This window comes from Medicago truncatula, chromosome 7 (assembly GCF_003473485.1).
Source record: "Medicago truncatula cultivar Jemalong A17 chromosome 7, MtrunA17r5.0-ANR, whole genome shotgun sequence".
Classification (NCBI taxonomy): domain Eukaryota; kingdom Viridiplantae; phylum Streptophyta; class Magnoliopsida; order Fabales; family Fabaceae; genus Medicago; species Medicago truncatula.
In genome coordinates, this window is record NC_053048.1 from 11,391,143 (window position 1) to 11,463,231 (window position 72,089).

Below are 72,089 nucleotides of genomic sequence, written 5' to 3' on the forward strand. Positions count from 1 at the left end.
GCGGCATTCCAGTAAGTCAGCTTTCCAAACCTTTCCTTAAAGGTGATAGATTGGAAATCATGATCCCTAAGGATGATGATCAGGCGAGATTAAAGCATGCAAACACAATTTTGAAGATAGGATCATATGGCCAAAGGGTTCCAAACAACTAACAATTGTTGCCTTATGAGAGAAGTTAAAACCACTTTGGAAAACCCTAGGATGATGAGGGGTCATGTCACTAGGAAAGAGGGGTTCTATGAATTTACTTTCTCATATATCTTTCTTACTTTATAAGCTTGTTTCAAGCTATAATGTTGCCCTAATTTAACCCTATTAGGGTTTGCTTTTTCCCTCCTAAGCTAAGAAGTAAGGTTTGTGGTGCAAGCTTAGACCACCTCAATTAATGCTTATTCAAATTCAAATTCAACTTTCCCTCTCAAATCCTCAATTAATTATTTTCGGGACCTACAACTCAACTCATAATTGTGATTTGTTATTTCCAAAGACTCACTTGTTATTCCAATTTAAAGTGCAGCCTACCCACTTGCCCAACATTTAATTCCATCCATTTTTCCCTAGAAAAGGTCACAAGGCTCAATGCACACTTGTAGTGACTTTGGACTTCTACTCCTTGGAAGGTCAATATGCGGTTGTATGTGTTTCCAAAATCCTTCTTCTCAATTTTTCAAATTCTTATGCTTTCAACAATGAACTTCTCCTCCTTCTTCTTCGTGAGAATGATACAATGATCTCTCACAGTTTCTCGCCTAGCCACATATATGTGTTTGGGCGTTCCTTTTGAAAAGTGGAGACGACAATTTTGATCTAAAAATACGCCGGAAGCCACCACATGAGTTAAGTCTTACCCGCTGTTGATTAGGTTATGCTAGCCAGATTGTAAATCCTGAGGACTCATTTTGATGTGTGTTGTGCAACTATAACTTTCTCGAGAAAATCTGTGAAATTTCAATCAAAATTGGGTGAAATCGTAACTAACGGAGTGTGAGGATTGTAGTACGATGGTTGGGATGGAATGTCTTGCATCAGTTTTAGGTACACTATCTTCCTCTAATTTATATCAATTTGTTAGGGTTTAGAAATCTCTACCACCATTTTATCTTTGCAAAGCATTTTCTCTTTCTATTGGGTCAGATTTATCTTACTCGATGGTTCAATCAGATGGATTCTACATCTGAGTGTTCCTTTGGCGAAAATGCAACTATTTGACAAAAAATCAAAATAGAACAATTGGGGTTACAAGTATTGGAGTTTTTTTAATTTCAGTTGTTATTTATTTAACCTACTCATATGCAAGAGAATGGTTAATTTTATGTTTGTAGAAGAAAACTATGAACTTTTCAACTCATATGCAAGAGAATGGTCTTCATCTGATGGATACCTTTTTGCTTCCTCTTCTTCGATTTTCCATTGGGCATAAACATCTACCATTTTCTTAAAGAGTTTCCACTCGGGTGTTTGACTTGCATCATCTTCTAAGTAAGTCACAGCGAACACCTCGTATAGCTTTGAAGTGTAGATGGTAGTTTTCCCTTGTTCACCATTTAATATTAAACCTCCTTGGGTGAAAATTTTATGCCTAGAATTAACGAAAAATCGTATCTCCCTCTAGTGTTTGCAATTACGATGTCTAGATAATAGTCGAAGCCACCAATGTTAATTGGAAAATCCTTGAGTATGTCAATAGCTTTTTCTGCTTTGCCATTAGTGTACCCTATTGTGTAAGAATATGCTTCTACATATCTAATTCCCAACTCCCTTGCCTTGGTCAAGCTCATTAGGTTAGCATTTGCTCTTGAATCGCATAATCCTTCACTGATATATTCTCCATTAACTTTGATGGGGAGAGTAAAGCATCCTTCACCATCGAACCTGTCTTCAGCCGGTACCTCGTTAGTGTCGTAATATTCGATAGTCATTGATAGGATTTCTTCCTCAGATGAAGTGGCATCAGTTTTCAATAACTCTTGAAGAAATTTGATGCAACATGGACTTTGCTCGACCATTTCTTTGATTGACATCACTATTCCATATTTATATAAATTCCATATTTCTATAAAATGTGATGCAAAGCATTAAAGTCTGATTATGCGCCCTTGCTCATTTGCTTATCTTTAGTACGAGTTTTCTTCCTTTCAATGTCTACCGAATACACATGTTCGTCTTTTCCAGCTTATGTTGATTGCAGCAACTCTTGTTGCTTCAGCTCCACTTCTTGCTCGAATTCAAGGTATCTGGGCTTTTTCTCTAGCTTTTCTACAAAAGAACTAGTGACTTTCACTCTCTTTAATAACTTTACCAATTGCTCCAAAAAAATTTCTTCGATCTCCTCCCTTGTTGCCATTGGTTGTGTGCATTCAGTTGAATCCATGGTTACCTATTTCACACAATAATTGCAAGTTCGAGAAAAAACTTCTAACCAAGAATAATTTGCGCTTGGTTTTAAATTAGGTTTTGGGTTAATTCTTTATGCGGTTACTTGACTCTATAAAATGCTTACTCGATCTAAATTGACTATTGCTAGTTAACACGACTAATTAATCATAAGACTCTATTACTACCCTAAATGCTAAACCTAAATCTAAATGCAAAAATTAAACAGACTGTCTCTAAAATAAAACCTAATTTAAACTAGACTCGATCTAATGTAGATAGTATAACAACTTGTTATTTTTACCTCGACTCCTACATAAATGCGACAAAAACAAATTATATGAACCTAAACTATGACTCTAAAAAATAAAAATAAAAATGAATGAGGTTAGTTCCTAAATGGGGAAAACAAAAAATAAAGAATAAAAATGTTAGTACTAAATGGAAAACGAAAAATAAAACTATGTTAGTGTGATGGAAATAAATAAATTAAATGCAAACTAGACTCTAAAAAAAATAAAATGACTCAACTAGGACAAAATATTTTTGGTATTTTGAATTTTTTGATTTTTTTTGTATTTTTGAAAAATAAAATGCGGAAAAATAAATGACTGAAAAATTAAATGACTAGTAAGTAGAGTATCGTATCCACATGGATTGTCCTTTCGTCCGAACAGTTCTTGTTACTTGTTTTTGTAAGTTGGCGGTATAAAAGTTAGTTGCAATTTTTATTTGTTTGCAACAGAGCGAATTTACTTGTTTTTGGCTGCAGAAAAGTAAGCAGTGGTTAGGAATCCCTTCTGTATATTTATTGTTGGGTAATACGTAATCTGAATGTCACATTTATTTATCTCTTGGTGACTATAGAAGTGATAAGGCCATTGGGAGTTTCCTAAATAGGTAGGGCACCACCTGACCCATTGAATTTTAGCCACTAGGTACCTAATTAGGCCTTTTCCTCCGATGGCTAATTGAACCTGCTGATTGCACGGTGATCCTTACGTGTGGGTCTTGCTAATTCAAAGGTAATTGAAACATAAACTTAAATTGGCTTTCTAGTGTTTCCCAATGCAATGAAGGCCAATGTTCACTTAGGTCTTCCCATCTATGAATCTTAGGACACTTAAAGCATACTCTCAAAAAACTTACTTAGTGGTTCTACAAATGGACATCCCTAATCTACATCTACCTTTCTAAGGGTTTCAAGAGAATGGTTTTACTAGATTACAACTTTATGTCGGACAACTAGGTGTTTGTTTCCCTAATTACTAACCAGTTAATTCCTAGCTTCGGTAATGCACCGCATGATCCAATGGGTTATAGCCACTAGGTACCTACGACTATGGTCAACAATTCCTATGGTATCTTTGGCTAGTTAATAATTACTTACTTCCTAGACAAATAATTAACGACAAAAGGATATAAATATCAAGATATAATCATCAAGTTAGTGAAAACCATATTAGGTCATGTCACAACATAAGTGTCTAATCTAGGGTTGCACCTCTCACATAAATAAATATACTATAAGCTAATAAAACTCTATAGTGGACAAAAGCATAAATAAAATAAATAAACGACAAATTAAATCAAATAAATATCCAACAAAATTATACATAGGTTCATCTTAGAACACTAACCTAAAAAGATTTAGTTACACATGGTAACTAAAAACAAATTACTAAAGATAAAAACATACCCTAGAAAATCATAGAGAAGATAGAAATTCTCCCGATGCTCCAAAGTTGCCTTCCTCTTGAACTTCTCTAGTTCTGAACGAGGATTTCTGGATGAGGAAGGCTGATATTTATAGTGAGAGTTTCTACCTGAGTTTGGGTTAAAAGTGCGGGCTTTACCCGAAAACCCTAATAGGAAAAGACAAATGGGCCTCGAGTTTTTAGGCACTCGAGGCACATTAGCAGTGTGCCTAGCGCATGAGTGTATGGAAAAAGCCATGCCCTAGGTGTAACGCCCCGGATTTTGGTCCAAGACATTACGCCTAAATCATTTTCCTTTTCTGAAAAACACTACTATTTATTTATTTCATCAATAATATATTCTAGCAAAACCTATACAAAATTCTTAACATAATGTAATTAAAATTCTTAAACTAATATCCTTCAAAATTACTTCTAAAATTACAATTCAATATAAACCCAATTTCGTCCCCGTACGCGCTTTCATCACACATCAAACTTCATATATCAACTTTGGTACCTACAACATTATATTAATGTAAGGGTCAATTTCCTTATCCAAATTGATTCATACTCAAAGCACAAGAACAATGTCACAAAATAGATAGTATCAAAACTTCTCAATCAAAAAAGAAATAAGAAAAATATATTTAAGTCTTTAAGGTAAAGTTTATACACATTTCTTTTGTATATATGACAGGTTAATCACTTACCAACACACAGATGTATAATAGACCCAATGCAATGCAATGACGTGTAAAATGCATGCTCTTAAATACTACATGATCCAGATATATCCCGCCACAAAGGCACCACACAGAAATAACCCGCCACACAGGCACCACACATATGCATATGCTAATGCATGATCATGAAAATGAAGACTAAATCCCGCTACTTAGGTACAACAATGCAATATGATGTTATCCCGCCACTAAGGCACCACAAAGAAATATATTATTAACCCACCACTAAGGCAAATGCATAGTCAAATAAAATACCCTCCACTTAGGCAAACACAGTCAGAGATTAACACATCATTGTCCACATGAACCAAAAGTCAATCCTTTCATAAAACTCATATATCTTTATTTTTCATTTCTTTTGTTTCCCAATACCACAAAAAAACATATATGCATAGAAAAATAAAATAAATGTCATTCTACATAACATTATCATACACACATCATATAAAATATAATTAAACTAATAACTTTTATAAAAGGTTAAATTTTACCATATAAATTTATATTTTAGTTGTTTTTCCTCTCAACAGACAAGAATCTCTACCTCTAATTCATAACATCATCCTAGTACTTAGTATGGACGTATGGGGAAAAATCCCTTACCTCAAGAGCGTTCTAACTTTCTTAACATGGATTCAAGTCCCAAATTTGCAGCGTCAATGCGACGACGAATTCTATCACTCTAGACCTTAATTGGGCGATCAAACAATTGAAGATGAAAAGTGTGCATCACGAACCTACTGCCAAAAATCAACAGGATCCGACAAAGGACAAGGTGCAGTTGCAATTACGAAAATAACAAGAAGAGGATGAAAAGAATTGATTGATCTTTGAACCAAGAATTGATGAAACAATGTATTTAAAGGTTTAGAGAAGTAAACAGAATAATAGTGTGGGAGGGAAAGATCAGCGAGAGTATTGAGAGGATGGAGATTATCAGGGAGTGATTCTTTCTTCAAGGAACAAGGAAGTTAAGATTTTTTTTTTAATGGGATTATATGGCATCACATGTAATTGAAGTAATGGAAATAGAACGTGTGAGCATTTCCTGAAATTATAATAAGAGCACTCAATGGTTTTGCTGACTTTTAATTTCCCTAAAATCAGCAAAAAAAAATAAAGGGATAATATCTGCACAGATACACGTGAAAACTAGGTTTAACTAGGTCTATTTTAATGTGCCGGCATAACTATAGTGAGTATTTGATATGTGGGAGGTGGATCCCTTATATTTAGGAAGGCATGCTAATAGGCTAACACTTAGGAACATGACTAATGAGGGAGACGTGTCTTTGACTTAGCAAACAAAAGGGAAGCATATAGTCAAATTAGTTGAATGAATTGAGTAAAGATAGGAAACAATTTAGCACAGCAATAACCGACGTGATAATAGAATGAAATCAAGTCCAAACATATAGAGCATTGCTACTAGTGCATATAGATAATTTGGTAACCACAATCTCTAATAGCTCCTGAAGTCACAACAAGTAGACAATTTAAATAGATACACTATTAATAATTGTTTAAAATAAAGACTAAGGTTTCTACTTAATTAATCAAAGGCTCGTAGGTTGTATTGTACAAGTAAAATAAATAGGCTTTAGGTTATAAGACTTTTACTTAAGTTCTTTACACATATAATAAGTTGTAGACTAAATTATAAATCAAGAAGAATATTACGACTGACATATATATAATTTATAAAAATATCGGGATGTTACATTAGGTGCATGGATCATGCCCTAGGCGCATGGTTGCCTACACCATGTGCTAGGTTCCTATCTCATGTGCTAGGCACATTATAGATGTGATAGGCGCATGGTTTGTCTTTCTTGGGCTCAAAATCTCCAATTTTATGTCGTTTTAAGTCTTCGTCTTCAAATAACTTGCCTCGGGACTTGGGAGCAGAATTCCTCCCATTTGTAAGTCTTCTGAGGCCTCTTGAATCTTCATTCTTTGCTTCTTGAATCTTCACAATTCTTCGTATGTTTTTGATTTTCCGATTTGCATGATTTCTTCATGAATTACTTCAAAAAACACCCCTTAAATTTCTATGTTTCAGAAAAAAATAGAATTACAAACTCGAATATAGAAAACATTACAAAAGTCCCGAAATCATAGGCAATCGTTCCAATACACCTCCATTTTGCTGCTATTTCCTACTAAAATATATTGAAAAACATGCTAAGAATAACATAATATGGTCTGTCATCACCCACTTTCATTCAATAAGGTAGACAATATAGGGTTGCCCGTTTGTAGAACTACTAAGGTAAGAAAGCGTATGTGATGTACTTTTAAGATTCATAGACGGAGTTGGAACATTTATATGATAATTTAGGAATACCAATTCTTTTATGTTTTAATTACCTTTGAGAGAGTAAAGTCAACTATAATAAGCTTACGTAGGAATACGACCTCTGTATAACCCTATTGTGATCAATAATTGGACCTTGACAGTTGGAGGAACGTAACATAACTGTCCCACGAACTCTTCACTTAAATAGAACCCTTATCTCATAATCAATAATTACTTGTCTTTAATCAAACAAGGAAATAAAGGGGATTCGAAGAATCCTAACCACCATTAAGTTCTGTAGTAAAAAACCATTACTAAAATGACTATCCTTGTGGGCACGACTTGCATTATTTAATTTATTTGCTTTTTATTTTTTGTTTAAACAAGTACAACTAGTTACTTAGTTAAAATGACTATCTTTGTAGACATGATTTTACTTTCCACTTTATTACTTAAAAAAGTTTGGTGCACTTTCCATATTTAGTAACCTCACACATAAAATATCATGTTTCCTTAAAAAAAAGCTAATAATAATATATTATGCTAGGTCCTCGTGAGCTTAGCTCAGTTGTTATGGACAATGCATAATATATGCAAGGTCTGTGGTTCGAACCCCGACCACCAGAAAATATATATATATATATAGGGGGCATATCACATGAGAATGATATTTATATGTGAGAATGATGAGAATATTTATTGACCCTTAGATTAGAAATAGATGGTTTTGATTAAAAGTCCTCATTCAAACAACACATGTGCTCTCTATGGTATATCCTGCGTTCTCTTCTTCTCCAAACTGTTGTTCACTTGCTTCTCATGCTTTTCCATTGATACCAAGTTGCGCTACATCATCTTTTTTATTATCTTCCCCCACTCATCCATTCCGGCAACCCCAACACTCTCCGCGAATCACGCCGTCGCCATCAACCACCGCCGGTTTGTGATCGGAATCCCGCAATCGCCACCTATTTGTACCTACTTCTTCATCGCCACCTATTTGTCTCATGAATTGAAATTACGGCTCTACTTAATTTTCCCATTAATTAAAATTGCGGGAAGTTAATTTTCAGAATCTCACAGAAAAAAACAAAAAACGGTTGTGAATTTTTTTTTTGAAAAAAAAAATAGCTGTGAAATTGATTTCATATATTGATGAATTTAAATGTGTGGTGTACGGTTAACAAATTAAAACTTAGGAATCAACCAAAGTGAATTTGGAATGAAAATAAAAAAGTGACGCTAGGGGAAGAAGAACAGAAAGAGGGTGGAATGTGAGCAATTAAATATGACTTTTTAATCTCTACCATCAATTATAATCCAAAGGCCCATAATCATTCCTATCATTCTCACATAAATTTGTCATTCTCATATGATATATATATATATATATATATATATATATATTATGCTATCAACACAGTTTTCTCAACAAACTCTCTAATTAGTCTAGGTTCAAATGACCATACTAATTTTATATGGGACCTACATAATGATAACATATGACAAAAATTACAACAATGAGTTTGTAACGAATAAAATAACCAACAGTATATCAGAAAAAAGAACAAGAGACTAAAAACTTATATTCTCGAAAATCACACTTTATGTATAATAAATAATGCTTTGAAAAGAATTAAAACGTCCCATTTAAAATATAAAAAAATATCAAATATATGTGAGCGTATTTAATATTTTTGATATTAAATGAAATATGAATGGACTAAACTTATATTCTCGGGAACCGCATGTCTAATAATTAATGCTTTGAATAAAAATTAATCATCCCATTTTAAATACTCCCTCCGTTTTAAAATACATGTCCAATTTTTGCAATGTGCATTATTCACTTGATTTACTTTGACCATATTTTTTACTAATGTTTAAATACAAATATTAGCATGTAAGAGTTTGTTTGATTCGTCTCAATAAATATTTCAAAAAATTAAAATTTTATAATTTTTTATTTATATAATTAAAGATATTAACGGTCAAAATTGTGCATTGGCTTGTGTGAAATGGTTGACTTAGACATGTATTTTGAAACGAAGGGTGTATAAAAAAACTCAGAAATATATGTGCATTTAGTCTTTTTGATATTCAATGAAATTTGACTCATTGATTGTGATTTTCTTACTTTCTAATTTAAATTTAATTCATCTATTTACGTAAAATCTAAATAAATCTTTCTCTTTGTTCATCGGAAAAAAGAAAATTTGAATAAACACTTGCGAAATCTTTAACTTGATAGTTCAGCCAGAAAATATGCATGCAGTGCATTGTTGCTTACCTCATCTCACACCCATTTTAATGCTTAGAAGATAGGTACATTTTATCTAAGTTTAATTGCACGTTTTGTCCGTCCTATTTTTTCAACTGTGTGATTTTAGCCCCCAAGTTTCAAATGTGTGATTTTGGCCCTCATAGTTTACCCCTTTTCTAATTTCACGCCACCCAATTTTTGAAATATTGGCCAAGTGATTTGGGATGAATTTTTTTCTTTCCAATTTAACCCCTTCATTTAAATTATTTTATCATTTTAAAAATATTTATTTAAATTTTCAATTATAAAATTAGTTAAATCTCATTAAAATATGAACAATACACAACAATATGAGTAACGATCTCATTAAAAGTCATATTATACCTATTATATATCTTATAATGTTTAGGTTTAAAAAAAAAATTGGTCCCTAAAATTTTTGTTAGAGTTTTAGAGTCCCAAAAGTTTTTTATCACTACTTATAGTCTTTATCTTTTAGTCAACTTATGTCTAACCTTTATGTTTTTTAATGATTTTTTCAAAAATGTGTAAAATATTATGACAATCTCTCCAAAAAAAAATTTAAATTTTTAACAAAACATTAATTAAATATAAATTTTTCTGTTTTTGGTACTTTTAAATTCATATTTGATGCATATTTTGTTAAAAAATACTAAATTTTTTTGAGAGATTGTCATAACATTCTACACATTTCTGAAAAAGTTCATTGAAAAATATGAAGGTTAAACATGAGTTGACTAGAAAATAGCTACTAAAAGTAGTGATGGAAAACTTTTGAGGGGCTAAAAGTCTAACAAAGATTTTAAGGAGACTAAAACAAAAAGTTGTTTTATCTATAGAGATCAAAAACAAATTTAATTGTAAAGTATAAAGTATGTGTGTGTGTCTATATATAAGGTTTTGCTAGAAGACCCTTTATGAAGGTGTCTTTTAGCAAGTTATCTTATAGGCATTGGCTAAAAGACACCAACTAATTTTTATGAAGGTGTCTTTTAGCAAGTGTCTTCTAGCGAAACTATATATATATATATATAAATTTTTTAGGCTCCACCTTTATTTTCATATTTTCTTTTACTTTTTCTGTTTTCTAGTCAATCAAAGATGTCTTGTATATTTTGTTGTATTAAATGCCGCATAATTTGCCTCATTGATTTTTTTTTTTGGCTAAATATGATTTTGATTCTAATAAATATAACAACTTTTTGTTTTAAGCCCCCTGAAATAATTTTTTTAAACTTTTAGTCCCTCTAAACTTTCCCTCATCACATTTTGTCCTTACTTTTTAGTCAATTCATTTGTAGCCTTAATTTTATTTTATTTTAAATTTTTTTTAAATTCGTGTAGAATATTATGAAAATCTCTTCTAACATAAATTAGATTTATTAAAAAAACATGAATATTAATATGAATTTTTTAGGCTCCAAAACTGTAGAAAATCATATTCAATTCATGTTTTGTTAAAAAAAATATATTTTGTTGTTGGAGAGATTGTCATAGTATTCTACCAATTTCTGGAAAATTTCATTAAAAAATATAAAGATAAGACATGAGTTGACTAAAATGTTGGGACCAAAGTGGTGATGAAAAACTTGTAGGGGCTAAATGTCAAATAAAAATTGTAGAGCTACTAAAATGAAAAAATTGGTGTATTTATAGGGAACAAAAACATATTTAATGCTTATTATTTTTAATAACGATGGAAGTAAAGTTTTTACAACTATCTCTCAAGAATATGAACTTTTTCTCTTACACTCTGTTTGGTTGGAGAGAAATAAGAAGGAGAGAGTTAAAGAAGAAAGAAATAGAAGAGAGACTCTCTAATATCTCTTGTTTGGTTAGTAGAGAAGAAGAGAAGAGAGAAGACTGCAGCGTGGGTCCCACTCAAAATCTCTTTCTTCTCTCAACAGCGAAGAAAATGGAAAGAAACACACTGACCTTTTTTTTATCCCCTTTTTGCCCTTTTCTTTTCAGTTTTCGCGGCAACTCTCCCGCGTTTCCTCTCTTCCCAACTTTTTATTCCTTTAGGTCATTATCTTCCTCACTCATCCTTCAAGTTTGGTGATGGACCTGCAACTTCTCTTGATCTATCCTTCTTAGATCTCTAGAGTACCACATCAAGACTAGATCTGAAAACTACAAATCATAGGTATGGATGTATTAAAAAAATTTAATGTGTTTTTCTTTGTTCAATATAGATGAATCTACCAATAAGTGTTGTTGATCTTATATAATCTGGGGTGTTGGTGAAATAAAATATATTGGGTTTAGGCTTTTTATTATTATTGTTTTAGAAGAAATTAGGAAAAATAATATGCCCTGTTTAGATTATTTGTTTGATGTTGTTTAGAGTTAAGATTAATTTTTGGATAGTGAATAAATTGAATTTAACAGCTTAGAAAATGAAAGTAGTGAGAGAGAGGTATAATGGAATTAATTGGGTTGACTGAGAAAGATATAATCTAGAAGCATGAATCTGGAATATCATCCACTTCAATTTTATTTTCTTTCCTAATTCCCTTTTTTTTTTGTTAATTGAAGTGGCAGAATTAGGAATTATATAAGTAAATATTAGTACTAAATTGTGGCTAATGGATGGCTTTCTAATGATGGTGAAAAAATATTCTCAAAAAAAGATATAATGCTTGGTTAACTTCTGGTGTTAGAATCAACTTTGCAAATTGCCACAGGAAAGTTGTTTTTCTTAACTAACTTTTGATGATAAGAAATTTTGGTGGGAATCAACCAAGTACCTATGGTGGCGATGACCCTTCATAACTAGTATCATATGTTGAATGTTCAAATTTATGAATCAATTGGTGTTCTTGGTGAAATTGCATATAATATCTACATGTGGGAAGCCTTTGTGGGAAATTGCATATAATATATACATAAATTTAAGAGTAAATCTATGTCATTTCCTTTTTATTTATTATGTATTGGAACATTTATTCAATTGCTCATTTGTGCTACATGTGGGAAGCCTTTGAGAGTGTTATATTGTTGTAGAGGTAATGTCAAATCTAGATAGTGTTGAAGAAGTAAGCAACGATGAACATATTGAAATAATAGATGAAGTGGACTTGGATGAAGATGAAATGATTGATATGTTGGAATGCCTACTCAAATGCTAGTTTTAAATCATGCTAAAAAAGATATGGAAAGGAGGCAACATATTGGTACTGTTGTCTTATTGTGTCATGTTGTCCATGCATTGTATTTGAATCAAATCTTATCAACATGTATTCATAGTAGAGTCACCTATTCTCCACAAAGTGAGCGTAGACGTTGTGAGTTAATGAGTTATCTAGTGCATACAGATAAGTGTCGGGACATCATACGAATGGGGCCTGAAGCATTCATGCAGCTGTGTCTAAAACTAAGAGGTACGGGTATAGTAAAGGATACTATAAAGTATACTGTAGAAGAGAAAGTGGCAAAGTTCTTGCATATTGTAGGACATAATGTTAAAAATCGTACCATTTCTTTCTTCTTTTATCGTTCGGGAGAGACTGTTAGTCGTCACTTTCACACTGTGTTGCATGTCATACTTGCATTGGGGGAAGAATTTATAGCCCAACCATCAGTTGCCGATGTCCCACCACAAATACTAAACAATAGCAGATTTTATCCATTTTTTAAGGTACTATTATATTTTTTTAAGGCATCTTCATTTTTTATTCATAATTATTTTCAACCATTAAGTATATCCCTTATACAACTAACTAAATCATCTATGAAATAAGGATTGCATTGGAGCTATAGATGGCACACACATTCGAGTGAAGGTTCCAAGGGCAGAAGCCCCTCGTTTTCGTGGAAGAAAAGAGCATCCCACTCAAAATGTATTAGCTGCATGTAATTTCGACATGAAATTCACTTACGTGTTAGCCGGATGGGAAGGAACAGCATTTGACTCTAGAATATTAAAAGATGCTTTAAGTAAAGAAGATCCTTTAATAATTCCCGAAGGTTAGTGGAAAGGTTAATATAATATACTTTTATTAAAAAAAATGCACATTGAACTTATTTCGACTAAACATTGAGTTATAATATATATTTTCTAAAATTTTATAGGAAAGTTTTATCTCGGGGATGCGGGATTTATGCTTAAACAAGGGTTACTAACTCCATATAGAGGAGTTCGTTATCACTTGAAAGAGTATTCCTCTCGTGGGCCACAAAATCCTCGAGAGTTATTCAACCTTCGACACTCTTCACTTCGGAACGTCATTGAAAGAACTTTTGGTGTGTTAAAAAAGAGATTTCCAATTATAGCTAGTGGCACCGAACCGCATTATTCATTTGAAGTAATGATAGACATAGTACTTGCTTGTTGTATACTTCATAACTTTTTAATGGGAGTGGACATTGATGAAGCACTAATTGCTGAAGTTGATCATGAACTGGTTCAAAATGACATAGATAGATCCCAAACACAACAGCGTGATGAAGACTACCGACTGGGATCGCTTCTTAGGGAAGCTATTACAACCGAAATGGGGAACCTGTATGGAGCTTAATGTAGTTTTGTCATGAGATAATGTAGTTTATTGGTTAATGTTAAAGTAGATTATAATTATGTTTTTCTGTTAATTAGTTCAAATGTTTTATTTGTTGTCATGTACTTGTTTCAATTGATAAATATTTGGATTATAATCTTGTTTCATTAATTAATGTGATATGCACTGTGGTATCTTGTTTCTGTTGAAACTAAATGCATTTATAGGTTGAAAAATGGCAAAGGATAAAGGTCAAAGTGTAGAACCTAGACAAGATACTAAGGAAGTCTTAAGGTGGACTGATGATATGGATCAAATATTATTGAATGCTTTGATGGAAGAGGTCCATAAAGGGAATAGGCATGATGGTTCATTTTCACCTGAAGCATACTCCAATGTCGTAGCTGTTTTACGGTCTAACATTGATCCAACCATGACAAAACAACACATAAAAAATAGAATGAAAACTTTGAAAGATCGTTTTGGTGAAGCGTATGATCTATTTGGTAGCTTAAGCGGGTTTGGATGGAATTCAACAACTAGGAGGTTTACGGCTGAGGAAGTAGTTTGGCAAGAACTTATAAGAGTGAGTTTTTTTTTTCATTTATTAATTGTAGTGTCCTTCGTTTTATTTCCTAGAAATACAATGTATATTATGCTTGATTTGCTAACTTGTTTAATGATTGGTAAAACCACATGCTGCTAAATGGAAAACCATGCAAGTTAAGCATTATGATGTTCTGAAGGTTCTTTTTGGGGAAGACCGAGCAGCGGGAAAAACATCTAAGACTAATAAAATGAGACACAAACAGTTGGAGAAGGAAAGGGAAAAGGAAAAAGAAAAAGAAAAGGAAAACGTTGATCTGAATGACACAGCTAATGATACTTACATGACTGACCAACGTGCTGATATATTTGATGAAGGGCAAGAAGAACCCATTGTTGACTCATACAGTCCAACATATGGGAAATCACATCAATCCACAGGAACATCTGGTTCTCGCGGAACAAAGCGTAAGGCTCCAATGAATGATTTTGTGGAGGCTCAATTGGATAGAATGACGAGTGGCATTGGACTCATGGCTGATGCTTTGAACAAAGGTAATTCAATTTCTGATCAATTGCATGATGTGGCTAAACAACAAATAGAAATATCTGCACGACAAGTTGCAGCTATTGAGAAACGCAACGAAATCTTGCAAAATTGTAGACCTCGAGTGTATACAGGAGCAGATGTATGGAATATGCTTGATGAGTTGGATATGCTGCCACAATTTCGTTTTAAGTGCTATGAAGTTCTTTGCAATGATAACAAAAAGAAGGAGCTGGTTTTTGGTCTACCCACTGACATGCGCTTACAGGTTCTCTTACAAATGATGAATGCTAATTTCTACCATTGAAGTTATTTGATATCTTTTTGTGTCATGTATATGACTCTTTTGTGTATATGTAATGAGGACACATTTGGTGCCTATAATTATGCTTGTAAAATGACAAGTATTTTAACATGAAACATGCAGTAGGAAAAAAAAACAATATGTAGTTGACACATTTGGTGCCTATAATTATGCTTGTGTCCCGTAACTCTGTTCAAGCACATAATCAGATGTTCCATTTATTCATTGTGCAAAATTTTGTGCTTGATTATGTGTTTCTGCCCCTAAATCCTCTCGTGCTTGAAAGCGTAAGGCTCAATTTATTCATTTTGGTACCTCATATAAAATAAAATGGTTCTCTAACATCAGTTGTGCCTGTTATATATTGTTGCAATTCACTTTTTATTATGTTTGTGTACTTCTTCTACATGATACAATGATTAAAAAGAAGTTTTGGTTATTAAAAAAAAATCACTAAATTTTGATTGTTTAAAAAAAATTATCAAGAGCACTAACAGGATCTCACCCAAAATTAAAATAATAAGCTTTTGTAGTATTTTGTAGCAATTCAAGTTTTGGTAATATAAGGTTTAGATTGTTAAATTGTTTCATTATAACAAGGCTATTTTTGTCAATGTCTAAAATATTGTCATTTCTCTCTTCTCATTTTCTACTCAACCAAACAAGAGAGAGAGGAGGTTTACACTTCTCTCTCTTCTATTTCTCTCATCTTTCTTTTATACCAAACAACCTCTTAAATCTACTCTATTTCTTACATATTTATCTCTTCTCATTCTCTCTCTCACCTCTTTCTCTCTTCTTAATTTCTTCTCTTTGCCAAACATAGTGTTAAAGTTAGAACATTAAGCTCATACCACTAAGTTGACACATACCGGAAACTCATTGATAGCCTTTATTTAAATATAAAATTGAAGAAAAATTAAATTCTAACATTTATTATTTTCTGTGGTTATTATTATTTATTTTTTTGGTCAAGATAGCGGTTATTATTTATTTAAGCAATTTTACAAGTATATATATAGACATATGCTTACACCACCCACTACCATTATCATCAGAAGAAAAAAAATCTTTACCTTTCATCATGCAGCCGCACTCACACGGTAATCATGACTTTCCTATCTGCGTCAATCACTATGTTAGAGGACTTTCTGAGTTACAACAACTTCAACATCCACCACATAACCAACAACCACAATACCAGCCACTACAACATCAACAACAATACCAGGGCCATGCTATTCCCATTTATGGTCCTCATATTAATGCCTCAAGCACCTTAAGTTATCCTTCATTTAATTCCTATTTGAGAAACAAGGAAAGGAGACAAACCAGTTCATCAATAATCAGGTTAAAATTCATATGTATCACAATTTCTGATCAAGATTAATAAAATAAAATAATATTTTTTAGGCTTAATTGCACTTTTCCCCCCTATAGTTTGTCAATTGTGCGATTTTGCACCCATAGTTTTAAACGAGCGATTTTGCCCCCTATAGTTTTCCCCCTTTCTGATTTTATGGTCCCCATGACATTTATTGCTGATGTGTCTGTTTTTTATCAATTAATGTGTGCCACGTGTGTAATTTCATTTTTAAAAAAAAATAAAAAAAATGGTATTTTTCAGATTTTCAGCACTAAATTCTATTGTTGGTCACGTGCCTCCTTCTCTCAAAATTTGAAAAATACTATTTTTTTATTTTTAAAAAAAATGAAATTACATACGTGGCACACATTAATCGATAAAAAACAGACACATCAGCACTTAATGTCATGGGAACCATAAAATCAGAAAGGGGGAAAACTATAGGGGGCAAAATCGCTCGTTTAAAACTATGGAGTGCAAAATCGCACAATTGGCAAACTATAAGGAGGAAAAGTGCAATTAAGCCTATTTTTTATTCAGCGAATCTCACTCTCATCAAGATATATATAACTTTTGGGATGATATCAATTCATGTATCATTTATAACTATTCTCTTCTTTTTAAAATCTACTTTGATTTTTATATTATAATGATATATTTTTTATTTTTTTGTAACAGAATGGTCAAGTGATACTGATGTTACAAAACCATCAAAGGGAGATAGAAGTGGCTTCGCAACAAATTCTAACAATAAAGAATGAAGAAATTGCAAAAGTTGGAAATAAAACACAAGAGATGGAAAATCTCTTAAGAAGCCTACAAATAAAAAACAGAGAATTGAAGAAAAAAGTTGATGAAAAGGGAATCAACGGTAGTAGCCTTGCATACCAAGTTGGATGAGGAGAAGAAGAAAACAAGGATGTTTGAGGAAAATGATGCAGAATCATGTTGCGGTGAAAATGAAGAAGTAAGAGCTGTAAAATGTGTCAGACGTGGAAAAAATACTCTCTCCGGTCCTATTTACAAGAGACAATTTATTTTTTAGATACATTAAATAATTTATGTATTTGGTTTAAGTTCTTGACTAGATACATATATTATTTAATGTATCTAAAAAGTCAACTTTCTCTTGTAAATAGGACCGGAGGGAGTATTATGTTATGTGCAAAGTGTATTACAAATTTCTCGGATGTCTTGTTTCTGCCATGTAGGCATCTCTCTTCATGCAAATCATGTGAAGCTTTACTCGAAGCTTGTCCAATATGTGGAATGGAAAAGAAGGGTACTATTGAGATTTTGAGTTTGATTTAAGATTAATATTATTACTGAAAAACCTTATTGAAATAGCTTAGTTATGCTTAGACAGGGTGGAAGCATGATCATCCATGTAATATTTTATGAATTTAATTTAGCTTCATGTCTTATTTTATTTTTTATTGTTAATTTAGGTTGGTCAATAAAAAGTTGTGTCTTTATATCAATAAAATGTTGTTTTTATTTTAATTTAACCTCTATTCATTTATATATAGATTATATTTAAAAAGATTATTATTATTTTTTTGTTTCAAGAAGATAATTAATATTAATACAAAAAGAATGTACTAAATGTACTTAATGTTTAAGTCTGTAATATATTTCTTTCCGATATACGCTTTATTATCCATTAACAATTTTTTTTAGGAAGTTCACCCCCTTAAATTGCATCTAAGATTAAGCAAGAATGGTATAAGGGTTTGTATCTGTGTGTTTTAATGGTCGTTGTATCATATGCTTTTTAGTATTGAAAATCAAATACTTATCCATTTTCACGAATTTCTATTGTGAAAATTTTGTTTTTCACAGCCCATAATCATACAATGGCGATTTTTTTATATTCATGCTCATATGTTTGTGTACTTGCAGAAAAAGTACGGTAAGGATTCTAGGGCTAAGAATCGTAGATTAGGGTTCTAAACTAGGGTTTTTAGACTGAATATCGGATCTCCTGAGAATGATCTCAAGAGGGTTATTTATAGCCTGCTAATGAGCTTTTTTCCTGCGTGACTTAAGCTCTAAGGAAGCAGGGTTTTTAGTCTTTTCAGCTCATTTAGGTGGTTTAGGGCGACTTCTAGAGGTTTCTAGAAGCCGAGGTGGACGGCGTCCTGAGGAGGACGCGCCTAGACCTCCAAAGTCCCTTCTATAGGGCGCCTAACCCTTCTGGAGGGCTTTTAAGCCCTTAGGAATATTATGACGGTCCACAGCCCCCCAAGCACGAGGCTTGGAACAAGGCGAAGTGATGAATAATGTGGATTTGGTCCTGCTGGAGGGCTTTGAGCCCTTTAGGAATATTATGACGGTCCACAGCCCCCCAAGCACGAGGCTTGGAATAAGGCGTGGTGCTTTGTTAACACTCTCTATACTTATTGGCGTTTCGAATGGCTTGGCGAGATGATTCTACCTGCGATGCCTTTTCATCCAACGGTTGGTCTTACCTGACCTTTGCGCTCCCAATGGCGTGCATACGCTTCTTTGAACACGTGTTGACGATCCGCTACTGCGCACGTTTCCCGAAAAAGTGGAAAGTCTTATTTTTCCCTTTAAAAGAGGCAGGAAAACCTTTCACTCTTCATTTCCTTCCGTCGTTTCCGTTTCTCTGTTAGCAACGATTATTCCTTTCCTATTTCGTCAGCCCTTGCCTGTTCGTTCACACACACATTCAGGTAATCCGCTCGTTCCTTTCTTCTTTTTATTTTGTTATAGCGAAAGTATGGTAGTAGTTAGGGAGTGCGACGAGAGTGGAAAAGAGATGTCTCCCTCGGATCCTTTAGACCGGCAAAACTTACGTTTACAATGTTTGAAGCATGCAACTCGAAAAAATGGTTTAATCGATTGGGAAGTATACGATTCCGTTTATTTTAGCCACATGACTTTCTCCGACCTTTCTAGCGAGAGTGACTGTAGTGATTCTGACAATAGTGATTGTGTTTTATTATATTCGACCCCAGGAACAAGTTGTGGAAAAGAAATCGTCGAAGTCTCGTCCTAAAAAATGGTTCGCGGAAAGGGTACCCAACTTGCATGTCCGGAGAGCGATATCGAAAGTTTTTCAGATGACGTGCAATGATATGATTCTACGTACAATGATCAGGCGAAGGTTAATTTCCTTAGGAGCAAACTCTCAGTTTCGTCGACAACAAGGGAAGAAGACATCGTCTTGGCGCCCTGTCCCCCAGGCGAGAAGGTGTATTCAATGCGCCCAAAGGGGGCGAAAGAAATTTTTCATATGTACGGTGCTGTATTGGAAGAATTTGGGGTGAGAATTCCTTTTACCCTGTTCGAGATGGATGTTCTAAGTCTGCTCAATGTCGCCCCCACTCAGATTCATCCTAATAGTTGGGCATTCATTCGAGGTTTTGAGATTTTGTGCGACGCCCTAGATATGGTTCCAACGGCCGGCGTCTTTTTCCATTTTTATGGCACGAAAGGGGTTGATAAAGGTTCCTGGGTTCCCATTAGCGCTCATCCTGGGAAGCAGCTTTTTCCGCCTTTTGCCTCCAATTTTAAGAAGGATTGGAAAAAGAGCTTTTTGAGAGTTCAAGCGGCAAAAGATTCCGCAGTCAGTGTTGCGAGTGTTCCGGATATCACTATCAGAAGATGACCCCTTATGAACAAGATGTAGTTGGTTTTTTAGACCGGATGGGTCGTACAGACATTCGAAAGCTTTTGAACAAGGAAGGTGATACGGAGGATCTGGAATTATACCTCCGTGAGTGTTTGAAGATTCGAGCTTGTTGTTTGACCCCCCCCCCCCTTTTTATTTTTCGCAATCTTAATTTCGTTATTTTGTGTGGTTGATTTTTCTGACCGATGTGTTTGTGTCCTTGTTTTCTGTTTTTTTTTTTTTTTTTTTTGTACAGTGCCAATGTTGCCTTTATCAGGAAAGGAGAGGAGGAAGTATCTTGAAGCACTTAAAGCAAAAAATGCTTCAGGCGAACATATTGCCAGTGACCCTGCTGGGGTGGTTCTTCGTAAAGGTGCGAAGAAAAGAGATAACGCCTCCAGTTCTGACGCTGTCGCCGGCGGGATTGACCCTGCTGCTGAGAAAGTTATTGAAGGCGAGGTTACGGTGGGCGAAGTGAACGACCTCACCATCTCCCCTCAGAAGAAAAAAAGAAAACAGTGAGGAAAGGAGGCGGAAGACCCCTGTCGGTGGAGGCTGATGCGGCGTTTGAGTCTTCCTTTTGGCACTGCGACTTTGATTATCGCCGTTACATGGAAGAAAATGTCCCATTCTCGGCCGTGGACAAAGACGCAGCTTTCCATGGGAAGTTTGATGAACTAGTACAGGATGCTGGAACTAGCGCTCTTCGGACTTTGCTGTACATTCAGTCCATGGAGAGAAAACACGAGGTTCTGGAGAAAGAATACCAGGACTCCGTAAAAGATGTGGAGAAGTTCAAACATAAGGCGGCTGCTTTTGAGGAAAGGGTTGAGGGACTTTTGAAGGATAAGTCTGCTCTGGAGCAGACGATTGCTGATGCGGTGAAAGAGAAGTCTGCCTGGGCTGAAGAGAAGGAAAATCTTGAGACCCAGAATGCCAACTTACAAGGCGAACTGGACAAAGCCAAAAAGGACGTGGAAGACGGAAAAATGGCCCTTGTGAGTTTCTTCGAGGACGGGTTTGAGAGAGCAAAAACCCAGGTGCTGCACTTTTATCCAGACTTGGATTTATCGGGTCTGAATTCTCTGAAGATTGTGCAAGATGGCGAGCTAGTAGAAGAACCTTGAATGTGTTGGGCGGAGTGGGAACATTTCTGTTGTAGTCGCCATCTTTAACTTTAAGCTCTTAATTTTTATTCGTGGCGCTTTATTTTGTAATGCCTGCCTTTTTTGGCCAACACTTAATGCGATTTTAACTTATGATATGATTTTGTGAAAATATTCCAACACTTCAATTTTATTTCTGCATTCATGTGTTTCTCTATCGTAATAGTTTGTTTTGGACGTTTCCTTTTTTCTTTGAGCGTTGATAATGTTAAGCCTTTAAAGGCAACTCGCTTATATAATAAACGTTTGTTCGCTATGATAACAAGACTTTGCCTATCAATTTGTTCATTTTTGATTTCTTTTTATGAATTATCTTCTTCTCTCCCTTTCACGGAGCTGCCGCATTAAAGCTCTTTATAAAGCTTTTAAAAACTTTTGCAGGCGCTCTGTTGGTTTAAATGTATCGGGGCCGCCTTTAATAGGTCGGACTTACTGATTTAAGTGTCATGCCGCCTTTTTCTGCCGCCTTTTTCAGGTCGGACTTACTGCTTTAAGTGTCATGCCGCCTTTTTCAGGTCGGACTTACTGATTTAGATATCAGGAGTCCTTGATAGACGAACCATCAATTTGTTCTCCTCCTATCACAGAGATCTAGAAAATGAAAGAATAGAGTACTTAGTAGTTTGAAGAATTTTAGGGTGCCTCGTTAAAAACCCTGCCCTTGCAGGGGAAAAAGAGTGCGCCCCTAAAACCTTTTATTAATTATAATAATGTCTCAAACAAGAAGAAAATCATCAATCATAGTAAAATTCTAACTATAGTAATGTCGCAGATTAACGGCGTTCCAAGTTCTAGGAACTAGGTTTCCATCTAATTCTTCCAGTTTGTATGCTCCATGCTGCAGCTTTTCTTTTATTCTATATGGACCCTCCCAGCCGGGCAGTAACTTCCCAATCCTCGTTGGGGCGACAACTTGCTTTAGAACCAAGTCGCCTTCCTTCATGCTCCATGGTATAACTTTTGAGTTATATCTCCGTGCCGCTCTTTGTTTGGCTGCGAACTCTCTGATGTGTGCTGCTTCTCTCACTTCATCAATCATGTCCATATTACACTGTATTCCTACTTCATTAGAGTCTTCAGAGAAGTGTTCTCTTCGCCACGTTGGGGTATCAATTTCCACTGGGAGCATAGCATCAGCACCGTACACCATAGTGAACGGTGTTTCCCCAGTGGTGGAATGCGGAGTCGTATGATATGACCATAACACCTGTGCTTGACATTTTATTCACAATATTTATTTACTACTTCTATTTCAAGTCGTCAACCTACTCGTTAATGAAACATTTGAATGTCAAAAACTTTTTAAACAGGACTTACCTCGTGCAATTGTTCTGCCCAAAGTCCTTTAGCTTCCTCCAGCTTTTTCTTCACGGCGTTAATTATCATTTTATTGGCGGATTCTGCTTGACCGTTGGCTTGAGGGTGAATGATGGAGACAAATTTCGTTTCTATTCCCAGCTGCTTGCAAAAATTTATGACTTTAGAACTAGCAAACTGTGTCCCGTTATCTGTCACAATATACTTTGGGAGACCAAAACGGCAGATAATTTTCTTCCAGTAAAACTTCACTACTCGTTCTGTTGTGATTTTGGAGACTGCCTCTGCTTCGACCCATTTTGTAAAGTAGTCTACGCCCACGATGAGGAATTTCAACTGCCCAGGGGCCTGTGGAAAAGGTCCCACGATATCAACCCCCCACTTGTGGAAAGGCCACGAAGAAAACACGGATGTGAGCTCGTTCGCAGGAGCGTTCTTTCTATCGGAAAAACGTTGGCACTTATCACACTTCTTCACAAATTCACAACAATCATGAGCCATTTTAGGCCAGTAATACCCAGCCCGTAATAGCTTTGCAGCCAGAGATCGCCCGCCAATATGACTCCCACAAACTCCTTCATGTACCTCTAAGAGGACCAACTCCGTTTCGTCCTCGCCCAAACATCTAAGCAATGGTGAAGCTCTACCTCGCTTATAGAGCTTGCCGGCGATAATCACAAATTTAGTCGCCCGTCTTCTGACCAACTGAGCTTCCTCTTCGTTTTTGGCAACGAAAGAACCCGTCAAAAACTTTAACAGTGGAGTCATCCATCCTTCAGATTCTTGACTTAGCTTGAAAATTGCTTTTTCTTCGGTGCTAGGAGCAGATATCACCTCTTGGATCACCGTTCGATTATTTCCAGGCTTTTTGGTGCTAGCTAGTTTAGCCAACAAGTCAGCTCGTGAATTTGATTCCCTTGGGACATATATGGCTTCAAAGAACTGAAAATCGTTAGCTAACTTCTATGCAAGATGGCGAGCTGAGAGGAGGTGGCGGGATTATTTTGGACTCGTATACTTCCTTGAGGATTTTCTCTGGGCGAGCGTTCAAAGGGGTAAAGTATTCGGGAACGTAGCGCTGCTGGTTTCTTTCATACGGTTTCTTGAACGTTCCTCTGTCTCTGCTAGGAGGAACGTGGTGGTTTCTTCGCTCCCCACCAGAATTTCCTCTTTCTTTCACATCTCTAGCCCTCTTTTCAGCGTTGCTTTCTTCCCCCTTCACATAACACTCAGCACGAGCTATTATCTCTTCCATCGAGTCAGCGGGTTTTTGGGCGAGTGACTCATTAAATTGTCCCGCACGTAAACCATTCTGAAAGGCGCCTACAAAAACTTCTTGGTTGGGGTTGGAGACTTTGATTGTCGAATCATTGAAGCGGGCGAGGTATTCCCTCAATGATTCGCTTGGACCCTGTCGGACGTTGAACAAGCTAGTTGATAATACCTTCCGGTGGCGGGTCCCGGAGAACTGTTGAGTGAACTTCTTTGTCATGTCCATGTAACTTATAATGGAGAAACGCGGAAGGCTCATGTACCAGCGCAAAGCTGAATCAGCAAAAGTTCCCGCCAGTAGCTTGCACGTAAGGGAGTCAGCAACTCCATAAACGGACATCCGAGTGTTGAAGACGGTCACATGCTCAGAGGGATCGCCCCTCCCATCGAAAGTTGGTAAATGGGGCGGCTTGAAGTTATTAGGAACCGGAGCGTTCCAAATTTCGGTCGAGAACGGTTGAGGCTCTGGTTCATCCAGATCGCCGTGATGAGAGTCAGTTCTTTCTTGCTGCTGCACTTGTTGGATAGTTTCTACTGAGGCGAGAAGTGCCTCATTCTGTTCCAGCAGTTGGGCTATTTGACTCTTCATCGTTTGTGCTTCTTCTGGCGTTGTCATGGTGGTCTTTCTCTAAATCGTACGTGAGGTGCGATTTATGTTTGAGTAGGGATTAGGATACCAAATCGTAGAGAAGACTACGACTTGGCTTGCTCTTTGAATCGGAGTCTCGATACAAAGACTCGTGGTCAAGGCTAGTTTTACCTCTTCCCACAGACGGCGCCAACTGTACTTGCAGAAAAAGTACGGTAAGGATTCTAGGGCTAAGAATCGTAGATTAGGGTTCTAAACTAGGGTTTTTAGACTGAATATCGGATCTCCTGAGAATGATCTTAAGAGGGTTATTTATAGCCTGCTAATGGGCTTTTTTCCTGCGTGACTTAAGCTCTAAGGAAGCAGGGTTTTTAGTCTTTTCAGCTCATTTAGGTGGTTTAGGGCGACTTCTAGAGGTTTCTAGAAGCCGAGGTGGACGGCGTCCTGAGGAGGACGCGCCTAGACCTCCAAAGTCCCTTCTATAGGGCGCCTAAACCCTTCTGGAGGGCTTTTAAGCCCTTAGGAATATTATGACGGTCCAGTTTGTTTATTTGCATGATTTTTTTTTTATCTTGTCTCATTGGCATATATCTTTGATTACGTTTGAGCATGTTTATTTACGATATTTTTCAAATTAATTTTGAAAAATTTGCATTTTCTTAGCAAACGTGTCACGATGGACTGATAGATGACTATGTTTGAACCGGAACATGTGTTAAAATTTAAAAAATGAAAAAACTATGGGCGTGTTACTTTCGAGGCAAGAAATTACATTCCTTGAAATGACATTCCTAAGAATAATATTCCAAGGAATAACATTCCTACCCATGTTTGTTTTTGGAAAACACGAATTATTCACAAGAATAACATACCCGGGAATAAAAATATGAAAATTTGATTCTTGGGTATTTGTTAAAAAAAGTGTTTGGCAAATAACTTGACATTCCTGAAAAAATTTGTATTTTTTTTTTTTTAAATCTATGCATAATATCATGGGAATGCACATTCCCATCTCTTTACATGAGAATAAATTCATGAGAATAATGGAAGTTATGAGAAATTACTCCATTCCCAGGAACCTTTATACCCAGGAATATTTTTTTCTCAACCTTATAACAAACATGGGTATAATCATTCTCTAGCCATGTATTCCCGGGAATGTCATTCTTAACCTTGAAACAAACACCCCTATATATTGGATCATCCTCAACAAATTCGAAGGAGGAAAAGGCTTGGGGGAACTGTATATATTGACACATAAGCCTCTATGTGTTGGTTCAGGCTGAAACTCTTAAATATTTGGCTGGATTCAACCTTGTGAAGCCATTCCATCTCACTTAAACCCATAGGGATTCAATTTTGCTATATAATATTAAGGTAAAATTATAAATATATAAATGAATAAATAAAATGCAACATTAAATTTTAAGTTGAAATGTGAATTTCTTCAGTGTTTCATTAAAAAAAAGTGTATTATAATGATCTTTTGCAATTGAATAATATAAGAAGTAAAAACGCAACACAATTAGGAGCATGGCGTTTTGGTAGTGTATTTTGTTAGAACAAGAATGATTCATACAAGTCCTCTAGGATTTTGATGATAACAAAGTATTGAAGAACAATTGGAATACTAATATGTGTTCAAGTCTGCAGAATCTACCTATCATGAAGAAATGACATATGAAGAGCACCAGAAAGGGATTGAGAAGTTTATAAGACTTTATATGATGGAAGATCTAAAGGAAGGTCAACGTCCTTAGAAGAAGGATGCCTAATGGAAACTGGAGAGTGATCTCAACAAATTATGTGAAGGACATCAGACACAGAATATGACTGGCATACTTAGATATGAGGGACAGGAATCCATGTAAACTTTTGTCATATTTTGTGAGTTGTCTCTATCATAATATATGATCGAGTAGTTATTTTGTCCTTTTCTGTCTACGTGTGCAACTAGACAAAGGACATCAAGAACAAAGAGAATGCAATCATTCTTCTTTCAGCAAGGGAAATTCAAAGGAGTTATCCATATTATGCAAAGGGCAACGTTCTTGATCAAAGCTTCTCAACGACTATTTGCGCTGACACTCTTCTCCTACGTCTCTCTAATCACTGCGTAGAAGAAGATGAAGAAGTAACAAGACTGCTATTTTTCTGTGTCACGTCTCTGTCAAAATCAAATAGGGCAAAACACTTAGGATTTATTTAAAGTTTAAATCTTAGAAATCCTAAGGAGTGAGTCTGTTTATTTTTTCAGTTTACACTGTCGTTGTTAAATATAGTATAAGATCAAATTAACTTGTTTGCAATTGAGAAAAACATTTTAGAAAGTCTCTCGCATGTGTGCTTGAGCATATAAGTCTCTTGGTGAAACCTTTAGCACCTAGGAATCTCAATTAATTGTGATTGAGCAAGGGAAAGTGTTAAGCAGTTATGTTTAAGCAAATGGAAGTCTCTTGAAGTTGTTCTTTAGCAAAAGTGTTTAGGTAGAGACCTAGAACATAGAAGTCTCTTGCAGTTGAGCTTGAGCATAGAGAAGTCTCTTGGTGTGTCCTTGAGCAAGTTGTAATCCAAAGTGATTATAATGAAATCCTTGGAAGTGCCAAGGAACTGAACTACTCATGTGTAGTGGGAGGAACCAGTATAAATTGTTTTGCGTTTGTCTTCTCTCTTTCTCTGACTCTTTATCTTTTATCTTTGAGTTTTGTATTCCGTTGCATTCAGACTCTGAGTCAGAGTCTCCAACATTATATGTGTTTTTCTCACATTCACATACCTCATTTTAACTTGCTGTAGTTGAATTAATTATTTTTGAAAAATATAACACGTCCTTGTTTCTTGTAAAAACTTAATGGTCAAATGTTGATCCGGCTAATTTGAGGTGACCTTCGAGTCTTTAGTTTATTCCGGTTCTTGTTGAATTGAACAAGTTTACAGTAATTTAATGACATAACCGATCCAATAAAGGGAACGAACCGGTTAACCTTCCGGTTCGATCGACCGATCTATCTGGTTTTTAAAATTGTACTCGAAGGTGTAACTAGATACTTCGATAAATGTAAATAAACATACAAAACAAAACTTGAAAAAAAATACTAAACAAAAATAATATTTTATTAAAGTTTACTAAAAACAATAGAGTTTATCATTGGACCGGATCCATATTAAAGAAATACATACATAGATGGGAACAGTTATAATTGCTTCCACATGTGTAGCCTTTTGTCATCCCTTCATACGACAGAATTGTGGAACCACCTCATTTTTTTGTATTCTCATATGTAATTCTCTGCAGCTCTAGGCTACCAATGACTTCTTAAGGCATGTTCTGTCAAAGTAACACAATGTCAAGAGGAGTGATATTTGTATAATCAATTTTGTATAACCTTTGCGACAACCACTTTTCTCTATTCTTATTGGACAAAAACAATTGAGAGAGAAAGAAAAACAAAGAGAATAGAAAAACATGTGAGTATGAGAGAGAATTGTTCAAAAGTTATCAAAAAGTAATCGTACAAATATCATTTCTCAATTGTCAATTATAGTCGCACTCGCACCAACATGCCAGACATATTTTTATAAGTGAAATTAGTGATCGTCGTACTATGTACTGCACTTGTGACAAGGAAAAAGTATAAAGAATTCCAAAATGAACGAAACAAATCATGTAAGTTCCAAAAAATCCTACTATGCATATATCGACAGTATTCTACTTTCAAGAGAAAAATGATTCAATTAGTTTTTTTTTTCTTAAAAAAATCCTTTTGAATCTGCTCAATATATAGCCTAATTTTTAAACATAATGTCCCTCAATTTCACTCTCATGAAGTAAATTCTAGAGCAGAGTTTAACCTTTCTTTTTACCAAAAAGGAAGTTTGACTTTGAAAATTAATTGAGATCAGGCTCTAAAATTTGTTGTGTCTGACAATAGAAAAAGGAAGAATGTTATCTAAGCCAAATGATGATATCACAATCCAAACAAAGGTATTGAAATGTGAAACACACCAAAGTAAATAACAAAAACAACGTAACTAGGCAGTAAACAGTGTATGACTCCTTATATTTCTATCAAGATTCTTGTAGTAGTGTAAGCTAACTAAGCCTGAAAGAAATTTTTTAAAATTCAATTTATGTATCAATGGAAAATAAAAAAACTTATTCCAGCAATTGTATACTGAAGCATTATTTAAATAAATTTTAGCTCACAATTGTAGTGGGAGGAAGTGCATTCTCTTATGATTGCTGGTGTGGCATAAGACAACAGCTGCTCACGTATGTAAACACAAGTTAAATTACAACAGGTGAGCTGTTCGGTGAAATGTCCTAGGTGGAATTCCAAGAGCATTCTGAATAAGACTTAAATGTAAAATACACTGTTTAAGATAAATGAATCCCTCAACTGCTCTCTAGTTGTCTCCTTTATAGGCCTCACTTTCTTGAACTAGTGGCCCTTTTTGTGGATGTCCAGGCCCATTAATCTTAAGGTCCATATAACTCATCTGTACCAGGCGCGTGGAGTTGATCAAGTTTCCTAGCACTGTTCGTCTGTACAAGGCGTGTGGAGTCAAGGATACACACCTTACGTCATTCGTGCAGGACGCGTGGCACATTATGAGATGCTCTCAAGAGGAGGACCAAAATGTTACTTGGATAACGACATGGGAGAGCTAGTGATGTTGATGGCGGAGCTCACACGACTTAGACAATCAAACTGAGCTAAGCAGATAGAGCTCACGTGACGTGAACGATCAAGCTGAGCTAAGCTGGTGAAGCTCACATGATCTGAACAATCAAGCTGAGCTGTACATGTTGAATAGTCAATGTATATGAGTGAACCCCAATCCCTTCATGCCTCGTAGGGAAAAAAGATATGTTGATTCCCCTGTTTTATCCTCATCTCCATCCTCTTGCTCCGATGAGTCTGATGTGGAAGAAAATGACATACCTCAGAAAGCAAATGTTGGTTGGGTTCATAAGGATGTATGCTCGAGCTTCTCTACTTACTCTGAATTCTCCTCCGCCTTGGAATGTTATCAATCCTTGAGCGATCCTTATTATCGCATCTCTATTGATATCCAGCCTCGTAATGAGGACGATGTGGTATGCGGCGCTCCTTTAGATGAAAGTAAATGTTACAGTTATGTGTATTATTGCACCTTTAGCAAACTTGGGGTGAGACTCCCTTTTACTGATTTCCAATGTGAGATTCTTAGAACTCTTAACGTCGCTCCCTCGCAGTTACATCCAAACTGCTGGGCCTTCCTACGATCTTTTGAGATCTTATCAAGAGGACTAAACATCCCTGCCTCAGCCTATTCCTTCTTTTCTTTCTTTAACGCCAAAAAGCCAAAACCAAATTCCTGTCTTTATATGAGTAATAATCTTCGCCATACCCTTACCAGGCCTTACACCTCTTCCTGGAGGAACTATAAGTCGGATTTTATTCGTGTGTGCTTGAGCCCTTCCCGTTCAAAAGGTTGGTTCTCTGAATCTCGGGAGCCCCACCTTCTTTTCTTTTTTTGGACAAAAAGACCTATAACCAAATTTGATGTAGGTGACTTGCCACATTCACCCGAGGATACAAGAGCTGTTGATGTTCTTCGTGACTTAGGACACCTAGAGACAAATGAGTTGCTTTGTTGAGAGGATGACGAGAATGAGCTCTCTTTGTATTTACGTAATATTCCTCTTTACATTCCTAATTATAACTTTAATGTATTTGAATAACATATGTACTTAATTTTTTTTTTTTTTTGCAAAAACTGTAAGGATGGCGCCCCTTTCTCCTAGGAAGCTTGCAGCCATTAAAGCTCAAAAGGCGAAGGAGGTAGCGAAGAAAGATATGAGCTCCTCTACTCGAGTTTCTCCTCCTCCCAAGAAATCCAAAAAGAAAAGAGATGTGGGTACTTCAGTAGGGCCTCGGGATACTCATAGGAGTCCACCCCGACCACCCCGTACTATTCGTCTAACTCCTCCTCCTACCAGTTCATCCGCTCTTCCAGCCGATAACTGGTGCGTTGTGTGTAACACCCTGATTCCCGACGGTAATTTTATATAATAATAAATCATAATTTTAACGAAAAAGGATGTCACACACATTCATTCATCTTTCACATAATAAAATAATAGAGAATCAGATACAACATTGGAAAATACCTCATTAAATTTCATAATTATAAATGTCTTGTCTTTAACATTATTTAGGAAAAATAGCTTAAAACATCATAATGCTTAAATTAACTATATAATTTAAGGAAATTCATAGCTTAACCGAACCCCAATGTTACAGATCAGAGCACGTATCTACTCGACTACTTAATATCCCAATTATTAGCTACGGTGGTATGTCTCCATCGCCACCTTCAAAGCATCTCGCAAATCTAAAGCTCCTCGTCCTGAATATCTGTACCCCAAGGGTACAGACACCAAATTACACAAACAACAACAAAGGGGTGAGAATTCACATCATAACATATATTGGGATACATGAATAATAAAGTAGATAATCATATCTTCATCGGTCCTTCGTCTCATCATCATCAATCATTCATCATACCGTCATCAATCATTCATCATAATATTTCCACAATTCATTTCATAAATATCATTAACACATACATCTTATGCACACCATTAACACACATATCATATTCACATCATTAGCACATATCACAGTTTACCTAACATGACCTATATGCAACATTCTTCATTCCTAGACCTACATGCATGCCGGTACCGGATCCTATCGTCATAATAATGTAAGTCAGAGGTGTGTTACTGAACTTACATCCGTCATTCGTCATTCGTCATTATGCAGTATGTTATGATGCATGAGGACCCACCAAAACATCATTTAGAAGACACATAAACAACACATCATCTTTACGTCATAGTTACTCGTCATATTGCTTGTTATTAGAAAACAAGTATGTCATTCGTCACACATCATTTTACATCATTCGTCTTTAATAATCATAACATCATTCTACATCATCATCTTACGTCATTAGCAACTCATCATTGTTTTACACCATATATTTGTCTACTTATGTCTAACTCATAATTTTGTCATATTCACATCATATCTAAATCTTACACCCATCATTGGTTTAATTTTCATTCTCTACATATTTTACACCTAGTGACACACTTCACCCTTCATCTTATCCGTTCATTTAACCCACCTATCCTTCTCTTCGTTTATATGCACCTCATCAACTCTTTAACATTACCGCTTATATTAACTCTTATTCCCTACAACCTAACAACCTTCCTAAACTCATTATTATTTAAGGCGATTATGTTTAACCTCATAAATTACCCATAGCCATCTACTCTATTATTCCCTCTTATCATCGTATTTTCACTACTTTAACCCATTCATATCTTTTACCTTACTTCATACTTTGCCACCTTATTAACGTCATTTATTACCTTATTCCTTTACCATCGTGTCTCTTTAATTTACCCTAGTTCTTACTCTTCAAATAGTTTCATCGTTGCATCTATCCTTTACTCTAATTTACTACTATTTTCATCTTCATTAGTTCATGAATTACCCTCTCACAACTCCCTCTACTTCGCTTCTAAGTCCTTCATCGTTTCACTACCTAATCTCTTTTGATTTGTGAGATAATCAATCCTAATGACACTTAAGCATACTCTCTCATTTAGATTTAATAGTTTATGACTCTCACCTTTATATTGGGAAATTCATTTTTCATTGACGACTACCACAACTATCCTTCTGTATCCTCCCTTATAATAGCCATGTCTCTCTCTCTCTCTCCAAATTATGTTTAAGGTTCATCAAATATTTCCTATCACTACAGTCATTGAATAACCCATATCCTTACTTTAGTTCTCCTCTAATACTTTTGATACTCGTATTATTTTAAATTCATGATGTCTTATGAAACTACTCTCATAACCCTTATTTAAACTCCTCTCATCTAAGTTTACTGATTTGGGGCCTTAATATACATCTTAGGAACCCTTTGGAGGCATAAAATAGGTTAAAAATGAGTTTAAGTCCACACTACATCGTGGCACGTTGAGTTCCCATTGTGGCACGATGGGACAGCTTAAAAAAGGTTTTCGTTGCTGGAAAAATCGTGGCACGTTGGGCTTCAATCGTGGCACGATTGGGCAGTTTTCAGAACCCAGAAAACAGTGTTTTTGCCCTCGGAATTACCCCTAACTTGGCTAGAAATCGCTGTTTTTGACCTCGTTTGATCCTAAATTGATAGGGGACATTACCTAGGGTTACCCTATCATCTAAACATTAACTTTTCCATTATTTCACCGGATTACCTACTCCTTTCAAGATCGAAATCTTCAATTCATAAACCCTAAATTAATCTCATAAATCTCGTTCGTTCAACAACTTCATCGCCTTTATGCAGCACCATAATTTCATCATAAATCACATCACAATATCACCTCATGCAAAATAAACTATCATAGATTAAACACCCTAAAGTGGTAGGAATCTCTCCCTTACCTCGAATCTTCGAAGTCACAGCTTTCCGGCTCTCTTCTCTGAAACTAGGGTTTTCTCCTTCTCTTCTCTCTTCTTCTATTGCTTCTACGTTTCAGGAAAAGTGGCAACCTTGATTGTTATTTCTCTATTTATATATGGGCTAACCTCATAATATTATTCCTGTCATTCTATTTTATATTATTTTCTTACTTCTCCCTCCCCCAATTAATTAAAACTTCTATTCTACACCTCCCGCCTCTATATTACATTATTTATTTTTCCCTTTCATCATAATAATCCTCATAGCACACCATTAATCATCATATGTCTATTTCTTCATAGCTAACATAATATTCTAGCATCATAACACCATTATTATAAAAACAAAATCAAGAATTTTTATAATTAACTTCATTAAATCATTACATGTAATTTTCGGGGTGTTACATTGTGCTAGCGATTAATGATTATGGAGGTGAGCAGAACTCTGCTTGGGATCTAAAGTTTTCAGGTGGAAATATTGTGACGCAGTACACCACCTCCCACGGTGGGCGCCAATGTTCACGTATGTAAACACAAGTTAAATTACAACAGGTGACCTGCTCGGTGAAATGTCCTAGGTGGAATTCCAAGAGCACTCTGAATAAGACTTAAATGTAAATTACATTGTTTAAGATGAATGAATCCCCCGTCTGCTCTCTAGTTGTATCCTTTTAAAGGCCTCACTTTCAAGACCTAATGGGCCTTTCTGTGGATGTCCAGGCCCATTAATCTTGAGGGCCATATAACTCATATGTACCAGGCGCGTGGAGCTGATCAAGTTTCCTAGCACTGCTCGTCCACAAGGCGCGTGGAGTCAATGGTACACACCTTAAGTCATTTTTCCGTGCAGGACGCATGGCACATTATGAGATGCTCTCAAGAGGAGGACCACAATGTTACTTGGACAACGACATGGGAGAGCTAATGATGTTGATGGCGGAGCTCACACGACTTAGACAATCAAACTTAGCTTAGCAGATGGAGCTCACGTGACCTGAACGATCAAGCTGAGCTAAGCATGTGAAGGTCACGTGACCCGAACGATCAAGCTGAGTTGTACATGTTGAATATTCAATGTATATGAGAGTCCACGTGGTATGGTCCTCCATACCAGTCCAGCAGCCAATAAATTTTAGTGTGAAATAACAACAATTTTTAAACAACATAATGAACTAAATAAATTGAAACAAGTAAATATTTAAAAAGAAACTTACTTTCAACTAGAACCAAACTTTCAACATAATCCTTAGAAAGAGACCACTCTATTTTATTGGTAATTCTAGTTTTCTCTACTACGTTATCACTCAAACTATAGAGAATGGCTTATTCATATTCATCACATGCTAATATCAGTGTACCACCATTCTCAGAAAGACACAATGGGTATAGGAACATTTTCTGTGAGTTACTAATGACAAAAACAAATTTAAGGAGCTGAGTCCAGGACTCTTGCGCTCCAAATTCCTTCATCTGCCATATGATAAAATCAGTTCCATGAAAATCATGACAAAAACAAAGAGAGTCCATCAACACAGCAAAAGTTGACTTAGAAAGTGTCGGTTTATCGAAACCTTGAGGGAGAAGCAATTGACGGTATGACTCTACTCAAATCAAGCGAGATTATCACAAATTTTGATTTCATTAGGATGGCCAACCAGTTAAGACTACCGTGCTCACGTGCCTGCAGGCATTTTTCTCCTCATACTGACGTGCTCACGTGCCTGCAGGCACTTTTTTCCTCCGCCGTGAAGACTACCACGAAGGATCAACGTCCACCACAACGGAATGTTCATCACAACCATACTCTTTTCTACATCTTCATTGGACATATATCAAAATCCAAAAAAACATTTACTCAATTGTGATTTCACATTTTTGTCATGAAAGGTTGGAAAATAATATAATGTTTGTAAAATAAGAATGAGTTCTTATGATTGGTAAGTTATTTTATGTTACCTTTTTACTAATGTTTATAAAAAGACACACAACGCTATGAAGTACTCAAGAGAAATTTACTTATAAGTGTTTTAAAAAGAGTAAAACAACATAATCAATTACTTAAGAGACATTTAATAAAGATTTTTATTTAAGGAAGGTTATTTACTTCTCCATAAGCTCTGAGAACTCTCTCTAAATATTGAGTTTTTAGTCCATTTTAAGAGTCATTTCAGAGATAAATTAATTAGTTTGTATGTAGTTTTATCGATTTTTGTAATAAAATCTGACAAAATCATAAAAGAGAAAAATAAGGAAAAAAGCGTTGAACCATAGAAGTCGACCCGAACCACACAACTTTGCAGCCATGCTATTTTATTTACAAGTTTATCGCTGATGAGGCTTGGGGTGTTCCAGATGTTTTAGTGAGAATACATGGAGCTAGGAGTCAACTATTGTCCATCTCACACAACGAACTATACGCCCTGCACCACGATAATGGAACAACAAGGCAAAAAAATTCACTAGGACTGGAGCAACCAAAGCTATTTAGGAGCCAAGAAATCATCAACCAATGATCATTTTCTTGTGTTTTATTAATCATATATATATTTTTATATGTTTAGGAACTATGAGTAGCTTATCATATCTAGGTTAGGTCATAAAAATTAAAGTACTTCCCTGTAATTATTCAATAATGTAACTTGAAATTATTCTATGAATTTTAGTTGATTACTTTGTTATTTTTATTCGATTAATATTGTTCTTAATGCCTTTTATGCGTATACAGATGTTCGTCGATTGAAATAGGTGACCATGAGTACTAATCATAATTTTGTTGGCAGGACTTATTTTAATCGTTCTATTTTTAATTAGATTATAGAGAAGGTTATAGAATAAAATAAAAATGTAAAATAAGAATGAATTCTTATGATTGGTACGTTTTTTTTATTTGACCTCATTACTAAGGGTGATAGAAAGACAAACAAAACACTTTGATGTACTTAAGAGAGGTTTAATTATAATGTTTTGTATCACCACTTTTCTATGTGTGCTAAAAGAAAACATACAACACATTTAATAATGATGAGAAATGAGAATGAGGATGAGATCTTAAACTATTTAATGTATTTAAGGTGAGAATGAGATTTATAAATCATAAAGTGATAAAACCATATTGTATCTCATATATGCAAAGTGGAGAAAGTATGGCTAAAATTGTAAAGTTTTTTTATTTCATGATTATCTTTATTTCTCCATTTGTTGTTAAAACAAAAGAAGACAGTAAGCCACTTTTGATCCTTCAAAACTTTTCTTAGGTACATTTTACATAATGTTTTATCTCATTTTACTAACATCATTTATTCAACAATGACAGTAAGCATCTGGCACCAAAAACTTCCTGGGGGATTATGTTCTTCTAATAATGAGTGTCCAACGTATGGTTGCCCTCAACAAGCTGTGTGTAATTTTTTTTATCCTGCTGTTCTGCATCAAGGATCTCGGATAGGTTTCTGTGGTTGTTTTTGAGTGATGTGTTCGTAACATTCTACTAGAAAATTTTGTAAGTTGTCATTTCGTAATTGTGTTGGAACCCGATAATTTGTATTTTTTTCATCTTCTATTTTCATGTAGTTGTGGTTTTGTACTCTAAGATGATCGTAATGAAATTTAATAAGGAATTTGAAATAATATTTAGATTGTCAAAATTTTCTTTTTAACACTGATATTTGTCAATTCTCTGAATCTTTATTCTCTTTTTAAAACATATTTTACTGCCCCTGTCTGTCTTTTCTTGCATTACAAGTCATTTAAGAACTCTCTGAAACGTCGCGTTACTTTTCTCGCATTTTATTTCAAAAAATCATACAAAAGGGTATTTTGGTCATTTCCTGCAGTGGAATCCATTTTAGTCCCTGTGTTTGCCTCTGAGCCTTTTCAATTTGTCTGTACAAATCATTGTTGAGTCTTTGTTTAAAAATCATTTCAAAATTGCATCTGAGTCAATCTGAGTCAGTTTAGTCCCTAGGGGCATTTTGGTCTTTTCCTGTCAAAATTTCGGCAGAGAGGTATTTTAAAATACCTCATTTTTGTAGCTGGTTCATTTTAGTCCTTTTGTTGATTTTACTTTTGGTTTCACTTTACGTTTTTTTCAAATTACCAATTTTAGTCCAATTTTATTTTTTAATTGCATTTTAGTCCCTAAACAGTTTATAAATTGCATTTTAGTCCGCTTTTTCTTATTTGCTGTTTGGTCCTTCAAATTTTCCTATTTTACAGATAAGTCCTTAAGGTCAAAAGTCCAAGGCAGAGCCAAGCAAGGTCCAATTCCAGGTGGCATTATCCCATTGGTCCAGGAATACACATGTCAGCTATAAATACAAACACAGTGTCAGAAATTTCCAGAACCCACACAGTCAGTGACACATCAACACAAACAGATCCAGATTTTCTCTCTCTTTTCTGTTAGATCAAAACAGAAAAAATCACCAAGAACAAAAACCCTAAAAAAATTATCCAGAACTCAAATTCATCACAGTTCTCAGTGATTCATCAAAGAATCATCATCATCGAACCGAATCCTTCACAATTCCAGTGCGGATCCGTCACCTTTAGCAACGAATCCAAGCACGATCACGAAGGATCCGAAAGTTTGAGAAGAAGAGGGAAAGAAGCGGATTCGGACCGGTAAAGAAGAAGAAGAGAAGAACCGATTTATTTTCGGATCCAAGCCAGAAAATCAAAACCGCGCCAATATTCAAGTTTTCCGAAGATCTCGTTCAAAATCTCCAACCAAAAATCACAGGTAAAACTCAAACTTCATCTTTTTGTTCAAGAACGTCAACAAAGACGAATCCAATGTAGATCTATGAAGTTCCAAAAGCTTTCATTCAAAAAGAACTAAAAAAAAAACTAAATTTTTTTTCGAAAACCGCAAGGAAAGATCTCAAGATCTACGTTGATTCGCGCTTTGCATGCAAAATCTAGTGCCATATTCGTGTTCAGGACAAAAAAGGATATCTAAAAATGTAAGAATTTTCGAAAACGGAGAAGTTTGCTCAACTCCGGCGGCGGCGCCGCCACCCTTGGGTGGCCGGCCACCGCGCCGGAGGAACAAACCTCACCGGAGAAGATGAAGATCTTCCTCCATTTCCAGAAACCGGCGCGGATGAGGGAAGAGAGAAGTGAGAGCTTCTCTCACTAGAGTGAGAGAAGAGAGAGAAGGAGAGGAAGAAAATAAAAAAAAACCGGAGTTCCCCCCCTTTTAAAGCCAGTGAACCGGACCGGTTCAAGACCGGTCCAACCCCCTTTGTTCCAGGCCGTTGGATCTAGGGTTTCCCTCCCTGGATCAATCCAACGCCTCCTGTGTAATCTGGTTTTTTGTGTGTTTGGGCTTTGGGTTTGGGCTTAATTTTCTGCACGTTTCTTGCTTTTTCTTGCTACCTACACCCTATTTTTCTGCTAATTGAACCTCTGTGTGCCTAATTTTTTTTTTTCTCTAAAAAATTCCTAAAAAATTGTCATATATTTCTTGATACATTTTAACCATTTTGTGATGTTTTTCAATGGTTTAAAAATGATAAAAAATGTAGGTGTTATTTTTCTTGGTTAATTTGTCTCTTTTAGGCTAATATTGTGATTTTCTTGCCATGTTTGCTCTTCATAAGTTTAGATATGAATCATGAACAATTAGTATGCAATTCTATGGTATATGTGATACTGATTTTATGATTGTGTTGCTGTTTGGGTTTGGTTTAGGTGTTTCTTGCATTTTAAGCAACTTTCATTCTCATTATTTCCATCATTTCTTTACCATTTCATTTCATGTTCAATTGATTGTTTTATCACTCATGGCATTGTTCTTATCTTGTTTTGCTAACATTTGTTGACTTATTCTTCACTCATCTCATAGCATTTTACTACATCATCTTTCCTATTAGATTAGGTTTTATTTTTTTGCAATTTTTCTCTCTTGTATTTCTAATGGTTATGTAATATTTTAGGCTAGTTTAAATTCATCTTTTAAATTTTTGCAAGACCATAGAATGTAACTAGGACAATGTAAAGGACTATGGACACTATAAGTGATGTACACCGACACATGCACACACCCCACATGGATATTCTAGATGCATGATTAGGGAATGTATGTTTAGATGCATGCTTAGGTTTTATAATGCTTAGACAAAAAATCATTTTCCCAAAAAATGTGAATAACCTGACTTGAAAACCCTTTTTCCAAAAAAAAATAGGAGTCAAAACTCCTCATTTTCCTTTTACTTTCTTAAGAAAAATCTTAATGAATTTTAATCATACTTAGACTTCATTTTGCAAAATGACTAATTCCACCTCACATTTTTCAAATCTCATGCCCTTGAGGCCTCTCATCTCTATTCTTCAAAAATTCCTTTTTTAAACTTAAAATCAACCAACAAAAACAAAAACAATTTTCGAGAACGAACTACGTTTGGTTTTGATCCCTTAAAAGGGTACGTAGGCAATGAGTCAAAACTCCTCCAAGCCAAATAAAAATAAGATCTCAATCATCTTCTCTCCCCCATTCTTCACTCAAATAAAACTTCTTTTTTTTCAATAAGTAGGCAATAAAAATAAAGCGTAGAAATAAACTTAGGAGAACGGTTCTTATGGAGTACCATAATCGCTCCGGGTGCCTAACACCTTCCCGTAGTGAAAACGACCCCCGAACTTCGAATCTAAGGGTTTTTTTTCTCAATTTTGCCCTTCCCAAAAAAAATAGAGAATATCAAAGATTGAAAGGTTCAAGCCTAATTTATGACTTGACACCCGAAAATCGCGATAACAATGTTGATGAAGATTATGTTGAAGATTATGAACAAGAGTGAGGAAGAAGATGAATAAAGGGAAAATTAATTAGATGTTAATGGCTCACCGTAAGATAAAATAGACCTGCGTAATCCAATGGTTTTCCTTTGAAAAAAAAAAGATCAAACGATTTAAATTAAGAAAATTAATAAGATCTATGGTGAACTCTTAAGGTTGGTCCACCATAGACATCTGGTGTTAAATTTAAGGTTTAATAACAGTTTTGGCCCCCTATGTTTCAAGAAGTTCCGATATTGGCCCCCTAACAAAATAAAATACAAAACCGCCCCTTAAGTATTGCCCCTTTTGGAGTTTTGGCCCCCCAGACCAATTTTGACCAAGTCAAAGATGACACCACGTGTGTAATTATTATATTTAATTATTTAAAAAATAAATAAAAATTATTTTTTAATTTTTTAATTAAAAATAAAAAAATATTTATTTTGATTAAAAAAATACACACATGTGCATTGACTTGGTCAAAATTGGCCTAGGGGGCCAAAACTGCAAAAGGGACAATACTTAGGGGGCGATTTTGTATTTTATTTTGTTAGGGGGCCAAAATCGTAACTTCTTAAAACATAGAGGGCCAAAACTGCTATTAAGCCTAAATTTAACGGTCAAAGACCTTTTTGAAAACTGTAGCAATCGTTAAGGGACCAAAATGCAGATTTTAAGACTTATGAGACCAATATAAAAACTGGGAATTAGTTGAAGGACAATTGGAATAATTTAGTCTATAAAGAATTCCAAAATGAACCAAAGAAATCCTAGTATGCATACTCATATCAACATATTCTACTTTCAAGAAAAAAAATGATTCAATTAGTTTTTTTTTTTTTAAATTCTTTTGAATCTGCTCAAAATAACAGCCTACATTTTAACCTTTCTTTTACCAAAAAGGAAGCTTGATTTTAAAAATTAACATGCAAAAAACTAATTGAGGTCAGGCTCTAAAATTTGTAAGATTTACAACTTTTTTCTTAGTAATTAACTTCCTACTTTTTTTTTTAAACCAAAAAAGAGGAGCGGCAAAGGGCTGCTACCTCAAAATATTATAGATAGAGAAAGGAAAATAAGGAGGGGGACATAAAACCAAGACCACCTAAAAATTAACAAGTCTAAAATTGGGTAACCCAAGTCTATCATGAACATACAAATTATCAAGAAAAGAAGGAATTTCCATCCAAATAGTGAGAGCTTGAATGGTTAAACCTATTGAAGCAAGCTTATCAGCACAATAGTTTCCCTCTCTAAAGATGTGAGACATAACTCATTTGTTGAAGAAGGATGAGCCAATTTTTCCACCTGTTCCTTAGAACACAAGGGATCAATCCGAGATTCTTTGATGCTAACACCACTAAGGGTGAGTCTGTTTCATTCCAAAGCTTTCACCAACCTCTTTGATGTGCGATTTCTATTGCTCTCATGACTGCAGAGAGTTCAGCGAAGAAGGCGCAACCATTGTCCAACCTCTCTTCAAAGCAAGCTAACAATTTAGATTCATAATTCCTGAAGATACCTCCACATGAAGAAGTATTGTTGCTAGAGGAGCCGTCAGTGTTGCATTTGATCCAGTCGGTAACAGGTGGGGACCAAATAACTTCTTTGATGATAGGTGGTTTTGGAGGCTTGATCCTGATGTTAAACTTCTTCAACAATACAAAGTCTCTGATAGAGGAATTAGAAGTTTTTGTAGTATTGTTACCAGCTTATGACTTATTATAGTTGTATCAAGATACTAGTAGTGTATGTTAACTAAACCTAAAACAATAGGATCCCTTGTCTACTAAAATCCACATGATACTTTTGACAAATCACTTTGAAATTTCACCAATGAAAACAATAAGATCCTAGTTATTCTATACACGACATTGGTACCAGTTTCGACCTAGTGTAAATAAGACAGCAGCAAATAATTTTTTTTATGAAACAAGAACAATTTTTACACAACATAATAAATTAAATAAATTCAAACAAGTTAATATTTGAAAAGAAACTTACTTTCAACCAGTTGAAACCAAACTTTCAACATAATCCTTCGAAAGAGACCACTCTATTTTATTGGTAATTCTAGTTTTCTCTACTACATTATCCCTCAAACTATATAGAATGGCTTGTTCATATTCATTACATGCCAATATCAGTGTACCACCATTCTCAGAAAGACACAATGGGAATAGGAACATTTCCAGCGAGTTACTAATGACATTATAATCAATTTGAATGCTTTGATAACTAATTTTAAGGAACTGAGTCCAGGACTCTTGCGCTCCAAATTCCTTCATCTGCCATATGATAAAATCCGTTCTGTGAAAATCATGACAAAAACAAAGCGAGTCCATCAACACAGAAAGAGTTGACTTAGGAAGTGTCGGTTTATCAAAACCTTGAGGGAGAAGCAACTGACGGGATGACTCTGTACTCAAATCAAGCGAGATGATCACAAATTGCGACTCCATTAGGATGGCCAACCAGTTAAGACTGCCACTCACATGCACACCATGATTGATATCCCAATGATGATAAGATAGAACATCGGGAAGACTTCGAATATTCCTCCAAACATTATCACCAAAAGTGAAAACTCTTACTTCGTCGTTCGTGCTCAGTAGATGAAAAGCCACAATCTTGTAAGTATTGTTCGAATTATCATAACCAAACGCAAACTTCCGGTTATGTTGAAACTCCTCAGAAGGAAACTTTATTTCCTTAGATAATTTCCTTGTTGCTGGGTTTCATAAATAAAGTACGGTCCCTAACTCTTCATAATTATCGTTGTATAAACAACCAACTAAGCATAGCAATCCATTGCAGGAACCAACAACATAGAGTAATCCACCCTTGTTCAGATGGAAGTCAGACTTGTCAGCGAGGGTGACAGATGTGTTCTCCAGTAAACGACGCAAGGGGGAAGGTATGACACTGAAATGCTTGGAAGTTTGGTATTTGTACGAGAATAGTGATAGGTGTTTGTTTCTTGCGGATCTCTGAAGGTGTAGTTTGACGAAAGTTGAATCAGAGATGAGAGTTTTCCATGACTTGCACACACACCTTAGTTTCATAAGTGATTTTACGGGAAGGAATGATAACACTTCTGCGATAAGTTCATCATGGAGGAATAAGTTCGGCGACATTCCGTCGGTGTTTTCTGTACTGCTATTGTAGGAAGAACCCTAACATAAGCAGCTTGTATTGTGGTATAACAAGAACCCTAACACACGCTTGTATTAAAGTATATCCAATCCGATATATTTATATGCAACTGCTATGAGTTAAACTTGCTCCATAAAAACTAATCAAATATATCACTTAAGATTCGTAAAAAATAATAAAATATATCTCTAAGATTCGTTAAAAAAATATCTATAATATTCTTTTCTTTCTATAAGATAAGTTTATTCTAAGGAAAATGTTACATAGACACCTTTTAATTGCATACACCTTTGTACACCCCATGTATTAGGAAGAGAGAAGAGAAGAAGAAAAAGAAAGTGTACTTGTGCGGGGTCCATATGGCCACATGTCAGATTTTTGTGTGGGTGTCAAGGGGTGTATTGTCACCTAAGGGTGTTTATGTATCATAACTCTTATTGTAATACTTGTGAAACTTCCCACTAGGATGCCGAGTGTTTAAAGAAATTGGTCAAAATTGCTATTTTCGAAAAAGATAAAGGGTAAAAAATGCCGTTATTATAAAGATAGAACACTATAATTGCTATTTTTTTTTTGGCACTTTGCAATATTTTCGTTCCGAATCGGCTAGAAATAGTGGAGGAACATGCAAAGCTCTGTGTGGATTATCGGATAGGAGCACGCCATGATATCATCCCCACCGTCAATGTCATCACCAACGGCTCCCTGAGATCATGTCGAGTTTCAGGGAGGCAATTAGTGTTCTTCACGTCTATATAAGGGTGATAAAGCGTCACCCTCAAGGTACACTTCACTTTTACCACCTTTTCGCACATAACCACCACTTTCAGATACTAACATGAGCATTGGAGTGCTAACTTGCCTACATGCACCTTTCTTCTCCATCGTGAAGACTCAACCTCCGCCCCACTAGAGCACCGCGAGCAACTGTTCTTCATTTGTTATCTTCATTGGAAATATTTAGGAGGGAATCGTTCACTGATTCCTTGTCGATCAAACAAATCATTTCTAGTTACGTGATTCCTCCGCCATGAGTGTTTTAGGTTACAAATTCCTCCATCAAAACGGTCCAGCTGCTTCATCTCTCAACGCGGGAATCATGACTAGAACTCGTAGACGCACCACCCGAAGCAACTCAAAGTCACACAATGAAATCATCAAAATGTTACTACGGTGGTTATTGTAACACCCCGTTACCCAAAAGTAAATAAATAACAATAATCATCAGAGTATTTCACCAAACGGGTATGCTACATTGCAATTTCAAAATTCTTAAATAGAAAATAAAACTATTTAATCAAACCACTTGATAAAATATGAAAACATAGCAGCGGAATAGTTTTCAATCCAACAACATTCTACGGCATTAAAGGCCTTAGCATAATTCAACAACATTGTTCAAAAGGCAATAAAGGTTCCACATCACAAATCCAAAATTCGATACATGGAAAAGAAACAACAAGAATATAAATGACAGTTCCCATCCCACGTATCAGAGCCCTAGACACGACTCTTGAGCCACCACCGACTACTCAGGATCACCTGCAAGTTACCCATAGGAAGGGCAACATTTTCAAGCAGAAGGGGTGAGATTCACAACAACAATATAGATATTAAATCTTCAATTGAATCTAACACCCTATAACTTCAAATATAAACATTTTGCAAATATCCATAATTATTCACAAGCCTCAACAACATCATCATAATCATCCACTTAACAGGTATGTATACAATGTACATAATACCAACAACATCAATAATACACCAAGACCACAATGAATACATATATATATGAATGTATATCCAACATCAACATCAACCAGATAATAACTGAAAGAACAACCGAGACTCATGCAAATGACATGACCACTGCTAAGACACCATCTTAAACTTCTGAATGAGATGCATTATGCATGTGGTACCAATCAGGACCGGAGCCCTCACCGCTTTTGAATGGTTAAAGCATTCATCAGGACCGAAGCCCTCACCGCTGTTGAGCAACTAGTACTCCAGGACCGAAGCCCTCACCGCTGTTTTATGCATATGCAATGGACCTACTTGTGTATATCTACATACAACTGACCATGCAATGCAACTCCATGTGATTCCACTTAAACAACATGTATGATTCAATACTTTGCATACATTTCATTCATCATCAGTAATCATCAATTCAGCAATCAAATCAACCACAATAATGCATAATTACATGAACTATGCTCAACACAACAACATTAAGGTACTACCATTCATGCACGAAAATCAACATTCAGGAACTGAGTAGCTCGCCTCGCGAGCACATCTGCTCGCCATGGCGAGTTCACAAAAACACTAGCTCGCCATGGCGAGTTCAAGGCGAACTCGAGGCGAGTGAAAATCAGGTACTCTCGGGAAAAAGTGACATTTTCTCACTCAAACTCCAATTCTAAGCTCCCTATTCATCTTTTTAACCTAAAACTTTCACCATTCATCATTAATATCCTCTAGGTACCTTAAACCATTCCCAAAACATCTTATAACAACTTTTCAAAAATCAAGTTTTATCCAGGCTTACTCGCCATGGCGAGTTGGACTGCTCGCGAGGCGAGCTATGAAGTTGCTCACTCGCCATGGCGAGCACGGCTACTCGCGAGGCGAGCGATGAACTTCTGTACGGGCAGAAAACTGGTTTTACCCAAAAATCCCATTTTTCTTCCAATCACTCCCCAAATCAGTTTACAGATACAAAATAAAGTGTTCTATGCAACCAGAAACCAATTTTAACATTAAATTCAGACTTACAACTTCAAAAACCCCATTTTCAACATAAAACCCAAAATCCCCAAATTTCACTAAAACCTGTTAAACTCAAAATCAGAATCTAAAATCTACACTATTGAAGTAAATCCCACCCTTACCTTAGTTCAGAATGAAAAATGCACAGCAAAAAGGGTTCCTCTGGTTCCTCTCTCTTGCTCCTAGTTTTCTCTTCCTTGGCTTGGTTTCACGTAAAACTGTTTCTGACTCCCACTTTCTATTTTCTTAACTTCCCACTTAAGAGTAACTCCCTCCTAATTACACTTAACTCCCCTAAATTCCTAATAACTCCAATTAATTCCCCAAACACCAAAATAATTAATATTTCATACTTATTTTAATTATTATTAAATAAACCATATAATAAAATAATATACCATATAAATCACCCAAAATCACACATATAAATATAAGCATATGCATATACTCCACATAAATCACCAAACCATCATATATAAATATGTATATACTCCACATAGTTTAAAATTAATTAAATAAATAATTAGGGTGTTACAACTCTCCCCAAATTACAGAATTTCGTCCTCGAAATCTTACCTCAAGCAAACAACTCCGGATACGACTCCCGCATCTTACTCTCCAGCTCCCAAGTCAAACTTTCACCAGTCGCTCCACCCCAAACGACTCTCACAAGAGGTATCTCTTTACCTCTCAAGGACTTCACCTTTCTGTCATCAATCCTCAGCGGCATAGTCTCAACTGTCAGGTTGTCTCTAACCTGTACATCATCCCTTGGAATCACATGTGAAGGATCCGCAACATACTTCCGAAGCTGAGAAACATGAAACACATCATGCAAGTTCGAAAGATGTGGTGGCAAACCAACTCTATATGCCACAGTACCAACTCTCTCTGAAATCTGATACGGACCAATAAACTTAGGAGTCAACTTCCTCGACTTCAAAGCCCGACCAACACCCGTCAAAGGAGTGACCCTCAGAAAAACATGATCACCCTCCTGAAACTCAAGATCCTTCCTTCGCTTGTCATGGTAACTCTTCTGTCGACTCTGCGAAGCTTTCATCTTTTCTCTTATCAACCTGACTTTCTCAGTAGTCTCATGTACCAAATCCGGTCCCAACACAACACTCTCACCCGACTCAAACCAGCATAAAGGAGTCCTACACCTCCGACCATACAAGGCTTCGAACGGTGCCATACCAATACTCGAGTGATAGCTGTTGTTATAAGTAAACTCAATCCAAGGCAAGTGACTGTCCCAAGCTCCACCTTGCTCAAGCACACACACTCTCAACAAATCTTCCAATGATTGAATTGTCCTCTCCGACTGACCATCTGTCTGAGGATGATAAGCCGAACTCAACTTCAATTTCGAACCCAAGGCGTCCTGTAAAGTTTTCCAGAACCTAGAAGTGAACCTCGGATCTCTATCTGACACAATGCTAGACGGAACACCATGAAGCTTCACCACACTGTGAATGTAAATCTCTGCTAACTGTGCTACCGGATAACTAATATTAATAGGAATGAAATGTGCTGACTTCGTCAACCGGTCAACAACTACCCAAATGGCGTCATGCCCTCTCGGAGTGTTCGGTAAACTCGTTACAAAATCCATAGAGATACTGTCCCACTTCCACTCCGGTACATCTAACGGTGTCAACAACCCTGCAGGCTTCTGATGCTCAACCTTAGACTTCTGACAAATCAAACAGGCATAAACAAACTGAGCAACATCTCTTTTTAAACCGGACCACCAAAACAGTTTCTTCAAATCATGGTACATTTTTGTAGCCCCCGGGTGAATACTCAACCTACTCTTGTGACTCTCCTCAAGAATCAACTTCTTCAACTCGTCATTGTCAGGAATACAAACTCTACCTCTGAATCTCAGCACACCCTGATCATCAACTTTGAAATCACTATCCTCAGTGTCATTACTAGAAGTCATCAAATCAACAAACTTCAACTCCTCTTTCTGAGCTTCTCGGATACTGTTCAAGAAATCACTATCAATTTTCAACATTCCCAACTGTATACTCTGAGGTGACAATTCACAGACAAGACTCATGTCTCTGAACTGTTCTAACAATTCAAACTCCTTCACCATCAAAGCAGACATGTGTAAAGTTTTCCTACTCAAAGCATCAGCAACCACATTGGCTTTACCAGGATGGTAATTCAAGCCAAAATCAAAATCCTTCAGTAACTCTAACCACCTCCTCTGCCTCATGTTCAGTTCCTTCTGGTCAAATAAATACTTCAAACTTTTATGATCACTGAACACCTCAAATCTGGAACCGTACAAATAATGCCTCCAAATTTTCAAAACAAAAACCACCGCAGCTAACTCCAGGTCATGTGTAGGATAATTCTTCTCATGAACACGTAACTGCCTAGAAGCATACGCTACCACCTTACCATCTTGCATCAGAACACCACCTAAGCCCAGCTTAGATGCATCACAGTACACAACAAACGGTTCTTCTGGTTTAGGCAAAATCAAAACAGGAGCAGTTGTCAATCTTCGCTTCAATTCATTGAAACTACTCTCACACTGAGCATCCCACACAAAAGATTTACCCTTACAGGTCAACTGTGTCAACGGAAGAGCCAACTTCGAAAACCCTTCTATGAACCTGCGGTAATAACCAGCCAAACCCAGAAAACTTCTGATCTCAGTTACCGACTTCGGAGTCTCCCATTGTGATACCGCATCAACCTTTGAAGGATCCACTGCAATACCACTACCAGAAATAATGTGACCCAGAAAACTTACTTCATTTAACCAGAACTCACATTTTGATAACTTAGCATACAACCTCTTTTCCTTCAACACTTGCAATACAATTCTCAGATGCTCTGCATGCTCCTCCTCATTCTTGGAATAGATTAAAATATCATCAATAAACACCACAACAAACTTATCCAGAAAAGCATGGAAAATTCGGTTCATGTACTCCATAAAAACACCAGGCGCATTAGTAACACCGAAAGGCATCACTTTGTACTCGTAATGACCATAACGTGTCCTAAAGGCCGTCTTCTGCATATCCTCATCCTTCACTTTTATCTGATGATAACCAGACCTCAAATCAATCTTACTAAATATCTTAGCACCAACCAACTGATCCATCAAGTCGTCAATTCTAGGAAGCGGATACCTGTTCTTGATCGTAACTTTGTTCAACTGACGGTAATCTATACACAGTCTCATACTACCATCCTTCTTCTTTACCAACAACACCGGTGCTCCCCAAGGTGAAACACTGGGTCTTACAAACTTTTTATCCAACAGGTCCTCCAACTGTTTCTTCAACTCAGCTAACTCAGAAGCTGACATACGGTACGGTGCCATCGACACCGGCTTAGTTCCTAGAACAAGATCAATTGAAAATTCAACCTCCCTCTCTGGTGGCACATCAGGAATCTCATCAGGGAATACTTCTGGAAATTCATTCACTACCGGTAACCCATCAATCACAGCTTGATTTTCTAACGACAATTGTGCCATTAGAGAATACATCAGGATACCATCACGTTCAAACTGTTTCATCTGTTTTGTAGACAGAAGCTCAACCTCACCTTCTTCTTCAGCAGAAGAGAAATGTACCGTCTTACTAAAGCAGTTGATATGAACTCGATTATATTCTAACCAATTCATACCAAAGATAACATCCATACCCGTCAACGGTAGACAAACTAAATCAATCACAAAATCTCTACCAAACATAGATATAGGACACCGCAGACAAACAAGAGAAGTGGTTACTGAACCCTTAGCTGGAGTTTCAACAACCATTTCCCCTTTCATATCAGACACATCCAAACCCAACTTATATGCACATTCAATAGCAATAAAACAATGAGTAGCACCAGTATCAATAATAGCAATTAAAGGAGTACTATTAAAGAAACAAGTACCTCTGATAAGTCGGTCCTCATTAGGAGTCTGCGTACCAGCCAAAGCAAACACCTTTCCACCAATTCTAGTCTTCTTCGGCTCAGGACACTGTGAACTGATATGACCTTCCCCATTGCAGTTGTAACAGACAATGTCCCCACGCTTGCATTCAGCTAAACTGTGACCCTTCTGACCACACCTGAAGCACTTCCTATCATCTCTTCCACAAACATTACTCTTGTGGCCTTTCTCACCACACTTGTAGCAAACAATCTCAACAGGAGCATCTCTCCTCTTGGGCCTCCTATCATCACCCATCCTCTGCTTTCCTTTGTCAGCAGGAGCATTGTAAGGCTTAGGACGATTCTGTTGTCCCTTACCCCTCCTCTCACTCATATTCTTATAATGAGCTTTGGTGTCTTCTTCATAAATCCTACACCCCGTTACCCAAAAGTAAATAAATAACAATAATCATCAGAGTATTTCACCAAATGGGTATGCTACATTGCAATTTCAAAATTCTTAAATAGAAAATAAAACTATTTAATCAAACCACTTGATAAAATATGAAAACATAGCAGCGGAATAGTTTTCAATCCAACAACATTCTACGGCATTAAAGGCCTTAGCATAATTCAACAACATTGTTCAAAAGGCAATAAAGGTTCCACATCACAAATCCAAAATTCGATACATGGAAAATAAACAACAAGAATATAAATGACAGTTCCCATCCCACGTATCAGAGCCCTAGACACGACTCTTGAGCCACCACCGACTACTCAGGATCACCTGCAAGTTACCCATAGGAAGGGCAACATTTTCAAGCAGAAGGCGTGAGATTCACAACAACAATATAGATATTAAATCTTCAATTGAATCTAACACCCTATAACTTCAAATATAAACATTTTGCAAATATCCATAATTATTCACAAGCCACAACAACATCATCATAATCATCCACTTAACAGGTATGTATACAATGTACATAATATCAACAACATCAATAATACACCAAGACCACAATGAATACATATATATATATATGAATGTATATCCAACATCAACATCAACTAGATAATAACTGAAAGAACAACCGAGACTCATGCAAATGACATGACCACTGCTAAGACACCATCTTAGACTTCTGAATGAGATGCATTATGCATGTGGTACCAATCAGGACCGGAGCCCTCACCGCTTTTGAATGGTTAAAGCATTCATCAGGACCGAAGCCCTCACCGCTGTTGAGCAACTAGTACTCCAGGACCGAAGCCCTCACCGCTGTTTTATGCATATGCAATGGACCTACTTGTGTATATCTACATACAACTGACCATGCAATGCAACTCCATGTGACTCCACTTAAACAACATGTATGATTCAATACTTTGCATACATTTCATTCATCATCAGTAATCATCAATTCAGCAATCAAATCAACCACAATAATGCATAATTACATGAACTATGCTCAACACAACAACATTAAGGTACTACCATTCATGCACGAAAATCAACATTTAGGAACTGAGTAGCTCGCCTCGCGAGCACATCTGCTCGCCATGGCGAGTTCACAAAAACACTAGCTCGCCATGGCGAGTTCAAGGCGAACTCGAGGCGAATGAAAATCAGGTACTCTCGGGAAAAAGTGACATTTTCTCACTCAAACTCCAATTCTAAGCTCTCTATTCATCTTTTTAACCTAAAACTTTCACCATTCATCATTAATATCCTCTAGGTACCTTAAACCATTCCCAAAACATCTTATAACAACTTTTCAAAAATCAAGTTTTATCCAGGCTTACTCGCCATGGCGAGTTGGACTGCTCGCGAGGCGAGCTATGAAGTTGCTCACTCGCCATGGCGAGCACGGCTACTCGCGAGGCGAGCGATGAACTTCTGTACGGGCAGAAAACTGGTTTTACCCAAAAATCCCATTTTTCTTCCAATCACTCCCCAAATCAGTTTACAGATACAAAATTAAGTGTTCTATGCAACCAGAAACCAATTTTAACATTAAATTCAGACTTACAACTTCAAAAACCCCATTTTCAACATAAAACCCAAAATCCCCAAATTTCACTAAAACCTGTTAAACTCAAAATCAGAATCTAAAATCTACACTATTGAAGTAAATCCCACCCTTACCTTAGTTCAGAATGAAAAATGCACAGCAAAAAGGGTTCCTCTGGTTCCTCTCTCTTGCTCCTAGTTTTCTCTTCCTTGGCTTGGTTTCACGTAAAACTGTTTCTGACTCCCACTTTCTATTTTCTTAACTTCCCACTTAAGAGTAACTCCCTCCTAATTACACTTAACTCCCCTAAATTCCTAATAACTCCAATTAATTCCCCAAACACCAAAATAATTAATATTTCATACTTATTTTAATTATTATTAAATAAACCATATAATAAAATAATATACCATATAAATCACCCAAAATCACACATATAAATATAAGCATATGCATATACTCCACATAAATCACCAAACCATCATATATAAATATATATATACTCCACATAGTTTAAAATTAATTAAATAAATAATTAGGGCGTTACAGTTATAGCAGATGATGTTTCCGTTCGAGAAAAGACTCTTCGAGGAGGAGGAAAACCTTCTGGAGATTCTAATTAAGGAAGTAGCAGCCGCCCTTCTCAATGTCACAGTCGCAGAAGAATCTTTGATTTCTCAATCCCTCGCACCTTCAAAAAGCCGCCAAAGTTGGAGTTCTATGATGGAACAACTAATCCTGATGAACACGTTGAGTACATTAAGATCATCCTCAACTATCACCAGGCCAAAGGGGTCGTAAAGTGAAAGCTCTTCATTTTTTTTCCAAAGAAATGCGCAACAATGACGTGGTTCAAGGACCTCGAAGACAATTCCATCGATTTTGGACGTAGCTATGCGAGGAATTTAGCTTTCATTTCACGGCTAGGTGAAAGCAGTCGAAGACAATGGTGGCCTTGAACGTTATCATTCAAGGAACGAAAGAAACCCACAAGGGGTGTGTGGAAAGGTTAACTTGCGAAGGAGTGGAAGTTTATGGTACGTATGATATATTGAAATGTTTCATCTTTGAGAATAACCTTTGTGATAACTGTAAGTTCAAAGAGGAATTAGGCCTTTGAGTTGTAAGGGACTTGATTGATCTCTTGGTCCACGCACATCCTTACATCAATTACAAAGAGAAGAAACTAGCAGAGAAGGTTGTGAAGAGAACACACTGATGGAAAACGTTGTGGCGACTGCGACAAAAGAAGGCAAGGGCTACCACTTTCGATTCTTTAACTACGTATTGATGAACACTTCCAGATAGCGAATCTTGCAAAAATCTTTGAATACGGAGTTCAAGGAAGTCGACATAAGGACCCCGTCGCCTTTGAAAGAATCCTTTAGCACGGACAAGTCCAAGTACTGCGTATTCCGCAGGTGCGACGACCACGACACCAACTATTTTTTAGATAAATGAAAAGAGAAATTAACAAAAATAAAATAAAAAAAACTCTAATAGAATATAGAATTAGTCATTACAATCATTTTAGATTAAAAAAACACCAAAAATAGACTTATCAAATAAACATTTTCAATTTTTCTCTTGGTACATAAACATTCTTCAAGTTACTTGATTAGATCTATGTGATAAGTCATTAGAACTTGAGTATCATAGGGTGGACTTGCATATTTGAACAACATACATGGAGATATAAAATATATAGTGGATTGATATGAGAAATTGAATCAATTTTCGGAATCTGGAGCCACATGCTCTCCAATGGAACCTTAAAAAAATAGCATTAACAATTAAATACAATTAAAAAAATAAAATCAACCCCGTAATCCACATCAGCGAATAAAAACACACGGTACATTTTTTATAGGAGAAATATGAAAATGATGAAAAATGAATTGTCTATGTGTAGGGAAAAAAATCATGTATTAATTTACAAATGAATTATTATCCATTTTAATTGGCCCATGAAAAAAAAATGAGTCACAATCTTTTTTTATTTGTTGAAATAACATAAAGGTAACATGATATATTTTGTTTTGGTGATAAGAAAACATTAAATAAGATGGGGAATGTGAAGATCCCAGATATCCTTTTGATTTAAAGCAAGGCAAATGTATATTAAAAAGATAAAGCTAAAAATAAAGATGACTTTCAAGATCCAAAAAGATGTTGAAATCGTGGTGGTAACTGTGTTTATTCCTATTTTATATTATATTAATTTTATTTCTTGTTTATTATTTCTTTTCCATTAAACATACATAATAATTACACTATGAGTGTCCTCGTGACTATAGCTCTGTTGGCAGAGGCATGCATTGTTATATGCACGGACATGAATTGTGAATTCTAGCCACGGCTACTTGACCAAAAAAAATTATATTATACTACGAGTGTGTTTCAACAGAGAAATGTTTTGAAGTAATATAATGTTTTTGAAGGCGTTTTAATACTTTTACGCTAATAAAAGTTAACGTTTTCAATTTTTTTCATTTTTATAATTTTTCAAATTTTGCATTTTGGTCCTCACATTTTTCAAAATTTCTAAATTGACCCAAATAAATTTACACAAAATTGCAAATAGACCCAAACTTTTTTGGAAATCAAAATTTATCCCTAAAATTATAAATTGGGCTCTTAAAATTTTCAAAATGTACAAATTAATCCCTAATTTCAATTTCCAAATTTAGCAAGAAAAAAAATTAAAATTCATAAAAGTTACCCAAAATAAATAACAATGAAATTTCTTATTACTTTATCAAAATAATTTAAATTGTTTAAAATACTAAATTATTCAAAATTTTCAAATTATGTCGTCCAAACACACTTTAAATCAAAGAGTGGTTTAAGTCACTCTCTTGAACACTCACTTTTTCATTGATTTAAGTCAAGGTGGATCTCACAATTTGAGAATGAATTTCACTTAAAACGCTAAAACATACATTAATTTCATCCAACAAAAAAAAATAGTGTTAAAAAGAGGATCCATACCTCAAATTCTAATCCTATGACTGAGTTGGCATCTTCTATAGTCAATATGAAGGTGTGTACCTAAACACGTAATACTAATTTTATTTTTATATTTGCCTTATCTATTTGGTTAAATTGAAAAACGAATGGCTGTGTAGAAACCCTTTTGGCCAAAAGAAGTTCCACCGATATTAACGAACCTCCTCAATTATAGTAAGGTAAGAAACCACTTACAACCCATTTATCTCTGCTTCTTCCTCAATGATTCACTCTTCACACACTTCATGTGTTACTGATTTCAATAGAACAAGTTTTTCTGTTTTTCAATGTACAAGAACTTATTATGGGAGTTTAGTGTTTTCTAAACACTTCAAATTAGATTTCAGAAGTGGGTTTTTGTTGGGTTATCCTAATTTCAAATATCATGTAATTTTGAAACCAATTAAGAGCCATGTTGGTGATTTAGCTCCACCTTTAGGGTGGAAGTTAAATGAGGTTGCTATTGAGAGTGATGGTTCTTCTGTTGAGAGTGTAAACACTTTGAGTTCGGATTTGGATCGAGTCGAGGAGAGTTACGATGAAAATAAAGTGGTTGGCGATGATGATGGCGATGGCGAGGAAGGTGAAAAGGAGGAGTATGATGGTAGGGTTGATGTTAAAGAACTTGCTAATAGTTTGCAGAGTGCTAAGAATGTGAAGGATGTGGAGGAAGTTCTTAAGGACAAAGGTGATTTGCCACTTCAAGTTTTTTCGACTATAATTCGATGGTTTGGTAAAGAAAAGAGAGTGAAATCCGCGATGATTCTTTTTGATTGGATGAAGAAGAGGAAGATAGAGAGTAATGGATCTTTTTGTCCTAATCTTTTTATATATAATTGTCTATTAGGTGTAGTTAAGAAGAGTGAGAAGTTTGCGGAAATGGAAGTGATTTTGAATGAAATGGCTCAAGATGGTATCAGCTATAATGTTGTGACATATAATACTTTGATGGCGATTCATATTGAGAAAGGAGAAGGTGAAAAAGCTCTTGATATGCTTGAGGAAATCCGTAGAAATGGCCTTATCCCGTCTCCGGTATCTTATTCTCAGGCCATGCAGGCGTATCGGATAATGGAAGATGGCAATGGAGCTCTGAGTTTCTTTGTTGAGTTTAGAGAAAAATATCGCAAAGGTGAAATAGGAAAAGATGACGATGGTGAAGATTGGGAGAAAGAATTCAAAAAGCTCGAGAGGTTTACAGTCTGTGTTTGCTATCAGATATTGCGATATTGGCTTGTTAGTTCTGAAAACAAGAGCAGCGATGTGTTGAGGTTTCTTATTTGTATGGATAAAGCTGATATTTCACTGACGCGTGCTGAACTTGAACGACTCGTGTGGGCTTGTACTCGTGAAGATCACTACATTGTTGTGAAAGAGCTGTACATTCGGATACGAGAACGGTATGATAATATCAGCTTGTCTGTCTGCAACCATACAATTTGGTTGATGGGGAAAGCCAAGAAATGGTGGGCAGCTTTGGAGGTATACGAAAATTTATTGGACAAAGGGCCAAAGCCGAATAACTTGTCAAATGAAGTGATAATGTCTCATTTCAGAATTCTTCTTAGTGCAGCCAGGAAAAGGGGTATTTGGAAATGGGGTGTCAAGTTGATAAACAAGATGGAGGAGAAAGGATTAAAACCTGGAAGTAATGAATGGAATGCAGTTCTTATTGCCTGTTCCAAGGCTTCAGAAACTTCAGCAGCTGTACAAATATTTAGAAGAATGGTGGAAAATGGCAAAAAACCGACTATAATTTCGTATGGGGCTTTACTGAGTGCTCTTGAAAAGGGAAAACTCTACGATGAAGCTTTCCGCGTGTGGGACCATATGCTAAAGCTTGGTGTTAAACCAAACGTGTATATCTACACAATCATGGCTTCAATTTACACTGCACAGGGAAATTTTAGTAGAGTCGACGCCATAATTCAAGAGATGGTAACATTAAGAATCGAGGTAACAGTAGTGACATACAATGCAATAATCAGTGGTTCTGCGCGAAACGGTATGAGTAGTGCAGCTTATGAATGGTTTCACAGAATGAAAGTTCAGAACATCACTCCCGATGAGATAACTTATGAAATGCTGATTGAGGCCCTTGCGAACGATGGAAAACCAAGGCTTGCGTATGAGTTATATTTGAGAGCTCAGAATGAGGGCCTCGGTCTATCTTTAAAAGCTTATGATGCAGTTTTGCAATCCTCTAAGGTTCATGGTGCCACTATTGATATAGGTTTTTTAGGACCTCCTCCCGCAGATAAAAAGACTAAAGCGAAAGTTAGAAAAAATATCGACTGAATTTACAATCTGGCTGATGCTCACAGGAGACTGATAGAAAGGAACTTCATTGGAAATGGATTTGCTGCAGCAATTGGCTGCAGTTTTTAATACCGATCGTCTGATCTAAATCAACGACAAAGATTGTTTAAAACCACTTTTATTGTTGTATAATCTAGCCCGTTCGATATCGAATTGACGACCAAGATTGGTTACTGTGTGTAAATGTGTGCTTCCTTTGCAGCAAGGAATCTCGATCCGAACCGCATCACACAGTTATGAGAAATTTTACAAGTAATCTAGTACACTAAAATTAGCATAGTCAAATATTTTGTAGCCTCTGTACATTATCTGTTGCAGCTTGAGCTTTTTTGTATCCTTAGCCGAGAAGGTAAAAGAATCACACTCATGTTTACTTCATTTTTGGTAAGAAAAGTAGAGATGTAACACTTCCTGTTGAGTTACTGCTGAAATTATGACTCACATACTTGGATAGACATGGATGTTTATTCCTTTGAAGATTTTTGTTTTGTTATTCCCCCTGCATTTTCTCTTAATTTGGCTATGAAAATCAAAACAGTTAATTAGTGGAAAATGCTAAGAGTGTATGAAGGATTCTGTGAACGAAAAGAACAAAAGATATTTGCTTTTTAGTTGGTTTGACTTTTTTCTTACACGACTGTATGGTCAAATTTTACGAAGTTTATAGCCGTTATTTGACAATACTTTGAACTAAATCGAGTATTGTTGAACAATAGCGGTTTGTTCAAATTGTTATGTTATAGCCCCGCTATATTCATAGCTGCTATTTGATTGATCTATTATGTTATAGCGCTATAGCGCCACAATATCCATAGCTACTGTTTGATCTCTTAATAGAATGAGAGACTATGATGCCACACTTGATTGAGAATAATGTTAAGTGTTCAAAATGTATGGACAGATGCACTAATGCAGTGCAGTGGATGGATAACTCATTCATTCATGGCATAGCCGGCAGTGGATATCTATCTTATATTGAAAAATTGGTGTATACCACATTCATCAAGTTTTCAACTACTTTTTTATTTGTGTTTGATTTCGGATTGGTATTCAGTTAGTTGCATTGTCTGGTAAAATTACTGGTATAATTAGTTTATAAATACAAAATAATATAAAATGTTTTTTTAGGGGAACATAAAAATATTTTGGGTTAATAGTGTTTTACCCCCTGTAATATAGGCTATTTCCAGGTTACACTGTTGAAGATTTTTTTAGATTTCATCCTTTTAATTTGAAGATTTTTTGGTTTTGGACCTTCATGACATCAAAGTACAAAATTTATGGTACTTTCGCCCCCCTTGATAATGAATCTGGATTAGAAGCTTGTAAACGATGCATCCATGGAAGGTTAACCGTTAACAAAAGGGATCAGGCAATTATGACCCAAATGCTGAAATCAAGGCTCAAATTGCTATGGAAAGACGTGAACAATTAGTCTGTGATCCCTTTAGGTAAAGGTTTAATTGAGTCCAAGTATAATCATTTCATGGTCTGTAGTGTGTTGGTTTATTCATTTCATGTATATGCTTTGCCTATCTCTCTTCTTAAGCAACTTAGGAGGATGTTCATCAAATTTATATGTAGTGGATATCTCTCTGAAGAAAATTTGTATTGTTGTCTGAGACAAGATTTGCAGGCCTAGAGAGGAAGGAGGTTTAGCTATAAATGATCATGTGTTAGTGAACTTCATGATTTCTCTGTCTACCTGTCTCTCCTCCACACCAACCACCTCCCCTCCATCGTCCGCCGCTTCTCCACCAAACAAAAGAACTTGCGGGGATCAATGTCAAAATATGACGTAACTTTAGGAAGACCAGTGACATATTTATCATTAGGATATAATTTAAAAATGAGGAATGCTAGCAACACACACTTTCCAACACACTCTCTTTCATTAGTTAAAATTCACATGGGTCCCACCAAATCACGTGGGTCTCATATAAATTTGATGGGTCTCTCATATAAGTTTTAACCAATTAAAGAGAGTGTGTTAGAATATGTGTTGCTAGTATTTCTCTTCAAATTAAAATTATGTTTAAAATGTTTTTAAGATTTATTCTTTCTATCATGGTATATGCTTTCTATCATGGTCCATCACCTTTGGATATCAACATGTTGTTCAACCAAAAAGCCAATTTTGGATTACATTTGGTGGAGTTGTGGTAATTCTATGTAGCTTATTCCTTTTGGCTCATTGCATTTACGACGCATGTAAAAGGAGATGAGGAGCAAAATTAAGGTCTCCATCAAAAGGATCATTCTAGTGCAGATGTTCATATAAAGATGTGCTTCAATTGTGATGGAGCTTTTGTTATGATTTAAAAACCACTAGCTAGTTTTTTCTTGTTAGGTGATGCAAAAAGAGTGTCCTTATTAAGGACAGTTTGTTTTATGGTTTTAGTTTTTTCTTTTATTTTCTTATTTATAAAGAAAGACTAAATTTAGGGTTTTGTCTAATTTAATGTTCATGCTAAATTTTGAAGTTTATATTTAGTCCTAACTCTTTTATTCAATTCTTTTTTTTTTTTGAAAAAACTCTTTTATTCAATGTTATGTGAATAGCATCTTATTTACTCTTTTGTCAATAAAATTATCTTATTTACTCTATTGGTGTTAGTTTATGGGTTTTGTGATTTGTCATAAGCAGGGTCGACTAACACATATTGAACCTCCAATGCGAGTTTTATGATGAGACCTTTTTTAAATAAATAAAAAGAAATAAATACAAAGACTGCGGGGCATCTGACCTGGTTCAGGAACAACCCAAACAGTGATATATTGTGAAAAATCAGTTCTACCTAGTGGAACAACTCTAAACTATCCTACCAAAAATTACACTAATCACATACGCAACTCAGCAAACCTGCGTACGGACGCGAAATCAGATTACAAAAAAAGCGTGAAAAGTGGACCTCCGCATAGATCTCTTATGGTGTGTTTGGTTTATAGCAGAAGTTGTGAAGAGAGAAATAGATAAGAGAGTTTGAGAAGAGAGAAAAAGGTAAGAAATAGAGTAGATTTGATGGATTGTTTGGTAGAAGAGAAAGAGATAAGAAATAGAGAAGAGAGAAATGTTAATTATATTGAAAAGTACAAAAATACCCTTGAATTAAAAATTTCACATAAAAATGATTTAAGTAATTCAAATAGTACTTTATATAATTTTGAGTATTTTAAATAATTATATTACTTTATTGTTAAAAAACAATTATATTACTTTAACTCATTATTAGATTAATTAATTATTAAATGAAGTAATTCAATTATTAATTAATTGGACTAATTTAATAGTTTAATTTTTTAAAGATCAACTAAAATATACAAGTAAAAAAAAAAAAGAAGTGGAAACCGACCATTTATCTCGTCGGTGCATCTTGACATTTCCTTCATTTATCTACCAAGAGACAGTTGTTTTTAAATTATAAATTTCATTCAAAATATAGCATAACAATTGTTGAAGATCTTTTTCTTTTCCTCAAAAAATGAGCATCATTGAATATTTCTTCTCCATCTCAGATCTACTGTGTTGTTTTGGTAGAGCAAAGTTTTGGAATAGAGCACTACAATGGTTGATGGCAAGGGCAAATTTGGAATACTAAAAAAGCCATGCTTTATCTTCCACTTTCTTCGAATAAATGGGGAGACCCAAATTTTAGTGGGTCCCACGCGAAATCAATCTCTCTCTCCAATTTCTCAGCTGCACCAAACAGCAGAAATTGCATGTTTCTCTCCTAACTCTCTCGTCTCTATTTCACCTCTACCAAACAGACCCTTAGAGTTTAAAACTGGCGAATGGATTAGCCGTCAACACGGTAACCAATCCAAGTGTCAACAACCCCCTGAAGCAACAACATGCATAAGATGCTCTTTCGTGCAAAAACTGCGTTAGAACTCAGATCGAGTGATGAGTTCAATACGTCAGCAACCAGAACCAGACCCTTTTGGGTTAAACGAACCAAACCCTTTCGGGTTTATGGAACTCAACCATTGCAAAATAGTCCAGATCTGCTACCACCCCCAACCTCTGATGTACAAGAGAAAACACATACCAAACTCACAAAGTCCCAAACAGACCAAAACGAAGACTACTATGAAAACCAGCAACCTACAAACACCAACCTCGACCCAACCAAAACAAGCAACTAACACGAGACCACCAAAATCCAACGCAGGCGGCGATTTGCAAAAAAATAAAAAAAAACAAACACACAAAGACCTCGGAGGGAGTCTGCCACCAAACCAACCAAAAAAAGCCACAACTGAATTTGATAGAACAACAACACGACCACCGTCGCAAACACAACCGTCGGTAAGACCAATCACAAACCACCTGATCCTTACGACGACGAACGATTCGGAAGTGCGTTGAAGGAGAATTAATCGAAGAGAAAAGCGAAGCCCACACCTCCAATCGCCGACATCGGAGCAGCCATGACCACCACCACCATCAAAACCAGTTGAAACAGCCACCGATTTGGACAAACAGAAACCCTAACGAGGAAGAGGGTGGTGTAGGGGACGAAGCCACCCATCGCACCACCACCAAACCACCACTACATCTTGGAGAAGGGAGGTTTGGATTGGAAGGGAATAAGGTGGTTCGGTGAAAAGAAGAGAGAGGTTAGAGAGTTAGAAAGTTTAGAGAAAGTTATGATGAGACCTTTTTATTAACCCTAATAGTATTTTAGTAAAATTACTGATCTTTGTTCACAATTTTTTTTTTCATTTGTTTTAGAATACAAAATCATTCATTAAATTAATGTTAATTAATTTCGTTTAATTTGAAAAAGTAAAAATAAAGTCTATTACTTTAATCTTTAGTGGAATAATATTTATTTCAGATGTTATTTTAATAATTCTAATTAAAAATTCTATATTGCACAATTACTTTGTTAGAAATACTAGTTCAATATTAAGAGTCAAATATTTTAAGAATTTAAGATAATATATCAATAGAATATAATCCTTCAAAAAAAATATCAATAGAATATAATTTAAGAAAATATTGTTCAAGTACAATTTATTCTTTATTTTAAAGATATGATTCACAAATATGTTTTAAAAATATCTTTAAATATAATTCAAGAATATAATTCGAAAATATATTTTAAAGATATAATTTTTTTTTGATTAAATTTTAAAGATATAATTTAAAAAATATGATTCAAATATTTTTTATTTTTTAGTCTAAATATATATCTTTGAAGATATGATTTAAAAAAAATATGTTATCAATTTAACTCTATATATTGAACGAGAAACTTCTAGGTTAAATCACAAATACAAACACAAAAACCATCAAGTTCATCTCTGTTATTGAACAATGACTTTAGGCATTATAATAATATCAATCATTGTTATCTGTTTCACATTATGGTCCATCATCTTTGGATTTGGAACTGTTTTTGAACCAGAAGTTCAATTATGGATTACATGTTTTGGAGTTATGATACTTCTCAGTATCTTATACCTTTTGGCTCCCTGGATTCGAGACAATTGTATGTGTAAAAGAAGGAATACGAAACCCTCTACCAAAGTGGAGCTGACCGAAGTTAAGGTTTCTTCATCAAAAGAATAATTCTTCATGCAAAGATCGGCACTAGTTGAGATGAATCTTTTGTTATGATTCTAAAACCTCTATATAGTTTGTTGATGCAATAATAGTGTCCTTTTTAAGGATATAGTTTTCTTTCATGCATGGTTTTTGTTTTTTGTTTTATTTTCTCATGTAACGAGAGTGTCCTTTTTAAGAACAAAACTAGAATTGTGTTTCTATCCATTTTCTTATGTTCATAATCAAGTTTGCAATCTTATATAGTTTCTATTTAATCCTTATATAGTTTCTCTTATGTTGATTTATGAGTTTTGCGATATGTCTTATAATAGGGTCGGCTTAACACATTAAGAACTAAGGTGAGTTTCGAGATGAACCTTTTATGGTAAACCCTATTAGTTAATTTTTGTTTAAATTTTATTCATTTTAGAAAAAAAAAATTGATTTTATTTACTTTTCTAAAAATTAATAATAAATTATATCGATTTCCTCACAAAATAAATTAAAGTCTATCGATTTAAATCTTTGTTTGAATAATATCAAGATTTAATTGATATAAGATTTAATTTATGTGACATAAGATTTGTTGTAAACATTGTGTTTTACATCTATATATGCAGAAAATTTTGATGTCAACTATCAAGTTTATGTTTTTTTTATGCGATGACAAAATTTTACTCTTTAGAAATATTTTTTTCTTAATTTTGAATATAAGAATAGAAGTTGATTTCAATACACACTCTATCCGATAGGATATCTAGAATATGGAATATAAATGTGGTGACTCTCCTAGTTCTAGAAAGTAGTATGACTCATCTTAATCTAGAAAGGATCTTTTAGGCATATTCTATTAGTTAGTTAATTACTAAGCAATGCTATTGTGTAGCCGTTGTAGTTATCTTACTATGTGTATGCACAAGTCTATATAAACTAGGGGTGTTCAAAACCGAACCAACCCAATAGAAAAACCGCAAACCGAACCAATCCAAACCGAAACCGCAAAAAACCGCACTTGGTTCGGATGAGTTCGGATGACTTTTAGACTGAACCGCGCGGTTCGGTTCGGTTTGCGGTTTGCATCTCAGCAACCGAACCAAACCGCAAAAATACTCAATGTTATTAAACTAAGTAAGTACTGTACTAGCCCAATACCAAAGTGAACCCAAGCCCAAGCCCAAGTTGTTCTTTTTTGGTTCTTAAATATTATTTTGGTACTGTAATGTTATTTTAGATAAATAACTTTTATTGGTATTGTAATGCTATTTTGGAACTTCAAGTTCTTTTTTTGAATAATTAAAATTGTTTGGTACTAGTTGGCAATATTAGAGTTAATGTAATTTTTTTATTTATCTCGCGATTAACCGCATCAACTGAACCAATCCAAACCGCATTGGTTTGGTTTGGATGACTTTTTAAAAATCAACCGAACCAAACCAAACCGCATGTTTTTTTCTCTCGCGGTTTGGATGATTATTATGCTTGAAACCGAACCAAACCGCACCGCGAACACCCCTAATATAAACATTGTATGCCTTATTATGAGAATCAATGAAAAATATAATGAATTTTCTTTCTCTTTTCTCTAGTTTCTCCCTCTAAATTCTGGAGTGTGATCTCTACTCGAATTGTTTATGCAATGACAGAATTTTACTCTCTAGAAATATTTTTTTCTTAATTTTGAATATAAGAATAGAAGTTGATTTCAATACACACTCTTTCACACTTTTTTCAATTCACTATTTAACTGGTTGAAATTGAAATGAGTCAACTAAATTATGTTGACCTCATTAATTTAGTAAGATCAATTTGAATCAATTAAAGAATGTGGGTTATTAGCATAATTATGTTTAAATATAGTAACACAAAAAAGTTCAATAAAAATTGAATAAGTTTAAAGTAAGGTTGTTTAGAAAAAGGTTAAACCACCACACTTGAGGTGATAGTTCGGTAGTAAAGAGTTCAGCAATTTTGTAACCTCAAGGTGTTATGTTTAAATATATCCCCAAGAACAGTTGAAGAATGATCTTTAGTGTTACTTTAATTAATAAAACAATAGAAAAAGGTTCAACCAAATTTGGTTGCTAATGACAGTTAACCAATTTGATACAAACAACTACAAGAAAGAAGAGCTATGTATGTAAACAACATCAAACTTCATTGAAAGATACTTGATCGAGGTCTCATTTTTCTAAAGGAAATTGCTATGTATCGTGACGGTTTATATTCCGATTGTTTCACAAGATAGCAAGCGCTCTGAATTTTCCTTAAATTATGCCCCACCACCCCCTTGATTTGTGGCCAGGAAACAATTTTATTGGACACTTAATTTTCGCTAGCCGTTCGGGGCAAAATCTATCTAGATAAATAGCATTGCTCTTTTCTAAAACAATTCAGAACACATGTACAAGAAAGAATGTGGAAAATGCCAACTTAACTGATTGCAAAAGGTAACAGTTTATTTTTGGTAGGTTTCTCTTCTCAATATATACTCATTAATCTCAAAAGTGCATAGGAAGACATGAACTAGATGTGAATGTTGCTCAAATATGTTTACATTGCAGTATCATTAATTGGCATGTATGAAAAACATGGTAAGATATTAGAGTTATCATTAAATACACTTACCAAAATAGAATGAACAAATCACCTATGACATGATATTTTGTATACTACAGCAACAACATCAACAATCATGTCGTATCCCACTAAGTAGGGACATAGATAGGTAATGGTACTTCGAGAAATTTAGTATCTTCGGCTTAAAAATAGACTTGGTGTATCAAGATTTTTCTTCGTCTCGTACAATATGTTCTGACCCTTGACCGGATCCATAAGTTCTTGCCCCCCTGACAGATTTGAAACTTACCAACCGACCAAAGGCACTCTGTGATCTATTCATTGTTGGAGACGGTAATCCATGCTTCTCAACATGATCGTCATATAGCGTCCTTACAAGTTCATCAAAACGGCGCTTGAAGGTTGGGAACCTTGACATGGATCTGGTGATTCCTTGCAGCCTATGTAACAGAAATGAAATCAAAATTGGACAGAAACCTTAAAATGGCTCATCACTCATCACCACAAAAACTTATAAAAGTAAGAGCAAACTCTTGAGATTCATCTAGATTTGAAACAAAAATTGGCTGCGGGGTTAAACATTGGACATACTTGTCTTTACGAACAATGCAACAATTATTTGTAGTTATAAGGAACTGGAGTGGGATGTTTGCATGTAGATCAGACTAGTATATTGCCCCTAATTCCTGAGGACCTTAAAAGTAGCGTAAAAACAGGAATTTAGTCCCTAAAATATCTATTTTTTTTAAGATGTTATCCATTCATTGTAGTCCTCACATTTTACAAAAACAAGGTGCTTCTAGCATAAGCACTTACCATATAAGCGCTTATATATAAGATAATTCTACAACAAAAGATAAAATAAACTCAAACCGTTTTCATATAAACTATATGTTGTTTTCATAAGCTATCTTGGGTATTTTATGGAAATAAGCTGACAACTTATGGACATGTCATAAGTTGTTTCTATATGTTTTCCTAAACATTCTGAAAAGTGCTTATGACAGTAGATAAGTCAACCCAAACAGGCCCATCAATGTATTAACAAGCATTTGATTTAAAAGTACCTTCTAGCCAGAGCATCAAGTTCGGCACGCTTGACCTCAGATTCTGGGCCCGGGCCAATACATGAATTTTTTATTCTCTCTGCATCACCCCTCAAGAGAACTAATTTGCAGAGGTAGTCTTCTTCTGAGGCAGATAGATTTTCAGCTTTAATTTGTTCTTTAATGATCAAAAGAGGATTGAGGAACCATTCAAAAAATTTCTCTCTTGGTCTGTTCGAGGGAGTTAGTTCAGTATCATCATCTACATTAAACAAGTAATAAAAAGGGTTCAAGATGGTTAAAAGAAAATAATGAGAAAAAAAGAAGAAAAAAGGACAGCGGAACGAGATAGAAGAAAGAATATAAAATAGTATAAAAGGGTCAAATATTTATTGATCCTTACAAAATCGACAAAATTTGATTGTAGTCCCTCTAAAAAATTTCTGTTTTCATTTCATACATTTAACGGAAAATAGTGTGTTTCTAGTCCTTCATTAGTCTCTTGTCAGGGGCTAAAAGCATAAAGTTTGTGTTATTTAGAGACTAAAAACGAATAAAACTTGTGTGGGAATTAAAAAACAAACTTTGCCAATTTTATACGGACCAAAAATATATTTAACCCTCAAATGTTTAAGAGGGAGAGAGGAAAGGAAAGAAAACTACAAATGCGCAAGGGGTCAAGAGATTCACTTACTAATCAATATACCCTCGGAATTTACTTTTGCAGAGCGCAACAGTCCCTGGAGTAGGCAATATGCAGGCAAACCGATAGTAATAACATTACTCCCTTTACTCGATTTTGCTTCTTCTATGTCTTTGCCTGTAATCAGACCTTCAGAAATCATTTTTCCTCCGACAATACAACATTCCTTGAATAATCCATCCAACAGCTACACAATATCATGAACAATATTCATTTAGTACGGATCCAAGGGAACGAAGGTGATATCTGAGTCATGCATCACTAGACACAATATTACGAAGAATACCTCAAGTGATTTCAACTCCACTATATTATTATTTTTTATTGAAGATGAGCGAGAAGGTGCCTTTCGGAAGGAACTAGGTCTTGAAACGGAAGCTGAATCAGAAGTTCTTAGTGCTGAATCTACATTTCTTCGGTATTGAGGCCTATCAAATATCAAATGTGTAAAAACGTTAAACAAAAGAATCACTGCAAATTTTAGTGATAAATATAGGGAAGTAGAACCAAACCTAGGGAAGCAGGTTCCTTCTGGCATGTCCAGAATATCATTAATGTATTCATCGTAAATGGACAAAGCTGCAATAGCATAATTTATGCCAAAAGAGAAAGAAGATTCCTACATTTCAAAAAGAATCAGTTCAGTACTATACTACAAAGAGTCCCTTGCCTAAGGTGAATTTTTTTAAATTTATTTTCGACGCTAATAGCTCCTGCAAGGTTTGTCAACTTGAGAGCTTTATTATTTATTGAAATCATGAAATCTCCACCAACTAGACTCGCAGAGTCAAAATTGTTTATTTAATACAAAAATAATGTTTGAAATATCTATTGTAACATCTAAACACAATTTAATGCTATGTGCATAGTAATTATTCAACACTAAAACTTGGTTCTAAAGCAAACCAAAATAACAAAGTTTAAATATTCAACAGGACACCTTTTAAATTTAACTATGATGGGTTCATAGTCTAGTCCATGCTGAATATCCATGCCTAGTCACTACAGTTATGATTCTGTTATGCTTAGTCAGCTAGGTAGTTATCTTAGGTCGGTCTATCTGTACATAAACTTGCATCGTACACATGGTAGTCAAAATCTTGAGTTAACTCCATTTAACCAAAATCAGATAACTCGTATGTAATTTGGGTCTGAGTCTGCGACAACAATTGAACAAGTGTACAGCATTGAAGTTATTTCTACCAGATGCCTAAAATGAAAATTGTTCAATATTCTTCGAACAACCCAAAATGTAACAGGTAAATGTAATAAAAAAATCATTTTGTGTACCCAACACGAACAAAACATAACATCACAGTTCTAGCACACTAGATCCACTTTGCATGTTTAATGGCTTCATATTGCACAAAACATTGACATCACAGTTGTGGCATTCAACAACACAGTGCATTTAACATCCCTACATCAATTGATCTGTAAAAGTCCATTTATAGTGGCAATTATATTTTTAGCAGGGATGGCAATTAGACCCAAGCCTGTTTGGCACCCGCAAAAATACCTACAATGGGTAGGGTAATACCCGCATTTATGGGTCCCAGCCTGGGCTTTGGTAAATTTGAATAGGTATGGGTGCAGGTACGGGGACTCTAATGCCCAGCCCGCCCATAGCCCGCACATATATAATATATTTTTTTGAACAAGCGTACACATATAATATTATATATAATTTAAATTTATATACCATTAAAGATGATTAATTGTAAACATTTTTATTATTATTTAAATCTAAACCTAAACAATCGTTGTTGTTGCTTCTTTCTCTTATGCTTACCGATCGACATCTCTTCTTTTGTGCATCCATTTTCTGTTGTTTTATTTTTATCGTTAGTCAACTATGGATATGTGGTTTCAAATAGAAATTGTTGAATCATCTCTAAATTATTTGTTAATTGTTACATTTTTTTTTTGTTTGTCTTTTCATTGTTAAAGTGAGGGTAATGGCCACATGTATGGGCACTTAGATGCCCACAAGGATATGGGCTCGTGTAAACACATTTTTACAAACGCGGGTATGGGGACAGGCATTATAGTACCCTACCCATTGGGGGTCCATTGCCATCCCTGTCATTTAATATCCCTACATGAATCAATCTGTAAAAGACCAATTACAGTTTTCTGGCAGTTTCGCTTTTTATATTGCAGTTACGCTTTTTATTAATGAATTATGTTTGTCGATTGTGTGCTGTTAGTAAGAATAAGTAGGCAAGGGGCAAGGCATAGTTGGTTATCAAGGAGTTATTAGTTGTTGTTTGGGTAAGAGAGGACAATGGATCTTGGAGTGTGGATATAAGTGGTGGGTGGCAATAGCGGGTGGCCCAATGGATCTTGGAGGAGGCTGTACTAGCATTTTTATAAATCGTGGTTGGGCCCAACACAACCCCACAAAACCGGCTTGTGAGGTGAGGATTGCCCCACTTATAAAGACATTGTTAGGCCATCTCTTATCCGACGTGGGACTCTTTAACATTATTAATTGGTGTCAGTTTGTATCAGATCCCCTCAATTTCGGTCATACTATGGATCCGCAAGGAAATCACTGCAATCTGGAACTTTTGATAACCAAGACTGTAGCGGCTACTTACACCTGATATATATGACCGCTATTGGTATCGCTATAACTGCTACTCAAAACCACAACACAATAACTGGATATAATGACAGTAGTACGAGTAGAAGGTGGAAATATATGAGAATTTACCTGATAAGCAACAACCCCTGCATAAGCACCGATAAAATAACCTGAAAACATGGACACCACAACTGCCCCAGCAACAGCCAATGGCCACAGAAGGATAGCAAGACCTGCAAAAGGTACACATATAGTCTCCAAGAAAGGTCCTTCACGACCAATGAGGTCATGAAACAATCGGTGCCACCCTTTGAAAAGCATGTAAGGGCATTTAAATAAAGCAACAGTTGATATTACTGGCACATCAATTATTATTCCAATAAGTGCTGCTAGCACAGCAACAGGAAGATACAGCAGCCTGCATAAAGAAAAATCATTACAATTACAAAAAAGATCATACAGTATAAGTCATCTAAGTTTAGACAACAAAATATTTATTTTTCATAGCAACGTATTGGCATGGCCATTTAAGTTACTAATAACCATCATCCCAAATTATTTATTTTTCTTTCGAAGATGTACTGTTGAATAATCTCATGTTAAATCTATCATACACCAAAGATGCAATGAACACAAAAAGCATAACTAAGAAAAGTAGTTAAACAATTACTATCACGTGGTTTCCCCATGTTGGTTTAAAAATAAGTAAATTTGGCAGAGACTAGATCATTTTCATGATAGAGAATCAATGTGGTTATAAAAGTCTTCACACTTAAATTTCTACATCAAAAGAAATGTGTCATTCTTAAAGATTCTATCCGGTACCGATGCCTTGTGTCAACATGTTCCATTAAAATCTGCTCAAGCATTGCTATTATTAAGTTTGGCAGGAAATAATACATGATTAAAATCCCCAGACCAACTCAGAAAAAGTATTAAACAGAGAACAGTAAGGCCCTTTTTTGAATTTTAATGGTTAGATTTTGAAAGGATTATTTGCAAAAAAAATAAATCAAACTGACCTATAGTTTGTGAAACCATTTATCCTTTTCTGACTTGAGCCAGAAATTATTCTTTTTACTGGTTTCAATTTAGAAGACACAATTTTCAATATCCCAATTAACAAACTAGTGAAGTTGATATCATCTTTTCTGTGTAAAATTTGAAAAACTAGAAGGTATAGAATCTGACATACGAACAATTCTCCCTTCAAGAATGAAGGAAAAACAGTGGAGCTTTGAACTAAAAGAAAGTACTCAACTATAATCCTCAACTAGAAACAATTGACATGATTTTATATGTTAAGTAACCCTTTCAATCCAAAGCATCTTTACAAACACAAAACACAACTAGGTTAAGCGGTCAATATTCATCACACAGACCAAAGTAAGCAAAAAATACTACCAGCAATTAATCATGCAGGATAAAATTTTGGATGAAAACAAATACAAAAACTCCAAGTAATGTGTCAGACTTATAATGCAGGTTATGGGTAGTCATGTATAACAGTTATGAATATGCGTGCTTCTGTTTTAGAAACATAGAAAGGAAAGGAGAAAATGGTTATGGGATAGTTATTGAGTGGTTGTTGGAGGGAGAGACCAAGCTCTCGAACTCTTGGATAGGAATTGACTTGTAACATTAGACTATCTCTTTCCTGAAAAATGACTTTGTTTTAATGTTATGTTCACTACTTTATGCTTTCTCGTAGTGTTCCTTGTAATACATCAATGATTATTCAGTGATTTTATTAAATCTGTTATACCAGTTCTAACAGAATGTTTTAGAAACATGATAACATAAAGAGAGAGGCTTCCAAATGACAGCACCTGATTTCATAGTATTTACTATCCGGAGGTCCGTTGTTTCGCAGGTCATCCATAACAGAAAAGTAAGAAACATAGCAAACATCTTTTAAGTCCTGAACAACCATGCAGCTCCTTTCTAGAGTGCTCCGTGTACCATCCTGAGAAGTAGTATGCAATTTCTATAACGAATGACAACAAGATTAACAGAAATAACAAGCATTTTAATGACATAAGAATAAAACATACAGTCAAACAGTGACGAAGTTTGTCCTCTTTTCCTTCATCCACTCCTTGAATAGTTGAAAATATTGGTTGAAGCAATCCATAAGCCCCTCCACCCACAATACTTCCAAAAATACCGAGAATTGGCCACAAAGTTAACAGCACTGGCAGTACAAAGATGCAGATAACAGCCTTCAGAGAAGGTCCTAATTGTTTAGCTCTGTTTGTAAGAGGAATCACTATTAGTAATTACATGTTTGATAACCGTATCGATCGACAAAATAGCTTAAAAGATTGGCAGTGAAGGAAAACACCTTAAAACACAGTAATAACTCCATATGACATGTACTGGCCAAAGTCCAATTATGATACCAAAGTTCCCAATTGATATTATTAAGCATGCCAATGGGCAGATAATGACACCTGTAGTGATCATAAGTTCGAGCAATGGTA

At 35.4% G+C, this 72,089-nt stretch overlaps 4 protein-coding genes and 1 long non-coding RNA gene across 7 annotated transcripts in view; 3 read left to right on the plus strand and 2 right to left on the minus strand.

Moving 5' to 3' along the window:
* The first annotated feature begins 11,354 nt into the window (after positions 1-11,354).
* On the plus strand, positions 11,355-15,533 carry LOC112419158 (putative nuclease HARBI1). 3 transcript variants are annotated; one of them, XM_039827346.1, is made up of 4 exons: positions 12,311-13,039; positions 13,143-13,368; positions 13,474-14,484; positions 14,585-15,533. In XM_039827346.1, exons 3-4 carry the CDS (start codon positions 14,134-14,136, stop codon positions 15,296-15,298), a joined length of 1,065 nt encoding a protein of 354 aa, XP_039683280.1. In that variant the 5' UTR covers positions 12,311-13,039; positions 13,143-13,368; positions 13,474-14,133; the 3' UTR covers positions 15,299-15,533. The 3 variants fall into 3 exon arrangements, with proteins under 3 accessions (XP_024631991.2, XP_024631990.2, XP_039683280.1); XM_024776223.2 differs by lacking the exons at positions 12,311-13,039; positions 13,143-13,368 and adding an exon at positions 11,355-11,545 and having other exon boundaries at positions 14,126-14,484; XM_024776222.2 differs by lacking the exon at positions 14,585-15,533 and having other exon boundaries at positions 12,306-13,039; positions 13,474-14,043.
* Positions 15,534-36,233: 20,700 nt separating this feature from the next.
* On the plus strand, positions 36,234-41,767 carry LOC120576866 (uncharacterized). The gene is made up of 4 exons (XR_005642946.1): positions 36,234-36,389; positions 36,484-36,669; positions 37,386-37,911; positions 41,389-41,767. It is a non-coding gene; the product is annotated as an uncharacterized lncRNA (long non-coding RNA).
* A 189-nt stretch (positions 41,768-41,956) lies between these two features.
* Positions 41,957-43,087, minus strand: LOC120576960 (F-box/kelch-repeat protein At3g23880-like). Its single transcript, XM_039827833.1, has 2 exons — positions 42,704-43,087; positions 41,957-42,580 (listed from the first exon to the last, which is right to left on the minus strand). The coding sequence occupies exons 1-2, from the start codon at positions 43,085-43,087 to the stop codon at positions 41,957-41,959; spliced, it is 1,008 nt and encodes a 335-aa protein (XP_039683767.1).
* Positions 43,088-54,915: 11,828 nt separating this feature from the next.
* Positions 54,916-57,632, plus strand: LOC120576927 (protein LOW PHOTOSYNTHETIC EFFICIENCY 1, chloroplastic). Its single transcript, XM_039827691.1, has one exon. It carries the CDS (start codon positions 55,040-55,042, stop codon positions 57,113-57,115), a length of 2,076 nt encoding a protein of 691 aa, XP_039683625.1. The 5' UTR covers positions 54,916-55,039; the 3' UTR covers positions 57,116-57,632.
* Positions 57,633-65,143: 7,511 nt separating this feature from the next.
* LOC11441892 (uncharacterized membrane protein At3g27390) overlaps positions 65,144-72,089 on the minus strand; it is an 8,235-nt gene continuing 1,289 nt past the window's right edge. The window contains exons 2-10 of the mRNA XM_003622190.4: positions 71,951-72,059; positions 71,661-71,856; positions 71,436-71,572; positions 69,736-70,024; positions 67,529-67,635; positions 67,303-67,444; positions 67,008-67,203; positions 66,335-66,575; positions 65,144-65,707 (exon numbers count right to left, since the gene is read on the minus strand). Coding sequence (XP_003622238.1) covers positions 65,470-65,707; positions 66,335-66,575; positions 67,008-67,203; positions 67,303-67,444; positions 67,529-67,635; positions 69,736-70,024; positions 71,436-71,572; positions 71,661-71,856; positions 71,951-72,059 — 1,655 coding nt within the window. The 3' untranslated portion in view covers positions 65,144-65,469. The remainder of the gene's footprint in view (positions 65,708-66,334; positions 66,576-67,007; positions 67,204-67,302; positions 67,445-67,528; positions 67,636-69,735; positions 70,025-71,435; positions 71,573-71,660; positions 71,857-71,950; positions 72,060-72,089) is intronic.

What these genes read in the sequence shown, in the direction of transcription:
- LOC112419158 (XM_024776222.2), top strand. Translation starts at nt 12,512, where the DNA reads ATGCCTACTCAAATGCTAGTTTTAAATCATGCTAAAAAAGATATGGAA. An exon ending in GATTTTATCCATTTTTTAAG is followed by an intron (nt 13,040 to 13,142) that starts GTACTATTATAT and finishes CTATGAAATAAG; the next exon opens with GATTGCATTGGAGCTATAGA. An exon ending in TCCTTTAATAATTCCCGAAG is followed by an intron (nt 13,369 to 13,473) that starts GTTAGTGGAAAG and finishes AAAATTTTATAG; the next exon opens with GAAAGTTTTATCTCGGGGAT.
- LOC120576960 (XM_039827833.1), bottom strand. Translation starts at nt 43,087, where the DNA reads ATGTCGCCGAACTTATTCCTCCATGATGAACTTATCGCAGAAGTGTTA. An exon ending in ATTATGAAGAGTTAGGGACC is followed by an intron (nt 42,581 to 42,703) that starts GTACTTTATTTA and finishes AATACTTACAAG; the next exon opens with ATTGTGGCTTTTCATCTACT.
- LOC120576927 (XM_039827691.1), top strand. Translation starts at nt 55,040, where the DNA reads ATGATTCACTCTTCACACACTTCATGTGTTACTGATTTCAATAGAACA.